Here is a 72089-nt window from a genome sequence, read left to right as displayed (position 1 = left end):
GTTGACCACGCGATGTCGACACTCCGGGTTTTTTGTTTTGTCGACGGTTAGCAACATCCTATTTTTCATTTGTCGACAGATCGGGCTGACACCATTGCTATAGTGGCATGGGGGCGGCATAACTGTTTCATGGGGGGCGTTATGGCGACTGGCGGTAGTCTTTGATGTTTGGTGTTGTTTTAGTAATGATTGTTTAAGGGATTAACGAAAGGATTATCGACTTGACTAGTCAAAATTACAGTGGTGAACACATTTTAAGTGTTCAATGTTTTGGGTGAAAAGTGAATTTTGTCACGTTTAGTTTAAGTATGTGTCATCGTAAGCATATATCTAGTGAGTGAGAGTTAATTTCGTCCAAGGGCCACCGACCCGTTATACAATTATAAAGATGACAATACAATCCAGCGCCATATATAATATTAAGCTGTATGCTAACATGTACAATGTCTCATTTAATCTTATACTCTATATTCAAAAACTTCGCTCTTTTTGTCAATGCAAGAAATATAAACTTAGCAAGATTGTTAACAGTTGTAGAATTGCAAGACAATAATAAGTTGATAAATTTAGTTTCACATGGATTATTTATGTAGTATTGTGGGAGCAGGCTGTTTCTCAGATCACAGTAAAATGAACATTCAATAAAGAATTGGTACTCTGATTCAATGGTAAGTACAATACACAGAGGGCAGAATCGCTCATGTTGTTTTATATTTACTTTTCGCCCATATTCCAACATTAAAGGATGGTCTGAACAACGAAACTTACTCAAAGCAAAACGAATCGTTGCGTTGCCGTCAATCGTTGCGTTGCCCTCCTAGGGGGTCGAGTGATGGTGTCACCATGCACTAATTTCCACCGGACCCCGTAGTTCGTGCTAAATGGGTTATGTTTGTGAGTGCGAAGCGAGCGTTGTGGAAGCTTGGAACGATATCTTAAATGTGTTCAGATCGCTTCGAGGAAGTTAAAGAATCAAAACTACTTACTAGTTGTAGTACAATAAATATATGATTGATGACCAAAAAGATTTTCCATGACACAACTTGAAACATAACGATTTCTTTCTCGGAAGCGAGGTTGTGGTGGAAGTAACAATAATACTGCAAGTAGTGTTATATTGACACCCACCTCGCTTCCACGAGAGAAATTGTTATGTTATAAGATATGTCATGCAAAATCCTATTATTATCAATCAAATACATATTTTACTACCAGTAGAAAGTAGTTTTGATTTTGTAACTCGGTGAAAACAAACCTAAATAGCATTTATTCTCAGACTGGCGGATGTTCGCAACAGGGCGCTGCCATTTTTAATAATCGTAACATCACGGGCTAAAGTCTGTTGAAGAATTAATTAGAATATGGTTTGTTTTCATCAAGTTAGAAAATCAAAACTACTTTCTACTAGTAGTTAAATATGTATTTGAATCATGGCAAACAGGATTTGGCATGACACAACTTGTAACATAACGATTTCTTCCTCGGAAGCGAGGTGGGGGTCGAAGTGACAATACTGCGCAATAAATTTCTTGCTACATTCACGTGGTTAACGTCCACTCACCAGTATGTAGATACTAGTCAACGTGCGTCTTTATATTTGGTCTTATAATCCTAATTAGTTTATTATCATACTTGTATGCATTTTGAAACTAAATAAAAATCAGGCGATCTGCCTATACTTATAACTTGAATATCTAGACATTTTATAGTTTGCCAATGTAAATCATAATTCGCACACACGCCCTAGTGTATGTTGTCTGTCTCATTACTTGACGACGAAAACAATGATTCTGTTGAATGCCACGACAAATGAATAAAAACAAAATGCAATTATTAAAATTAAAACAGATAAGAGTTATAAGAACAATGTCAGGCTATTACTTTGTTCGAGGAATGTATCCATCAATATCCACAAAAACGAGTGATATGCCATTCACCTGCAGCTGTTCCAAATGATACATCTAATACATGTTTACGAAAAGTGATATATCGTTTCAGGTATTTCACATTGGTATATAGTCTCACTGGTCACCCAAGATAGCATACCTGGGAACTAATCGCATAATGTCCACCATTCTTTACAAAAAAGTAATTTAGTTAGCCAATAACGAGCAATCAATCAATGTATTGGCGGTTAATCCTTTGAAAGAAGGAAGTTGTTTTACGCAGACACCGACACGACAGAGTGTATTCAGTATAGATTAGTAAATCTACATACATGAACACTACCTTTTGACAAATCTTCTGTGTAAGATAAAAGTAATTAATCAATCAGCGTGTTATCGGTTAATCCTTTGATCGATGTTTATAATGTTGAGTATTTACTCCAGACACAAGAAATGAAAAATGGGAACCTTTGTCGGGTTATCCAAGTGAGGTTACCACTAATTATACCTGTTTTAAATTCATTAACTGACCTTCAAGTGAATAATGACAAATAACATGTGTAGGTTTATACCACCTAACACGGGTTACAACAAGGGAGTATTAATTGCTGTATTGCATGTGAAAACCTGACACTATTTTGAGAATACGGACAGAACTTCATTGTTGCATAAGATATACACATAAGCATTTGCTGTGTGCTAAAACTGTATGTACCTATTCACCTAAGTAAATTTTCAGAGTCTTCTAGCAATGGCAAAGTGGGGTTGTTTAGTTTACGGATTCAAATAGATCAAATGTCATTTTTTAATATTATACGTCATATTTTTAAATGACGTGAATAAATATCGAGGTAAAAAACCCACAGAAATGGGATCAATTATGATCAGTCATTATACCATCCAGGCATTAGAAAACCTGCAAAAGCCCACACTGCTTTGATACTTTAATACAATCAGACAAGAACTACCGAGGAAATTAACGGCATCCGATGGGCATCCACCCTTCCTAATGTCGCACTGTTTAGGTTGAAGTAATTAACCGTAACCGAGATGAGCGAGGCTGATCATAGATTTCACTATATCACTAGCGGCTGGCTCGAACAAATAAGGCCCAGCGACACCAGGCAATTACGACAGAATCGTCTATGAAAACAAGTTGTAACTCGGAAGGGGAGCAGGACAAAAGCCACCAGGACAAATGCCACCCAGTTATTTTACCATTACAGAGAGGACAATTACCACCCATATTGATTTTAACGTTGATTTTGTTGTAAAATTATGTAGACTTTGATGAATAATTTGGGTTCTTAAAAAAATATATTCACTTTGATAAAAAAAGTTGATTTTCATGTAAAATTTTGATTTCATAGTAGTGTTGACTTTTTAAAAATGTTATTGTGTTGGTGGTTTTTATTTTTATTTGGGTGGCATTTGTCCTAGGTGGCATTTGTCCGGGTGGCTTTTGTCCGGGTGGCATTTGTCCTAAGCCCACTCGGAAGCTAGGCAAAGCAGGTGACAAAATTAAATGACAGCAGATTGTGAGAACATATAGCTTTCATTTTTCACAACAATTGTCACGATTTCTGTTCCTGCTGAGCTGTAGGCTCGTTCGATATCTCGCGATGTCATTATAGCGATAATGCACCGAGGAGATCATCAAAGGAGTGGATTGCTTAAAGGTCACATGCAACCAAAAAATCAAACATAATTAAAACACAGTTATCACTTATTTATGACATATAATATACATTGCTGATTATGAAAAAACATATAAACAAAATTAAAAGCGTACAATCGCAAATCAAAAGTGCAAATTTTGTACTTGGGTTTACTTCCCTAGAAACGAAGCAGCCGGGATACCGAACCCAGTCAGAGCGGGTGGGTGTGCACTCAAGTGTAACGGCTGGTTCATTTGCCGATGCCTCCACGGCTCATTGTGTGTGTGTCTATATAGAGATGTTAGGTTTTGTAAATACTGTGTCGTACCGGGAAGGCTAAAATGTATTTTTCAGATGTCCCGGGAAGGCTAAAATGTATATTTCGGATTTCCCGGGAGAGCTAATTAGGGGAGTACCGCCAAAGCTAAAGATACGGTGCCGGGAAGCATAATCCATGCCGGGAGTAGATACATTTCTTTTCAAAACATTGTATTTATCAGAACAGAATAGAACATAGAATTTATTAAGACTTGAACCAGTCTTCCATTCGATTAAGATTTAAAGATAAACAATGGACACACATTATTTCTTCCCTAGGTACATTATGGTATCTTCCAACTTCATGTAGCAGGCATCTTTATCTACTTCGCTTGTTTAGACCTGTATTTAAGTGGCGTTTTTATTTTAGATGTATTTAATTCGAAAAACATTGCTATAATATTTAAGTTGCAAACTGACACCGAACTATCGTACACATATTCGTGATGGCAGGTGCGCAGGTTAGAGTCAAGTTAATCCTGAAGGGCCTTGTGAACAAGATCATCGGGAACATCGCTTACACAGACCACGTGTCTGAACTTCTCAAATTGTCTTAAGCTCGACGTAGATTGACAGAAATGTGATTTACTATGGATAATGACAATTTAATGTCGAATTCAAGAAAATGTATACTGAAAATGAAAACGTATAGCTGTATTAATATTTTTGTATGTGCCCAAATTAAAGAGCGTTAATCCTGTTTTCTTTGTAATTTGTCAGAGCCTCCGAGTGAGGCGCCCCGTGTTCATTTAACCATAACATTGCAGACAGACAGATATTTTATTTCAGTCTCACCTCACATTAAATACATATATAAATATATTTATAAAATATAGCATATAAGTGAGCCACCCTTTAAGGGTTATGAGAGACTAATGTATTAATACATTATAAATACTAAATACTAAATAATTATATAGGTACATACAGTATAAAATCTATCCGTATAAAATATGTTTTCTTCTTTGCAAGATATAAAAGCAGGTTTTGGCACTGAAATATACATGGTGTTTAAAAAGTAAAACTAATTTATCATCATCACAAAGATCTTAGAAGTTGGGATAGCTAAAACAGACATTTTCATATAAACTTTCACGCAAATCATCATACATAGGGCAATACAACGTGTCTTTCATCCTCAACACTCTCACTGCACTGAAAACATACCCTCTCATTCACATTCACATTTGTATATCTGCCGGTTTCCAAATGCAGAGAAGCAGTACCTGATCTGAATTTGGAGAAGGCAGAGCGGTAAGAACGGGGCATACTCATACTCACATAACTTTCACAGCCATTGCAAGTACCGCGAAGGCTACGCTCATTGAACCGAGAAGCGTCACGATTTTAGCATTCCCGGCAATGAACCGTAAATACATGCTCATTTTCTTGTGTATAACAATTTGCAATCAACAGACATCATAACATGTCATGTGTACAAGTATCACACCTGCCTGTCTGTCTAATTACATAATGTGACAGAGACCGAACTCGGGCCATAAATCAATGCGTTTTGTTTATGGTGTATAGCCTAATAGGTGTTAAGTTCAAATTGCATGTGGTCAGTGATCGAAGTTGTGTATTGAATATTGTCATTAGCAGACAGGCAGGCAGACACATAGGTGTCAATAAAACCGACACTGAGTTTTGTCTGTGACAACGACATATCTGTGTCACAGTTAGATATTCTGTCAACGTTAAAAAATGACATTGCTTTTAAGTATCGAACTGAGAAAGTGACTCGGTAAGAAGAACGTGTGGTGAAATAGACAAATGAAATTATATAAACAGTTAAATCGGTAATCTACTGGTATAACATATAAAAAGCTCGCGCCTGTGAAATATCAACAAAACATTAAAAAGGAATAGCTCACACCAAAGCCTTCACCGAGTATTCACCGGACAACCCGCTGCGCGAACCTATTTCACTGCGCATGGGCTATGAGCGCAGCCCAGCTGTTGAAACCACTTTTCCCCCAAGCGCTGGGGGAAAATTAGTGAATCTTTTGAACTCCGTCTTCGCGCGTTTTTTTTCATCGCGTTATTTTTCAACTTTATAAGTTGAATTTGCATTTTTGATGATTTGTTTCGGTAAGTCCATACCGAAAGGTATCAGAATCTGCAAAGTTGTGTTTTACGTTGCATGTGACCTTTAACATAACGTTAGGACTACTTCTTACCTTTTTTTAAAAAATATTCCTCATTTTGTTAAAATCTATTTGAGATTTGATTTTCCTTGACTTCGTTGTGTACTGGTCCGTGGCTGTGGTCTCCAGGGGCCCGTTTCACCAAGCCCTCTTACCGGTACGACCTCGTAAAGCAGGTCGTAGACCACCTCTTACTTTTTTACCCTGTTTCACAAAGACCTCGTATATTTACACTGTGCCGTAAACAGCCCAAAATTAAGGACCCCGATTGACCTGTCGTAAATGCTCTAGGAGGTCGTAAACACTACAAAGATGGCATCAACGATTATGGCACTGCAAGTGATTAAAACGCGCTAACAAAGAAGACCTGAGATATGTTGAGACAGGTCGAACGTGCTCGACACTCATGTTGTTTTCTAACTGTGCAGAAAGTTAGAGCCCCAACTGAACAAACCTACAAGGCGTTCACATGCTATTCCGACCTCCCTGCAAGTGGTGTGTACACAGAGGTATTTGGCAAAAGGGGTTTTCCTCAGTGAAATCGGGGATCTCCATGGAGTATCCCGAGCTAGTGTGTCAAGAATACTCCGCGACACCGCTAGTGCTCTGGGTGCCGTTCCACTAACCGATCTTAGCCCTATGCCAATCGTAAACCCCTAAAATCCCAATCTTAGTGTGACGTTACGATCGGCATACCGTTCCACTAACCAATCTTACCTAAGTCAATCGTAAAGTTAATATTCAAAGTCTAAGTTGCTCATGACCAACTTAGGATAGCTAAAATCAATCGTAGAGAAACCAAAATGGTGGCTTTCCTATTCTATGTGAAAAATAAGAGCGAGCATTTCACTGTGAGCGTCCCCTAAAGTCCCCCATGAAATGAATTTGTATATTTCTGTGATGTAAACAAACACTGCGCTGAACAAGCCTTACAAATGTCAGGCCAGTCTGACCACTGTCGTCATGGGAACACAACCGAACGAGTCGGTGTAACACATTTGTACAACAATATTGCAACGTCATGGTTAAGAATAGGCCCCCAGCGGGCACACAACGTTGAATCAACGTTGAATCAACGTTGAATTTTGGTTGTTTGGTTGATCAACCTTTCATAAACGTTGATTCAACGTTTATCATGCGACCAAAGAAAGATAGTCGAGATTCGTTTAGTTGTCAACGTTGTTTCAACGTAAGGAACCAACAAAATGTCAACTAATTGTTTCCTTGGCAAATTTGATACATAATTCATATTGGTAATAGGTATCCAACTTAGCAACTATCATTTCGGAACATTATTTTCATAAAAGATCAAGATCGAGCTAGTGACAGATATAATCTTATATATTATTTGATTGTGCATCGATCCACGGACGGAAATATTACGTAAATCGCAGTTTTAGGTATAAAGTCATCAGTTATCCAAATTGCATTACATTCGATATTTTCCCACAAAACTGTGAAAATTGTATAATTCCCGACAATTTGTTTCAAACACAAGCCAGATGTTGACCTTTCGATCACCTCGTTTGGCCATATCCGGACATGCGCACAATTATCGCGCGCGCAAAGGCAGCTGATCGTTGTCAGTTCACTTTGGCGAAGTTCAACGCAATATCGTTCTATTTTCACCATCTTCACGGCATGGTGGTGTTTATTTGGTAAGTATGTCCTTCATGTATAATGAAAACGTAGGAATGCCGTTTAAATCTAGCAGTAGCAAGAAACTCTGAATTAGGGCTCATGTTTTATCTCACAAGGTTACCGGTATGTCACAGTACATGTTTCTCAAAATTTTGTTTTGTTATTTTTCAATATATTTGCATGCATATATAATTTATTATATAATCGAATAAGATTTCCTTTCGTACCCATCACCTGATTTGAATTTTGCAAATATACATTTTCAAATAATCAATGAAGTACATCAATATAAGGAACCGTTCATAATTAAATATATGGCTGCGGGTGGTGGTGTTGTTTGTAAGGGTTGGAGGGCGGGGTGGGGTGTCACCCATTTTGTTCAGGGGAGCTAATGGGTCAGCACTTTTGTACACACGCACTATGTTTAGAAATTATGGGAAGGGGAGAGGGCGTCATAGATAATGTACATGACATGCAGGGTGGTCCGTCTCTTAGTCTGTACATACTCATACACTTTTAGAGGGGCGGGGTGTTATTCACATTGTACATAAAATCAACATCACCCCAAAGCCATACATTATGAACGGTCCCTAAGGGCAGCTATACAAAATCGGATAGGATTAATCAACATTTTATATTGCATCCCATTATTATGAACATTTGTTCGTTTGAATAGATCTATCAGTAAATGATGCATTGAGCACGCCCTGAACCCTATCAACATATGTATATTATTGGGGGGGGAGGGGTGGTGGAGAATGGCGTAAGGAAATGCAACGAAAATTTTCACTTTAAAATGTCTTGTGAAAGTCTTTGTTAAGGATGAAATTGTATATAATTTATTTGAACTTTTATTTATTTACAAAAGTGTAACTTCACTAATGATTCTTTGATGGGACAATTAACAAAACTGCACCCACAGACTTTCATTCTTACACTTGTTTGGAAGGGATATGATAATTCATGTCTCTTAAAGGTTAAAATCTTACATACAAAAGAAGTAATTTTAATGTAAGGAACATTTAATTATGAAATAAGATTATTTAATGGAATTTGCAGAAATCTCATCTTCGAAGACTGGGTGGCAGCAATTTTGTGGATCACATAAAAGGAGCAAGGCTAAGGTAACACGTTTTTAACATTTCACTTGTTTCCAGTATATCACCACAAAGTTTAAGAGAAAGATGATGATGCTCTTTCATTACGCCCTGTTTTGAATATTTGTGATAATGTTTGGTCTTTTTTGGTGATAATAGTTGGTCTTTATTTTCATTTATATATTAAGGTTGATCATTTAAGAGAAAAAACTGACAATGATTTCTCCCGGAGATGTTTAGTTTAATGAGCACTCCTTGCTTGGCGCCATATTGTTTTCCGCCGTAAACAGCTGGATGCAAGATAGCACGCGAGAGGACAGAAGTCATACATTTATAGATATATAGAGATGTTTATTGCTGGGAAACACACTCTTCGGGTATTTGGTCAGCTGTAGAATTTGAATATGATGTTTTTATTATTGTCAAAGGGTAGGTTTTTCATTATTTGCAATCTAATATGTGTGCAGTGAAACATACTGAGATTTGGAAGAGTCCATTATATAAAAGTACAGGTGTTGTTAGATATCAGCATTGTATGTACATGTTCCCTTGTTAAGATTATCTATCGAGTATATTAGAGAGAAGGTGTATATTTGTAGTGTTTTAAATCAGAGTTATTTTCAGTGTATGACCTACATTTAATATGTTTTGGCCACCTGTCACCCCTTTGGTCAAATAGAGTAGGACTTCCATTTCTTGGAATTGAGAGTCAGAGATGCACTGTTTCCAAGAATTTGCGTTAGCCAGCGATGTTTGTTTACGAGTACATTTAAGTCTTTTTGAGTGTAGATTGGAGTTGTAAGAGATGTTATTCAATGTCTTATTATTCATGATATGATAGATTATTTCTGACAATGTAGAGTTTAATCTCATTATTTTATTGTTCATGATTCAGAGAAGCATATAGTTATGACGTCGCAGATAATACGCACACATAATTCATTATATAAGAGATTTTCTAAGCGTTCCTATAAGAGATTAAGTGTAAACATATATGAATTATAAAAAAGTTATTTATCTGAGTTTTATGAGTGTACAAATGACAAAGAGAGAGAGAGAGATAATAGAGAATATATTGTATACTTATGAGAGCTCATTATTGTTTTCAGAACTCCATGATCCATACTTCCTTGTGTTTGGGAACAAATGGTGTTGGGAGACCTCCCACAATAGACTTGTTCTTTGACCTGTGAACCACCACCCATTTTGTTTTCTTATCATTTAATGTAAAATGGCTTTTGTTACAATTTATGACTCCTGGTAGCAAAATTGCTACATCAGTTCAACTCCTATTAATTTGAAATAATCATTTCGAGAATCTCTAAAGAAAACTAAATCTGACAGAATAACAACAATCTTCCATTGTTTTGCAGGACAATGTCAAACAATTTGATGTCAAGAATGAATGTTGATGGGCAAAACGGCAAGTTTTCTTTTAAGAATACAAGGTTGTATTCAATCATCTCTGGTAAGTTAATTACCAAGTGCAGCATTTTCATCATGACCATAGCAAATAATATATGACAGTAAAGCATCGTCTAATTCATCCTACCGGTAATTCATAGTCTAATTAAATAATCAACTTGCAATTGAGGATTTTCTTTGAAAATGTTTAAGAAAACTTCCATTCCTTCTGTTGAAAATATAAATTGTTTACACTTTTCGTCATATTTTGTATTGATGCTGTTCATATGTTCACATGCCAAGTTACAGCAGTGAAATGAACCTTTCAAGTGATTGATTAAACAAATACTTGAATCATTTAAGACAATATATCTTCCATATAACTTATTCATGTATTTAAATATAAAATTTCAGAATGTGTCCTATCTCAAGGGAATGAGATGGGAATGCATCGAAGCAAATTTCAAGAAAGAGTTAGGAACGTTTCTGAAGTATCCACCTGACCGCCAGGCAGGAGTGGCAGAAAGAAGAGGAGCTGATAATTTTGTTTTTGGAGTTGTAATTGTGTTGAAAAATCTGAACTGTGGTATTGAAATTGGTGGCGTAAATGTCACTTTGATGCTATATGCAGATGATATTGTGTTATTAGCACAACAGAGATCACCTACAGACTATGTCATGTGTGATATTTTACATTATGCATTAAACACGTTTTCTGTGTGCGTGTGTGTTCATAAAGATTTCATGAAAAGTGATTTGTTTTATGTGCTGTCTTCAGGTATAGTTCCTGGTCATCTTGGATCCCTTTCATGGTGAAAGTAATTGCATTGTGTTTATTCAGAGGTCTGTCTAAGAGCTGAAATTCAGACAAAATGTCTTCTCGGGACAATTTTCACCTTTTCAAGGTAACAATACAACAGTAAATAGTTTTTCTTAATTTGGAATGATCTTTTCTTCTTACTGGAATTATACGTCCAACTGACATAAAACTTAAATGAACATTATATTGAATGTGGAATTTTAACCAAGTATTTTATCAGGTAAATATTTTTACTGCAATTTTCTGTTTGAACACTGTTTATTGCAGATAGCTTTTTGGGTATTTTAGCTGGATGCAGGAGTTTGGTGCTACTTTATTGTAGTTTAAAGATGAAATGCGAGTCTATTTACAGGAAAGCGTAATACCTCCCAGACACAACCACGGAACAACCCATTTTCAACGTTAATAATATGTCAGACTTCAACATTGATTCGACGTCGGATATCTCCGTCAAAAAAACTTTCATATACAACCTATTTTCAATCTATTTTCAACGTTGTGGATCAACCTATTCGCAACGTTGATAATCGGTCAAACTTCAACGTTGATTCCACGTCGGATATCTACGTCAAAAAAACTTTCATATACAACCTATTTTCAACGTTGAGGATCAACCTTTTTTCAACGTTGATAATCGGTCAAACTTCAACGTTGATTCCACGTCGGATATCTACGTCAAAAAAACTTTCATATACAACCTATTTTCAACGTTGAGGATCAACCTATTCTCAACGTTGAAACAACATTGATGTGCCTGCTGGGGGGACAGCCGTGAAGTGAACAATGTTCTGAAGCAAAAAGATAAAAATATGCTTGATTTCACTGCGCATTATTGGTGGGGGATTCTGAAGGCAGGCCGCGTGTTATTCAAGACCACTGACAGATTCTACATACGTTATAGCCTCGTCACGCCTTGTTTATTCTGATTGACAAGGTTCAGGCACATATTAAAAGCTCTGACACAATTGACAGACTTAAAACCTGTTCTCAGTATGATACTTATAATCTCGGCTGTAAATATTCTCGTGTAAATTATAGATCTGTACACAGCGCTTTGAGCATCCCCACTGATGTGAAATAGGCGCACTATAAATATGCAATTATTATTATTATATTATGCTTGATACCCAGTGTTCTCACGCACTTTCACCTGAAACCAAGGTGCTCAGTACCCTAATATTTTGCCCTAGGTTTTTTCTCCACGTTTACACTTGGTTGGAAAAATACCCATGAAGGACCAGGTTAGAATATTGAACTTCAATAACCCATGCCTGTCGTAAGAGGCCACTATCGGGATCGGGTGGTCAGGCTCGCTGACTTGGTTGACACATGTCATCGGTTCCCAACTGCGCAGATCGATGCGCATGCTGTTGATCACTGGATTGTTTGGTCCAGACTCGATTATGTATAGCTAAGATACATAGCGTTCACTAACATGAACGCTCATGTTAGTGAACGCTATGCATCTTAGCTAGATTATTTACAGACCGCCGCCATATAGCTGGACTATTGCTGAGTGCGGCGTAAATCTAAACTCACTCACTCACTCAGCTGGCTAGCTATTCTCGAAACGTTCGTAGCCCTAAGAATTCTTAACTTTGATCGTAGCCAATGTGTTAAGAATGGGCTTAAGAAGTTCGTAGGGCTTACGAAGTTTCGAGAATAGCTAGCCTGGTTCGTAAACTACTTTCTATCATTTGCTAGACTATGCAAAGGGAGATAACGCGTGCCTCGCATTCCTCTATCTCTCGCACGAAAGAGTCTCGATCTAAGCTTGGATCGGATCGTAAGATCGGGACCGGCTACGATCGGCCTAAGATCGGTTAGTGGAACGGGTGTAACTTTTAGCTAAGGCGATTGTAAAATTGGCGTAACTTGCTAAGATTGATCTTAGATAAGATCGGTTAGTGGAACGGCACCCTGGCCGTGTATCTGGACTTGATTAAAAAAAACCTGGGTGCCACAGGGACACATGTCCTTCCTCTTCAACCCTCACTTTGAAGTCCAATAAAATTCTAAATATGCCACCCCCACAGATATATTTCACAGTTTTGTATTCTGCTCAGACAAAGCTAAAGTGCTTAAATAACCTTTCAAAATAGGCTTCATCGTAAATGTCGCCATTTTATACACAATACGAAATCACGATTCACAGCATTATTTGCTGTACAGTGTAGACAGTATGTTTTCAAATGTGAAAATCGGATAATTCCTGGGAGTACTTAATTTCAAAAATAACATATGAATGATCACTGAAATCAGTTTTTCATGATATGACTAATGATAATCTGAAACGCTGCCGATGAACCTAGAATCGGTTTGGATGTTTTCGAAAATATACTTACACGAACGCCGAAGTGCGCTTTCCGCCATATTGGATAATGTTTACAAAATCACGTCTCGCAAAGGCCGGTATTGAGACGCCTATTACATCCCGTATATTTCATAGTCAGCTGTGACTAAATTCCCCATACATTTCACAATCAAATCACAGTTGGTCTTTGTTACCAATACCAACTGGATATTGGGTGTGAAAACCATAGCAAGAAAGAGGAAATTAAAAATAGATACCACAGGGGCTTGTAACGCTAAAAACTGCCATCAAGGCATATACTATCACTGACGGGGTCTTAATTTTCATATACTATCACTGACGGGGTCTTAAAAATTAAGACCCCGTCAGTGATAGTATATGCCTTGATGGCAGTTTTTAGCGTTACAAGCCCCTGTGATAGATACTTCATAAGAAATTGTCAAACTTTCCGTGCAGCGTGACGCCATAACAGACGCAAAATCACGCAGAACGACAACGGTAATTATCAGCATTTCTGGCTTCTTCTCTTACTTACAAAGAAAACATATAACAATACACAGATAGTCAGAGTCACTCTGATTACTTACATTTCATATTTATGTACAAACGATCCCTGAATCAAGGGAAGAGTCCTCGCAAAATCCTGTGTACCCTTGTCAGCGAAGCCGCCATTTTGTAAGAAATCGGTCATCGGTTGTGATGTCACACGTCAACATTGTTGTACATATTAGGCAATATCTTTGAGGTGAAAGGTCGGATGATAAAAAAGTAAACACAATCGTCCTATCCTTCTGATTACACTTTCAGTACTATGATGTATATTTTGCGTACCATTCAGATATTTTTTTCATGAAACCAATTTCAGTACCTACAGTTAGCCTTGTTCAATATCATATCATACGTGGATATAGGGCATACGTTTTTATTCTTTGAAAGTTTTTGATTGTTTGAATAAAAGTTACAAAAGAAATTGACACATTTAGAGTATCACACCATATTTTAAACCTTTACACAAGTGTTAGTAGATCAAGCGTAGCCATAACTGCAACATGTACTTTAGGTCCTATAGTGTGCAATATTCAATATATTGGTACTAATATTGCAGTTTCATATGAACAAGTTAATGGACAGCGATATAATTCAAACCTTGTAAGTAAAACTGATAATATTAATAGAAATGATTTATACATTTTATCTTCTAATTTTCAATGGAATTTAGTGAGAGAATCCAAAATAATTCATTTATTGATAATTTCTTTAGGATAAGATAACCTGTACATTGAATTAAAAACATAACATTTGCATTGTAATTCAGACTGTATTTCTATTTTGAAATACTTTGGGAATAACAAGATAAGAAGGTGCCCGTTCGGTCGCGCTTTATGCGTTGCTATGCAACAACGACCTCTTATACAATGTACGACATGGATTTAGGGCCGCGTCGTACGACATGGATATGACGTCTTTGTGAAACGGTCGTAAAGGAGGTCGGAAGAGGGTCGTAAACAAGGTCGTATGGGCTACGACCTAAATTTAGGAGGCTTTTGTGAAACGCGGGCCAGAAATTTTAGACATTATGTCGTTCAATGTTGAGACTGTTGCTCTGCAGTCTTTCTGACTGCATCTCCATGAGATCCATTCTCTCCTTCTCTCTTGTTCAGAATGAACATATACCGGTAACCATTTACCCATAGATATCTTCAACCCCGAAAAGTAGGAAGAAACTTCTAGTCTAACTGTGCATTTACCATAACTGAATTTGTGGAAATAATGGTGAAAACTGTCATTTCCAAAATGCTATTAGCAAGTTTCTGCAAGAAAATAAATAACTCACAACTTATGAATTGAGTGAACTAATTTATAAATCAAAGTGACTGTGTGAACTCATGTTTTATTAAAACATTCTGTAACGTACTTCTTGTAAATGATCAAATTAATCTAGATACACTTATGATTCAGTAAAATGGGAATTCATTTGAGTATTTGCTTCAATCCGCACATGTTTGGACAACACAACCAATTTTCTATTGACAAGTTCATGTGATTTTCGTAAATACGCAAATTGCACAAACTCAAATGGCCTCTCCCTTGTGACAGGTGTTAATTGGAGAATGTATTCTACTACGGTTTTAGTTCCCATGAAGCAGAATTGTAAAAACATAGGGTGATTACCTCCAAGACCTGGTGATCTCGAACAAAGGCCAGTTAATGTTTTAACAGGCACAAGGTTGATACGAAAAGTTGAAGGGGTAAAGAAATGAAATAAGCCTAAACTGATATTTGACATTTTCATGACATAATATATTTGGTGTTGCCACAATTAATCATCGGAAGATGAAACATATCATGTGAAATATATCTCAACTATCATTTGGAGGGCCTTTTCAACTATCTTCTTAAATCTGCTATGCCAACACGCCAAGTAATAATAAGATACATAATTTGCAAATCATGTATGACCTATTTCAACTTATTACTGACCCTACGAGGGTCACCCAAAACTCTAGCACTTTGTTAGATATTAGTAGATTAGTAGATTAATCAATAACTTTGGCGAGACGTAGAACGTATCATCCCCGTAGACGTTGAGTGAACACATGAATCAGTATCATTATAATCTCAGTGAGCTAAACTCAGTAAATTAACTCAGTAAATTCGATCATATTTCAAAACAAGTACAGAAGTTTATAGCACCCAGTGTCTTAATCCCGTATAACAACACCGACGCAACATGAACGAGATTATACTGTAATAACAAAATCCTACTTCACGGGAATACCCCATTACGCCATGGCACGGGTTCACTTTTATGGCATGTAATACACTCAGTCAGTCAGTATATCTGTACACTGTTATATAGTCCATATAGCGTAGGTGTATACGAACATTGAAATTAAACATATTTGCGCTTTTGTGGATAACAACTAACACATACACTTGAAACTGACTTTTGAAAATGCTCGCCATACTAGCGGTAAATAGAACAGTCAATATCAATTTTTGACACATAGAACAAGAAGAATGCAGATGAGTGAAGTTAGACTAATATATAGAATTGGTTCCTAGTTGGTCGCATAGGACGGCGAATAGTAAACACTTAATCTAAACATAATCCCAACTTTAAAAAATGTATCACTTCAAGCGTGAGATGCAGTTGCATTGATATCAAGCACAAAGGGATAATATGAAAATATGGCTTATTCCTGCAGTTTTCACGAATAAACATGTCACATGCAAGATACATTATGTATATCAACAATAAGAACTCTAACAGATCAAAAGATTCGTGAAATAGTTCAGTCTATACACTCATGTGACGGGGATCCTTGGGAAAAAGGAGAAATTGAAAGAAGTAGTGGTAAAATCCTTCCTAAATTTCCAAAAGTTTCCAAGCCTTGGAAACATCATCTTTCCAATTTTGGAAATTTTTGGAAATATGATATTTCTAAATTGGAAATTTTTGGAAATCTACATTTTTTTCTTGTGAAAGCGGCAAGATTAACCGCAGTGCGACATTGCGACATTTTGGTCCTTTGTCGCCTTGCGCACTGCGGTTAATCTTGCCGCTTTTTGCTTGTTTTTGTGAGGGTGATACGCGACAATGCATCTTTTGGGCCTTGAAAATTGTTTGCTCTATCGCATGGTCGCCCTTTGGATGAATACCAACAAAAAAAATATTCAAAGCGCGACAATGCGACAAATGGTCAATGTGTCTCGTTGTCGCATTGTCCCACTTTGGTTGATGTTGCCACTTTTTGCTTTTTTTGTGAGGGTGTGTGTGTGTGTGTGTGTGTGCGCGCGCGCGTGTGTGTGTGTGTCCGTAAAACACTGGTTTCGTGTTATGGTGTGGATCGTTTGACATGCATGAGGGCTATTCTGGTCAAACTAATCTGTTTACATGCCATCATAATATCGCTCAAACACAACTATCTGCTGGACCCGTGAAGATCCGGTGTATAATTGGTCTTTAGCAACCCATACTGGTCGTAAGAGGCGACTTAGGGGGTGGTCAGGTTCTCTGACTTGGTTGACAAGTGTCATCGCATTCCAGTAGCGTAGATAGATGCTCATGCTGTTGATCACTGGATTGTCTGGTCAAGACTCGATTATTTACAGACCGTCGAGTGCTGGTGATTAGGTGCCTGATTCTGAGAGTGTGGGTTCGAATCCCGGATGGGATTCAACGCAACATAAGTACTAGAATCTGTACTTTACCGAGAAGGTGTAATCTCAAACATGACATGTGTTAACTATGCAGCCTCTATAATTCAATATCGACATTTTAAAAAATACTGGTCATGCTGCCATTTACGCTTTTGTTAGTTATAATGAACTGTAATGTGTATGCGCTACTGTAAAAATGAAACAAAAATAAAACATATATTTTAAAAAGTATGCAAATTTGTTACACTGTCACACAGCTGAAAGTTTGCAGAGTACGGCGTTAAACAAACAAACAAACAAACAACTAACTGCTGCGTTAAATAAAATTCAATCACTCATGTGTGTACGTTGTATACGCCAGTTAAAAACTTTTCAGTGAAGGATATCAATGAAGGATATCAATGAAGGATATTTTGTAGATACAAACAACCCTCACCTTTGTACAAAACACTCCCTCACTCAAGTCCAAGGTCACTGAGTATCGATTGGTTGCTAGGGACGCGCGTAGACTGGAACGTATACGTGTTTGCAATCTATACAATACAACTAATGTCAACACTTACTTCTGATTACACTGATTATACTCGACAGCTTGAATGTAGAAATATCGAACAGGCAGAACAATCTCGGGGTTCAGACCCAGCCCCCATACCAAACAGTTCGTCGGATCAACCACTCTTTCCACACCACCACTCTCTCCTTTGGCGATCACACACGCAAAGACAGCTCAGATCAGAATGAAGGTACACGACTCATCCCTATAGCCACATACGATCAACTCAAGAATTCGGACAATAATGTTTAATTACATTACATGAATTTTTGGATGAAGAGTCTTGGGAATGTATGCAATCTGCATCCATTAACCAACAGCATCACTGGTGATAGAACTGGATGATGATGAGGCTTGTCTCTTGAATGAGGAGTTGTCGAACCGTATAGGACCGCCTTCTGTCCAAACAAGCACCTGCATGTCGTGTTCCTGAGTGTTTGACGATGGCCGGGTTCGCTGTACTACATATGAGATGATGGAAAATGTCAATAAACCTTATTGTTACACTGCTCTCAGTAAAAATTGATGAGATTGCATCTTGTTTAAGGCGACACAACCTAAGGTTTGTATTCCGGGATCAACCATTCGATTATCTACGGGAAGCTGATATTATTATATTTGTACATTATTTATTCCAGACTAAAAAAAGGAGAGTACAATAGCATGTCCCTGTTTTTTTTCAGAATATACTCTGCTTAAAAAGAAACGCAAAGACGTTTTTCATATCTATACGTCCTGTATTGTATAAATAGTAACAGATCATAATGTGTCGTTCATTTTGGGATAAATCATTGCAACTGACCGAGGGGCATCATCAGCACGTAAAACAATCGAATTTCAAGGTGAAGGTAATCTTGTATGGTCCCCATGACGGTCCAGAACTGCCTTGTATCGTCGTCCCATGGAACAAATCAGATAATGCTCACCCACTCTACCTGCAGTGCTTGTGCCCACTGTTGGAGGTTCTGTGGCTGTTGCTGACGTCATTGCAGACGTTGATCAAGAGCACCCCTTAAATGTTTGACTGGGTTTAGATCTGGAGACTTTGAGGGCAAAGGGCGTACTTAGGTGTTGTGGATTTTCAAATATTCAATTGTTAGTCTTGCCGTATGAGGTCGGGCGTTGAAAAATGACTTTTGCATAATGGGAAGGACTGACTGACTGAGTTTGGTTTTACGCCGCTTTTAGCAATATTCCAGCAACATCACGGCGGGGGACACCAGAAATGGGCTTCACACATTGTGCCCATGTGGGGATTCGAACCCGGGTCTTCGGCGTGACGAGCCAACGCTTTAACCATTAGGTTACCCCAACGCCCCTTAATGGGAAGGAAATGCGGCCGAGGAATGTCATCTGTGTAAAGTTGTGCCGTTAGATTGCACTGAGTGTGTACCAGTTCTGTTCTACCTGATTGAGCCCACACCATTACACTTCCGCAAGGAAACCTGTCCACTTCCTGTTTGCAGTTTCGAGCATAACGTTCCCAACGACGTCTGTAAACACGACGTCTTACATCAGCACGGAAAAGAAACGTGACTCGTCACTAAACTAAACACGTTCCCATCGCCGTTGTTACCATACTTTGTGTCCTTGACACCACTGACGTCCCAGCCGAGACTATACTGATCAGTCACAATGACTCCTCGAACTGGTCGGCTTGGACGACTGACTGGCTGAGTTTAGTTTTACGCCGCTCTTAGCAATATTCCAGCAATATCACGGCGGGGGGACACCAGAAATGGGCTTAACACATTGTGCCCATGTGGGGAGTCGAACCCGGGTCTTCGGCGTGACGAGCCAACGCTTTAACCACTAGGCCACCCCACCGCCCCCGGCTTGGACGAATACGTGCTGCTCGTATACGGTTCCTCACAGAAATTGCTGTAGTTGAAGAGGTGGTCGTGGTGAGTCCATCGCGTAAGTGACGAACCCGTGTAAACCTGCCCCGTGACACGTGGTCGACGGGACTTTGATGGCGGTTCCGTAGTCTTGTAATGATGCGTGGCAACACTAGTAAAAACCTGGCTGAGTAAAGATAGCGTTATGTTTAGCAGAGCGTTGTTTGACGGTATTGATCGTGTATCTCAGTTCAGTGACAGAGGCAGTCTTGAGACACTCATGCATGTCGGTTGCCCAAACAATCAACAGCGCACCGACATCCATTATTACCAAGGGTGTGCTTGGTGCATGTACAGAAATGTGTCAGGGCGAGACGTGACTCGAATCTTTGTTCATGTGATTCTAGTTTTTTCACGGTCCCAAGAACCAATATTTTCCCGACCGTTCAGCTCTTTCTGTAAGAGAATCCCTAAATGAAACAAATTCAGATGATCCTCAGGTGGGGCTTTTCGGTTTAAATGGAGTTTGTTTTTGTTTGGTTTTCTGCTCTGTCAGAATTATATATTTTAAGAGACTGAGCGATAGTCAAACACGTTTCTACCGGAGATGACGACTGCGGCGCGGCGACCCAAGACGAACTGGAACCCGCGCATCTGTGAAATTGCACTACTACATCATGGAAGTTTCTTATAGCAACACCCAACACGGGTGAGGCATCACACAACTGAAGGTAACCCAATGAATACCTCACGGGACTCAACCCAACAAAAGTACAAAAATCTGTACTTTACTGAGAAAGTGTAATCCCTAATATGACATATGTAACACAGAGAGCTTGAACAATTGAACCAGTGAGTGAGTTTAGTTTTACGCCGCACTCTGCAATATTCTAGCTATATGACGGCGGTCTGTAAATAGTCGAGTCTGGACCAGACAATCCAATGATCAACAAAATGAGCATCGATCAGCGTAATTGGGAACCGATGACATGTGTCAACCAAGTCAGCGAGCCTGACCACCCGATCCCGTTAGTCGCCTCTTACGACAAGCATGGGTTACTGAAGGCCAATGTTCTAACCCGGACCTTCACGGGTCGAAAGAATGGTGTTAGTAAGTTCATTTGTTTACCTGAATGCGCCTTTTTTAAAAACCAAAAAACAAACAAAACAAGAACAAGTTCAAGAACACGTGCGGTTTTCAATGTGGTCAAAGTTGTGTCATTTGAGAGAGTGAGTGAGTCAAGATTTAAAGTCACACTGGCAATATTTCAGCCATATCGTGACTAAAACAATATTGACTTTAATAATAAAGTTATTTCATAAAATCTGTCAACAAAGGACAGTAAAAGAACTAGATTATCACATATAGAAATCTAAAACTAGCATGTTAGCATTAAAACATTTACTACAAAACAGGATATTACAATATACAAACAGGCTCTAGATCACCAGCAACTGAAGGTAGATCCACAGGGGGTGTCACGTTTAGAAACAGCCTTAGAAAGACATATAGGTATATAGACCCTACCCTAGTCCTTTTATATAGTACTAGGGTAGGGTCTATATACCTATGTGTCTTTCTAACGCTGTTTCTAAGCGTGACACGCCCCTGTGGGTAGATCACCATACTAGACAACCCCAGCTAATTTCAATCAAATTCCGAAAAAAGTTTTTCCTTCGTAGATATCATAATACCAATTTAGCAAATACTGATTACCAGAATGACAGACTGAGTAGTCTGATCGCGTCTCCTTCAGCACTATTTCCGCAACATAACGGCTCGGCATCTTGTACCTACAGTCACGTGTCTTGAACCCGGCCGGAGAGCGGAAGGTCGCGGGTTCGATCCCCGACCGCGTCATACCAAAAGACGTTAAAATATGGTACTTGTTGGTCCCTGCCTGGCGCTCGGCATTAATGGGTACAACAAGGACTGGTCGGCTCGGAGTCAGTATAATGTGTGTGAGTGGGGTATTCATGCTTCACTGCGGCATGGTATCCCATTGGGCTAGCACTATAAAACCAGCTTCAGTCTGGGCTAGTACAAGCAGCCGCACATACACATACACACGCATGCACGTCGTCATATGAGTGAAATATTCTCAAGCACGACGTTAAACCCAATTTCACCTCACCTCACCTCTTGAACCCGGTCTTCCGCATGACGAGCGGGCGAATTAACCACATGGCTACCCTCCAATTACACGTTTGTTGACTAAGTTATTACAGTACTATTATATGATTTTTTCACATGGCCCCAACTGTCATCCTGGATAGAGTGTCTGCCAAGAGATTGTCGCTAGTTGATTCTGGGCCACGTTGACCATCAAAATACATACAACGTAAACTGACTGGTGCTCAGTGACTGAGTTTAGTGTTACGCCGCTCTTAGCAATATTCCAACAATATCACAACGGGGGACACCAGAAATGGGCTTCACACATTGTACCCATGTGGGGAATCGAACCTGGGTCTTCGGCGTGAGGAGCGAATGGCTGACTGACTGACTGAGTTTAGTTTTACGCCGCTTTTAGCAATATTCCAGCAATATCACGGCGGGGGACACCAGAAATGGGCTTAACACATTGTGCCCATGTGGGGAATCGAACCCGGGTCTTCGGCGTGACGAGCCAGCGCTTTAACCACTAGGCTACCCCACCGCCCCAGGAGCGAATGGAATGCCGGTGGAGATCAGTACCAAGGTGGTAAAACACGGACTGGTCAGCCTCTGAGAGAGAACTGTTTTGTTTTTGTTTGTTGTGTAAAGCCAGTACCCACGCATCATGAGCATCAGCATACGATGGCATGCACGAAGGAAGTCAGTAGGCAGGCCCTGTGATCCCTTAACAGCCTCTTCTTATACGCATGTGTTGCTGAAGGCCAATTCTAACACCACTAATACTAACTAAACCTGTGGTGGTGGTGTGTGGCCATGTGCATAGAGTGCAGGCCACACATCAGGTTAAACAACGTTGGTGTCATGGAGAGTCCATGGATGGGTGTCATGGAGAGTCCTTGAATGGGTGCCATGGATAGCCCTTGTTTGGGTGTCATGAGAGTCCTTGGATGGGTGTCATGGAGAGTCCTTGGATGGGTGTCATGGAGAGTGCTTGGATGGGTGTCATGGAGTCCTTGTATGGGTGTCATGGATTGTGTCATGGAGAGTCCATGGATGATGGAGTGTCATGGTCATGAGAGTCCATGGATGGGTGTAATGGAGAGGAGAGTCCATGGATTGTGTCATGGAGTGTGTCATGGAGAGTCCATGGATGGGTGTCATGGAGAGTCCATGGATTGTGTCATGGAGAGTCCATGGATGGGTGTCATGGAGAGTCCTTGAATGGGTGCCATGGATAGACCTTGTTTGGGTGTCATGAGAGTCCTTGGATGGGTGTCATGGAGAATCCTCGGATGGGTGTCATGGAGAGTCCTCGGATGGGTGGCCGACCGTGTTTGGCAGCATTGCTACTAAGTGTTTCTTGGACTTCTGTCCTGCCGCACAATAAAGCACCTATGTGGTCACATCTTAGGCCTCTGTTCGCCCAGCAGAAAATGGGTACCCGGTGGTATAAGTTATGTGACTATTAACCTTCTAGCGCCTCACAGGCAGCCGGGGTTATCCATCCTTGCCAATCATGTTTATTGTACGCTTTGAGTATCCTTATATTTGGAAATAGTGCCACAAAAATGCACTATTATTATTATATATAATACAACCCTGAGTGAGGGATGTTGCAAAGGTGTGGTTTCTCATCTGTTCATCCATATCTGTTAGGAAACTAAAGTACTTCCACTCTCTGGGTGTGTCAAAAGAAATCCTGTTATAAGGTTACCCAGTAAGGCTTGTTATAGAGGATGACAATCAAAACTGGTTATGACTGAAAACTGCCTGGAAAATATATTTATCAGCAATGGCCTATTAGGTTATCGTGTAGGTACAAATTACACTTGGGTGTATGTCATTGAGGCTTATTGAATAGAGGAAATCATTTTGCTTTGGTCTTACATTTAGCTGGGGTCAGGGTAGAGTTAGACAATATTGAATAGGGTACAAAGCAATTAAAGCCATAATATATCTATAGACTCTTCTGGAGAGCCTGAGGATATACTCTAAGTGTTCTCACGGTTCAGTAATACTATACATTTGAATTTGTATTAAAATAACTGTGATCATATCCTTTGCACATAACAGTGCTTTTTCATTGAAGACATAAAGTTCACTGATGTTCATGCAAGATGGGGCGGTGGGGTAGCCTAGTGGTTAAAGCGTTGGCTCGTCACGCCGAAGACCCGGGTTCGAATCCCCACATGGGTACAATGTGTGAAGCCCATTTCAGGTGTCCCCCGCCGTGATGTTGCTGAAATATTGCTTAAAGCGGCGTAAAACTAAACTCAGTCAGTCAGTCAGTCAGTTCAAGCAAGATGAGTGAGTGAGTATGGTTTTACAGCGCTTTTAACGATATTCCAGCAATATCACGGCAGGGGACGCCAGAAATGGGCTTCACACATTGTACCCATGTGGGGAATTGAACCCGGGTCTTCGGCATGACGAGCCAACGCTATAACCACTGGGCTACCCCAGCGCCCCTAAAGCAAGATATAAATTGACTATCTAAAGGAGTTTCTTAAAAACAATTAATTTCTGCCTGGCAATATTTGAGATCATTAGTCTGGAAAGTATAATTAATTCCACATCGGAAGATATACATGAAAGACGACACAATATGAAACATAAATAATTACATCTTGTACACATGATGTAATTACATTTAACGAGTACAGGGCCCCGTTCCTCAAAACGGTCGTAGCGCAAAGTTGATCGTAACTCCCATACTTTAACATACACTTACCACTGTTGTAGCGCTACGATCGCTTTGAGGAACGGGGCCCAGGACCCTAAAATACAATGTATCCCAGTGACAACCTCTTGCAGGTTCTCTGGCTCCGGGGTAAACAACAACAATATTACAATTTAAACATTATAAACGACTTTATTTAATAAAATATAAGCTTCCAATATTGCAGTCATTCTTAATATTAATGAAACATAACATGAAGTAATAGGTAGTTGGTGAGTGAGTGAGTGAGTTTAGCAATATTCAATTCAAGCAATATCATGGCAGGGGACACCAGAAATGGGCTTCCCACAACGTACCTATTGGGGAATCAAACCCAGGTCTTCTGTGTGACGAGCCAACACTTTAACCACTCAGCTACCCAACCGCCCCTATGAAGTGATAGACAATGTGAAGAAAACATTTTAATAGATTTGTGTGTCCTTTTAACTCTCTGGTGAGTTTTGTAAATACTAACAAGTGCTTAGGGATCATTCATCCGTTGGTGCTGAGAAGTTTGTGTGAGTTTATACTGAAACAAATCGTCAGTTGTTCCCATGATCTCCAGAAAATCATTTTAATCAAGTAAACAGTCGATAGAAAAGATAGCCGTCTAGAACAAAGCCGAAGTCGAAGACTGAGAATTATCAATGATGTGAGACTATGACGATATATATTACATTTATACCTTCAAATTATAGTTGAAGCATTCTGCATACCAACTTGCCATGCATGAACTGCTGATTGTTCACATGGGAATGCATGGTTCAGGAGCCTCTTGTTAACTTATTACATAGCCCGAACTCTATGTACGGGTCAGTGAGTGTGTTGAGAGCTTTACTGGAATAGGAGACAATGAGGTCACAGAATGCACAGGAAGACCTACATAATATTGACACGGAAAATTGTACTCATATTGTCTTTTTATTGGTTTATTATAGGGCTGCTATGAATCCACTGAGTCAAATATGACACACATCCCGAATATTGGGTAGCGAATATGAATATTGGGAAATGAATGAAATAACAACCTAGCAGGTGATGTATGATTCATTATATTCAGTGAAACGATAACAAAATATATTCTTGAACATGTTTTGACCATACTGACAGTGTTGGTGCATCATGGCAATGACCTACAACTATCAATTATATGTAGAAGACTGTTGACTGTTATCCTGCCTGGCTTGGAAATGTTCAACATTGCTTTGATGAATAACACCCAAGTTCAAATTGGTTGTTTGGGTTGTTGCTTAATGCCACACTCAGCAGCATTCCAGCGGCCTGTAAACCAAGTTCAAGTAAGAACACACCTTTCAAAAAAGGACAACCAAAATATACTGAATATTTGATTCTAGTGATCACAAATAATGCATAGAATACATGAAAGTTATGGTTCTATTCATTGAATACAGGAGTGAATAGAAAAACCCTTTTTAAGTTCATATACAGTAACATATATATTTGAATATTATTACAAACATCATTAAGTATTGAAGGCTTTTAAAGCCCCTTTCTGAAGTAATGAGATAAGTATGCATCCATGTTAAACTGTAACATGGTATTTGTGGCCTGACATTGTAAGACAGGTATTAGTGCACACTAGTACAACCAGCCACACTCTAAAGGCAGCTTTTTTTGTCATTTATCTTTCTTAAACTTTCTGGTTTTGAATCTCTGACATTAAATAACTGAAATAAATGAAAACAGGTGGAACTACCAAGAGAAGTTTTAATATGAGCAAGTCTGTGAAGAACTGTTTTTATTGACATAGTATATTAAAAATTTGAAAAGTTCAGTTTTTAGAGAAAAGCTTCTTAAAATCTATGAAGATAAGGCTTATTCATCTTTGCATCATAGAACAAATATATGTCCTGTATACCATTCTACAATTAAACAGAGATACATATACAGAAACCCATGAAGGTCCGGGTTAGAATATTGATCTTCAGTAACCTATGCTTGTCACAAGAGGCGACTAACGGGATCAGTTGGTCAGGCTCGCTGACTTGGTTGACAAATGTCATCGGTTCCCAATTGCGCAGATAGATGCTCATGCTGTTGATCACTGGATTGTCTGGTCCAGACTTGATTATTTACAGACCGCCGCCATACAGCTGGAATATTGCTGAGTGCGGCATAAAACTAAACCCACTCACTCACTCACATATACAGAAAAATGTAAAACAATATTCCTAAATTATTTACAACTAACGAACCATGCATAAGATATGTATGGCTAAATCTAACAACAATGTAGATCAAAAAACTAATGCAACATGCAGTGAATAAAACAAATAAGATACAAAAACAATCTTTGGTCCATTGACACCAGCGTTGGCAGGAAAACATCATGCATGGGTCTGTATGTCCATTCGCGACCAACTCGTGTTACAGGCGTCTTCTTGGGAGGTTATGGAAAGAGGCGAGTGGTGACAGATGCTTTATGTCCTGCACTCCTTCATTAATACACAGCCCCACTTTATACTTGTTGGAAAGTGACTGTTTAAACCTACAAATAAGGTCACAAAATGGTTCCACCAAGTGGCACAGCCACTACTCACACTATAGAAGAGCGCTGTTATTCCATAAGCAATATCTCATGAAGCTTTAGTCCGAGCACTGCTGCCTCTTCTCTCTACACCCTGTGAAGATCTTGGTAAAAATTTGTCTACAGCAACCTATGCTTGTCGTAAGAGGCGACCTACCGATTAGGATGGTCATGCACACTGACTTGTCATAGTATCCCAACTGAATAGTTCGAATGATCATGATGTTGATCATTGGATTGTCTGGTCCAGACTCGATATTGATTATTTACAGACCGCTGCCATATAGCTGGAATATTGCAGAGTGCAGCATTGAATAAAAAAAACCTAAAGAATCTTCTCCCTGCATTATTTCACTGTTATAATACACAAAGAAGAGATGACGTACGTTCCAGGACCATACGTTTCTACAGCTGGTTAAGATTAGACACTGTGACCAAATATAATTATTGGATGATGAAGGAATACCCTGCATACAAACCCATGAAGTATTAATTGTCTGATCAGCATTCTTGAAGTTGGAGAGTCAATAATGGGCATGACCTTACTATAACAACCTCTCGTTTATTGCAGAGCTACGTTTACAGTGTGTTACAGTGTAAGAATCCACACTGACATGATGCTCTTGCAAAAACATTTATCCATAAAGCTGTGCGCTTTGTTCTCTATGAAGTTTGACAACATAACAAGATCTGATCTAAAGGTGAGTGTGAAAAGCTGTTTTAAGTCCAAAGACATTCTCCAAAAATAAGACACTTTTACATATTGAAAAATGCTTTTGAATCAATTGCTACTAATGTTCTATCTTATTTCTACATTAGGTCTATACATGTCACATGTGTGCAAAGGCGAGAACATATATTACAACTCAATATAGGGAATTATTCAGGTGAGTGACCGAGTATGGTTTTATGCCGTTTTATTGTTTTCCAGCAATATCATGGATGGGGACACAAGAAATGGGCTTCACACATTGTACCCATGTGGAGAATTGAACCCAGGCCTTCAGCGTGATGAGCGATTGCTTTAAGCACTAGGCTACCCCAAAGCCCAGAATTAGTCTGGACATCAGTTTTTTAACAGATGCATCAAAGTGTTCCCCCATAAAACTTCATGACAAATGACAAACTACACACATCAAAACTTATTGGGTTTGCCCTCTTGGGAGGTTATTTACCCCAAACTACATTTCCCTAAAAAAGGTAGCCCATGAAAATCTTTGTAACTTGAAACATGCGACAAATATGTTTAATGTGTATATTAGACGGAGCAAGGAATATTTCAAGCCTTTTTTTCCCCACATGACAGCCATGCAGTAACGTTCCAGTGAGTAGTTCACAAAACGTGCATTCAGTCATAAATCCTCAATCACCTCTTATCAAAATAGTTAATTATACTTGTTGACCTTATTCAAGGGATTATGCACCCTTGTACTACAGAGTGTATTGAAGAACATGCGTTATCATGACTTGCTAAAACACTCTATCAGTTACAACACACTGGATAACAATATGGGAGCAAATTTTTGTATGTCTATTGCAAAGGAATTCTTGTAAATTCAAACTATGAAAAAAAAAATTTCTCACCTATTACAAAACATTGGGAAACAATACACCTGGCCTCGGATGCTTGCTTGTGTTAGTGTTTTTAGTTGACGCCACACACACACCAATATTCCAGTTCTATAACAACACACTGTATATATAATCGAGTCTGGACCGGATTGACATCATAAGCATGGATCTACGCAACTGCGATTCAATGACACAAATCGAGCACCTGACCATCAGATCCCATTAATTGCCTCAAATATGGGTTGCTGTAGACCATTTCTAAACAGGATTTTAATGAGTGTCTCTAAACTAAATATGTACATGATGGTTAACTGAAAGACTTGTGGATACCAAATTTTTATTCATACCAATGACACCGCCATAAAGGCAGAAATGAATGTAAGTCAATTCTTAAATGAAACAGTGGATCTGTTATTTTCATTAATGACTGCACAATCTCTGACAACAAATTTATCATGTGTATGGTTTGAGAAAGTCTTTCGCTCGCTACCACCATGCCGCGTGTCAATTTACTAAGTGCTTGGCCACTAATTATGGCTAACATGGTAATCAATGCAATCCTTAATTCACTTCATAAATGACACTTGATCTTGTCAGCAAGTAACCATAGTAACTAAAGCACAAGTTTCATATGCACAACATAACAATAAACAAATGACTAGCATTGCAAAACGGTAAATATTTTAAGAGATTTAGCCATCTAAATACAAAGGTGTGGACTACAAAGGGAAAGAACTCATTTCTTATGGGACTATTCCAGAATTATTACAGTATAATTGTTACTGCATTTTCCATAGAATAACAACATTATTCTTCTTCACTCTGTAGTCTTCGATACATCTTATCCGCATCAAAATGACCAATATTTAGAAAAACAATAATTTTGTATGGAAATATTTCTGGAAGTTGTAACTGTACTGGCTGACGAACAGTTATCACCATATTTTAGCTGTATTTACAAAACTACTCCGCCGTTCATTAAATTAATGAAACAGAATTAATTATCATAATTAGTTAGCTATTCACTGATGTGTCCAGCCCGTTCGATGCCGCTGATCGTGTTTTTATATCGTGTTATATAACGTGGCGGAAGGGAATCATGGCAGTACAAATAGGTGTTTCCTCACAACTAACTGTAACAGCTATCGCCATTTCAGAATTTATTCTCACGTCATTCATGAAATAATATATATTTATATCATAAAGTATAACTGACTGTGTGACTAATTGAGTGGTATTTGAGTGTTACTTGCTATTAGACTACATACAATAAATTCTTGTTTCTCATCACTTTTTTCTTAAAAAATGGGTAGCTTGGGTGGAATTTATTTATATTTTTTTCCTGATTTTCAATACAACATTAGTCGAAAACTTGGAATGCCAAAAGTTGAGAGGATTTTGGAAGTCTGCCGTGATAACTGTCACGTGGCGATAACTGTTCGACAGCCAGTAGTTGTGCTTATTGTGAACCCACAACATAAGACAGAAAACATACATTTCCAGTACACTTCTTACCTACTTACAGATCTTCTCTTTAGATGTTTCGTATGCCATTCAGTGGCAAAATGTATTTAGGTTATGTAGGCCTTCACTGATGCAGTTACCAAGAGAGAATTCTGTGACAGTATTGTATGCTTGGAGTGAGTGAGTGAATGTGGTTTTTCATTTTACTTTTTTTAGGATTAATACAATATCACAACATGGGATACCAGAAATTGTCCTCGCTTACTGTACACACATGAAAATCAAACCCAATCTTGCAGCTATTGTAGCGATCCTATCTTGCGGCTACTTGCAGCAACCTACTGTGACACCCCATGAACACCCACAATACATTAACTCTGTAACTAACTCCTCTAATACTAAAACTACCATAAACAAAACCAATCATTCAACAAAATCAAAAACAAAACATTTTAACACACTGAATCAAATAATTCTCTTCCTTACCATAAACCTCTCAGTGCTGAACAGCAATATGTCGGCCATCTTGAAATACAACTGGAGATCATAAAGAATACTAGTGACAAGTGATGGAGTGAGTGAGTATGGTTTTACGCCGCTTTAAGCAATATTCCAGCAATATCATGGCAGGTGATACAAGAAATGGAATACATTATTGAGCTGTATATATACAGTACAACCAGAAATTATTGAGAATTTAAAGATTATAATTTTGTATATTTTTTTCACTCATTACTCACGTATTAAATGTGAATATTAGCAGAACATAACTCCAGATTCAAAGACATGTGAACAGTTAGTATTTTGTCAAGTCACCATGGGCAGCAATGCAGGCTTCAATGCGGCGGGGCATACTACTGATCAAAGAAGTTAGAAAGTCGTGGTCCATGCTGTCCCAATATAAGACCACCTCTTCTTTCATTCAGCAATATTTGTCAGATTGTTCTTATTGACACTTTCCTTCATTAGTCCCCAAACATTTCTATTGGAATTAGGTCAGGGCTATAGCTTGGCCAATCTAATAATGTCATATTTTGGGTCCGAAACCAGGCCTGTGAATGCTTTGAACGATGTTTTGGGTCGTTGCCCTGCTGGAAAATCCAACAATTTCCATAGAACATGTGAGCAGATGGAAGTAAATGTCCCTCGAGAATATCTGTGTACCGCTCACTGTTTATAATTTTTCAAATACACAGAGGGGCATTGCCCCTAACACAGATATGCCACCCCACACGTTAAATTTCGGACTGTACTTTGGGCGCTGATACAAAGGTTTTTCAGTTGTTTGGTCCAGAATTTCAGTGTATTAGGAAACAGCCACACAGAACTTTCATGTGAGAAAATCACATGTCCCAGTTAAAATTTCTATGCTGTAAGCACCAGTTCAACCTTCGCTCCTTTTGTTCAGGTTTCATGATCGGTGATGGAATTCCTGTGCCAACCCATTGCATGCAGCTCAGTTCTAATTGTCTCCTTACAGACAGCCACAGTTCCTCTATCAATCCTTACCAGCCTTAAGTTTTCTAAACCCCTTCGTTTGTTTTTAGAAACAAGAATACCAAGCTGCCTCCTGTCGGCGACAGTCAATTTTCTGGGCCTACCTGAGCCTCCCTGGTGCTCAATGCCGTATCCATTTGCAATATTTTTCAAAACACGATAAACAGTGGACAAATGGATGGATGCCTGTTCTACTTTAAATCACTTTAGCTGATCTGATGTCCTTGTTATAATACTCTAAAATCAACTTCCTCTTCTCTAAATCATCCATACTGATGATCACTGAAAATATCGTCTGTTAGCAAGTAAACAAAGGGGATAACTCTTCACAAACTAATGAAAAGGGATTAAGAGAGTTGTCTCCCTTGAATGAAACCAAGCACTTGATAGCTGGTCAAGGTTGTTTATACTAGAAATCCAATTAAACATATTCCTAAAATTCTCAATAATTTCTGGTCATACTATACTGTATATTACTGTAGATAAGCCAATCTCATGGATAAACCGAGACCCTAACTTGACCCTTAAAACCAGTATCAAAATGATATGTTCCTTCATCAGCAAAACCACCCACCATAGATCGTTCATCTTCACTTCATGATAAGTCATCGGAAATAGAGTATTAACAAATCCTTATTGGATTACACAAGTTAATCATGCTGTTACAGCATCTTCTGGCAAACAAGGATAAGTTGAGCACTGACCTGACAATTGACCCGTATTAGCATGCATGAGAGCCACCCACTGGCGCTTGCCATTGTGAGCGAAGGGGCCCCAGGTTGTCCGTGATCAAGTGTAGTATGATGGGTGAAGCGCGTGGCCTGTCTCAGCAAACACCGAGTTCGATAGTGGCAGGTGTATTTGTTTGCATTTTACGTTAAGAAATTAACGGGAATTTAAAGTCTCTCATAACTTGCTACACTGACCACATGAGAGTATTATGAGCAAGGCATGTGCAGCTATGCAGGGAATCAATGTCATCATCATGCAATGCACGTGCACTAGCCTACATCTGCTCTGCTTTTCACAAACCAAATGGGTTTGCTCATTGCCTACCTCTTGTAAACGCATTCTCTGCGACGGTACAACTTATCCTTGTTTGCTAGTAGTAATGAAACATGTTCTTTGCATATTTGGACATACAAATGTGTTCTAGTTTATTAATTTTATTGAGATACTGAAGCTCACCTTCAAGAGATTTGGAGACAGATGATAACTCTAATGTTTTTCAACACTGACCTGTTGATCTATACTGACAATTACAGTTTATAGGATTCAAAATGTCATTTTAAAGAAGCAGCATTTCCCAATTAAACACATTAAACACAAGACAATTTCAGGTATAAAAACATACAAAAAAGCAAATGCGCAAAAAATCATACAAATATGCTCCCAGCTGTATGAATGAAGTAACAAATCTGTAAACCACATTTTTTTTGTAATAATTACTTGAAAACTGTAGTTATGCTTATCAAAGTTTGGTTGCACTGAGATTTAACAAGAATCATGCTAAACTGGCAATTGGCATGAGGTGAGGTGAGATGACATTGGGTTTAACGTTGTGCTTGAGAATATTTCGCTCATATGACGACGTGCATGGGTGTGTATGTGTATGTGCGGCTGCTTGTACTAGCCCAGACTGAAGTTGGTTTTATAGTGCTAGCCACTGAGATACCATGCCGCAGTCAAGCATGAATACCAAACTCAGACACACTATACTGACTCTGAGCCGACCAGTCCTTGTTGTACCCATTAATGCCGAGCGCCAGGCAGGGACCAACAAGTACCATATCTGAACGTCCTTTGATATGACGAGGTCGGGGATCGAACCCGCGACCTTCCGCTCTCCCGGGCGGACACTCTAACCACTACACCACAGAGGCGGTCGGCAATTGGCATGAACCCAGCACACCATTAAGACTAGAATAAACAAGCGTTACAACTAGTAGGCGTTTGACAATGACAGGAGTGTATACATGTACAACTAGTAGGCGTTTGACAATGACAGGAGTGTATACAAGTATGTATGTATATATATATATAGTTTTGAAACAAATCTGCACTGCTGTGGATAACTGGCCATATAACATTTTCAGATTAACAGACTAAAAAGGAATATCAGATGTAAGTCAAAGATAAATGATTTTCACAATCAACATGAAATTTTGGACAAGGAATCACAGCATGTAATCGGAGTTAACAAGAAAACACATTTAACAGCTGAAAGGAAAAACCAAATGCAGGGTGCGATTGTATTATTTTTTCAGTATCTACACTAGGTGCAACCTGGTGCAACCTGGCTTGTATGTTTGGCTGCACCATCAAAATTATGGTTGCACTATAAAATAATGTGCTGGTTCTAAAAAGTAACATAAATACTTGTTTAGCAATTTTCATAACAAGTTTTTCATAACAAGTACTCAGTATCAGATACATTCTACAGATCCAGGCCCCATGCTGAAAATGATGAATGATTCTGTTTCAATTTTGCATTACTTTTAATAAATCTCAATAATATGAATATTTATTTGACGGACTCCATCACTGGAGTTTTGTTTACGCGTATCGCCACTGGAGCTGATGTAGTGCTTGCTCCTGATGAGATACCCGATTTCAGCGGAGATTGTTTCTTCATACTCGTGATACTTTCCATTCAAGAAATAGCTTGTTCTTGGAAAGTTTGCCTGGCTTAAATCTGCTTATCATTCCTGCATTTGAAAAGTCAGGAACCATGATTGATGTCGTATGGGACAGTGACCCCTGATCTACCACCCATAAATGTTTCTGCTTGTAACAAGTCACACAGAGAGAAACATACTACCTCCAGTCCCTACTTCCCAATTAAAACACATTATGACAGCTAAAAGATGTTTAAGGAATTATTGGTTCAACCTGTTACTAAAGGTAACCTGCACTGGCAATTATTAACATGCACCTGTGCAGGTTGTAAATAGCAAAATTGCATCCTGAAATGTATGTAAACATTGTGTTGGTTGCTCACCATACATTAAGAGGGCAGTACAACTCGATACAAACACAAGGTAATACATCTCAATACAAACAAAATGTGCAACTGGCCATGTGGTTGTGAAGAAGTTCATTTGGCAAATAAGACAAGGGCTTCCCTGGAATAAGCAACAGTCAAGCATCACTATATTAACAATGGGTTCATGCAAGCCGTTTCCAATGAACAAGCCAATATTGCAGTAGGCAAGCATGCTGCATGAGAAAGCAGCTCATGAAAATGAGATTACAGGACACTTTCAAACACAAACTTGGGTAAAATCCCTCTGACCAGACAAACCAGCTCTCTACACACAAAGAGCCAACACTATGGACAGCCATAACTTACTCCCCAAGCCCAGAACGGGATGAGTTTTATGATAACCAAACAGCAAATTACGTTTCGGGTCGGTAACATTAACAATGATATTAACATTAATATTATATAAAACTGCTATTGGTGGGCATTTTCAGTTGCTTGTAAGTATTTCTCTAACTGTCCACTGACATCTCAAGAGCAAAATTCTAAATGACTTGAGATACCAGAACATCAGGTCTTATGTACCAGGACATCAGGTCTTGTGTACCAAGACATCAGGTCTTGTGTACCAGGACATCAGGTCTTGTGTACCAGGACATCAGGTCTTATGTACCATGACATCAGGTCTTGTGTACCAGGACATCAGGTCTTGTGTACCAGGACATCAGGTCTTATGTACCAGAACATCAGGTCTTATGTACCATGACATCAGGTCTTATGTACCATGACATCAGGTCTTATGTACCATGACATCAGGTCTTGTGTACCATGACATCAGGTCTTATGTACCAGGACATCAGGTCTTATGTACCAGAACATCAGGTCTTATGTACCATGACATCAGGCCTTATGTACCGGGACATCAGGTCTTATGTACCGGGACATCAGGTCTTATGTACCGGGACATCAGGTCTCATGTACCGGGACATCAGGTCTTATGTACCGCAGGTCTTATGTACCGGGACATCAGGTCTTGTGTACCAAGACATCAGGTCTTATGTACCATGATATCAGGTCTTATGTACCATGACATCAGGTCTTATGTACCAGGACATCAGGTCTTATGTAGCATGACATCAGGTCTTGTGTACCAGGACATCAGGTCTTATGTCCCGGGACATCAGGTCTTATGTTCCGGGACATCAGGTCTTATGTTCCGGGACATCAGGTCTTGTGTACCAGGACATCAGGTCTTATGTACCATGACATCAGGTCTTATGTACCAGGACATCAGGTCTTATGTACCGGGACATCAGGTCTTATGTACCAAGACATCAGGTCTTATGTAGCATGACATCAGGTCTTGTGTACCGGGACATCAGGTCTTAGGTACCAGGACATCAGGTCTTATGTACCATGACATCAGGTCTTATGTACTGGGTTAATGGGTCAAGTATGTACCTGATCAGCTGGTCGGGCGCTTCCACAACCCTATGAACAACATAGAGTTTCCAAACACCATACAGCCATGACAGCCCAACCAGAATATATTTGAACTTTAAAAACATCAAAAGCTTTTGCCAAAACAAGAACCTTAAAAACTGAAAAGCTGACACGATAGATGTCGAAACAAATGTGAGCACCAGACACTCTGAAGGAAGACAGTGGAGACACAGCTAACATGTTGTGGGTGTCGAGTCTCCTCAGCACCCTTATCACAGACTTGGTTTGGCAGACTTAAATGTTCCCAGTCAACTGGCCAGCAGTCCTTTACAGTTCTTCATGGACAATCTGAGGATAGAAACAGAAGGGTGAATTAGTGTTGGGAATTGGTTGAAATCTCACAATTGATGATTGCTTCATTACCAACGAACAATCATCGAAAAAATTGGTTAGTGTCATTTTTCAGATTTTCCTATCCAGGTTGTTATTCCAGATATGTATAACATGATGCAACTTACTACTGATGACTAATATATCATGTACATAAACTTCCTTGAGTCTTAGAGAAATATTCAGTCATGGCTTTTCAGTTAGTGAAGTGAGTTTTCTAAGAATTAAACACGTTTTCAGGCCCTGACAACTTCTAAGATATGTTCCCTTGTCAAGTTTTTCAGTGACTAAAACAGTACCGGTAGTTCCAAAATCGTTTATGTTCGATTATGAGAAAATGTGATTGATTGCATGGTCGTTTGGTCACTGCGACCATCTTCGATTATTTTAATTAATCGGAACACCACTAGAGTGAGTTGGGTTTGATCTATTTGGAACAGTATTTCAGTTATATTGCAGGTAGAAAACCCAAAGTGATGCAGGCGTTAGACATTTACTTCTCTGCAACCCACCATCATGGGTATGGTACAGGCAAACCAAGGAACAAGGGTGAACCCATAACTACATGTGTCCTTCCACAGTACCTGAGACAACTGGGCTGCATGGACTGCCAAGAGTGAGTGAGTGAGTGAGTGAGTGAGTGAGTGAGTGAGTGAGTGAGTGAGTGAGTGAGTGAGTGAGTGAGTGAGTGAGTGAGTGAGTGAGTGAGAGAGAGTGAGTGAGAGAGTGAGTGAGAGTGAGTGAGTGAGAGAGAGAGAGAGAGAGAGAGAGAGAGAGAGAGAGAGAGAGAGAGAGAGAGAGAGAGAGAGAGAGAGAGTGAAGTTTTATGCTGCTTTTAGCAATATTCCAGCAATATCATGGTGGGAGGACACCAGAAATGGGTTTCACATATTGTACACATGTGGGAAACTGAACCTGGGTCTCTGGCGTGATATACAAACGCTGTAACCACTAGGCTAACCCACCATCCTCCGCCCAGAAACAAAAACTCTCCAAAGTCAGACGATCCAATAAGCCCTCCTGGCCATTCCTGACTGACAGCATATATCCTTGTATATGCCCATACCATGCAGCCATTCATGTTTTCTTGTATTCAAGATCATTTTTCTACAGGAATATGGCTGTGCATGATATAGTGCAGGTCATGAGAACACAAATCAAATTCTCACTTATTGTCATTGGAAAAAACATGTCAAAATCTGAAACTTTCTGTTTCTTGCTTGGTATTGAACAGACAGACAGACAGACAGACAGTGTGCTGTTTGAGAAAGTTAGGCTTATAAGTGGGTAAATGTGTTACCTTATATGACTTGCAGTCACACTGTGTTTCATGGCTTTTTTCTTGCTCTACCAGCTCAAAAGACTTGTCCTTCTTTGGTTTATTTTTCAATAATTTGGAGTATTCCTGAAAACAGACAGTACCTGTAATTAATTACAAAACAAGAAAATAATCATCTTCTTCTTTTGTAAATTTCAGCTTGATTAATTATGAGTCTACAACTGAATACCTGTCTCAGGCATCACTTTAGTGATCTAGGGAGTATGAGTACAATACAAGGATATGGCAGTGTTTAAAACTCCCAAAATTCCAAGCTAGACAGCCGGACTGGTAACTTTAAAACATTACCAGCCTGGATACAAACTTGCCTGTCCAGTTTTCAACAATAGAAAAACATACAAAATCAGGTTAGTCAGGTTACTGTTTGTAGGCATCGCAATGAACTACATAGCACTAACAGGCAATGCACCGAGTTTAGGTAAACTGAAAGTACATGTGTTGTGATTGGTTATCGTAACATGAACTGTCCAATCGTAAGTAGTTTAACATAATCATCATAGTACCGTAAACACTTAAAACTGACGACAAGAGAACCTGTCTGATATTAAGAAATATTTACTGTTAGGGGTAAAAATATCTACCAGACCACCAGACTGGCTACTTTTGAAATTTGACCGTCCGAGAGGAAAATAGACCGTTCCAGACAGTCGGCCAGGTGGGAATTTTAAACGCTGGATATGGTAAAGAAACTTACGCTGTACAATTTTGTGTGGTAGCAAAAAATGTCCACGGGAGCCAGCTGATGCCAATCTCTTGTACCTGTAACAGAACAAACTCCTGAGCATTATGGGCAATCTCTTGTACCTGTAACAGACACCACATATGTGAACAAGTCCACACAACCCATATGAACATGTCCAGAGTTACCGACTAGTCTAGGTGACCCATCTGAATAAGTCCTTCTAGCCACACAGACAAGTCTAGGTGACCCATCTGAATAAAGTCCAGCCAGCCACACAGACAAGCCCAGGTAACCCATCTCAACAAGTCCATCCAGCCACACAGACAAGCCCAGGTGACCCATCTGAACAAGTCCATCCAGCCACACAGACAAGTCCAGGTGACCCATCTGAACAAGTCCATCCAGCCACACACACAAGTCCAGGTGACCCATCTCAACAAGTCCATCCAGCCACACACACAAGCCCAGGTGACCCATCTCAACAAGTCCATCCAGCCACACAGACAAGCCCAGGTGACCCATCTCAGACAAATCCAGGTGACCCATCTCAACATGTCCAGCCAGCCCAATCTTATCTCACTGACATATCCTTATCATCCCCAATCTTATCTCATTTATAAATTCATCCACTCACATTGGAACAAATCCATCCACCAAAATTTCATCTCTGTGAGTTTCATCACAAAAATTGAGTGGCCAACTGATTCAATCTCGGGATTAGTAATAGAGAGCTTTGAGCATGCATTTGGTGCTGTACATTAAAATCATATCTGTCTCAGTGGAGAAGATTTATTGAAATATGGTTGACATTGTACTGACTGCAGCTTCACCCTGACTTACATCTAATCCCTGACCATGCTTTGTCAAACCTGCAGCACCTACCTCCTTGTCATGTTCCCTTGCCCACTTTAACTTCTCCATGAGGTCACTGAGATCTCTCTTGAAAGGCACATAGTGAACATATGGTTCCAGGTTTCTGTAGAAGTGTTCGTAGTAGTGGGAGTTTTGTTTCAGCACTGTGGAGTCACCAGCCAGCAAATACGGCAGGCGGTAGGCAGCCACAGTCCCGTCCAAGTTCAGCTGGTACTTGTGCTGCAAACATTCATATGACCCTCTCAGTTTCAGGAAAGAATTAGCTTCAATATTATGGCTCTTTATGAAGCCGTAAGCAAAACTCTCCACAGTGAATTCCACCACCTTAGGGCCAACAATGTGCTCTACATTTAGCAACAAAGTTTATGGGATGCAATGTAAATCTTACTCCAACAAAGTAGCAAATAGATAATATAAACATCCAAATTCATACATTTCAACTTAGTATAAAAATAGATAATGATGGCAATACTCCAGGTGAAGTTAAAAAATTTCAGATACATTGCTTAGTGGTTAAAATGTTCGCTTCATGACGCCAAAGACCTGGGTTCGATTGCCTACATGGTGCAATGTGTGAAGTCCATTTCTGGTGTCCCCAGAAATTGCTGGAATATTGCTAAAAGCGGCGTAAACTTAAACTCACTCACCCAAATACATACACATTATCACATACCTCAAAGAAACTGAAGAAGGACACAGGTTTGACAATCTTGCCATACTTCTCCTCATCCTTGGGGAAGAAGAACATGTTTGTGAGTGAAGCGTTGATCATGTTGGGGTGCTGCTTGGCCATCTCCACCAGCTGCAGTCTCTCCTCCCTGCTGTCCCGTCCCCTCCAGAAGGCCACGTTTGACTTGTCCCTCCACCTGGGGCCAGTGTTGCCTTGGACAGAGAATATGTCTAGCGTCACTCTGAAAAATACACATTCGAATAGGGGTGATACGATACACCTCGGTATAAGTAGCCTTCGGTTCCGTATACCATAATGTAATCCAAAAATTATTCGGTATTTTCGGTTTTAGTACCATCATTTTATTAAACTTTTTAAACCTTTTCTAAAATGTCTAGAAATCGAATCATTTTGTCAAAATATATCTAGGTTTGACTCTTGTTGTCAATTTTCTGCATTATGATCATATCTCAAATACCGAACCGACTCACTCACTGACTGAGTTTGGCTTTACGCCGCTTTTAACAATATTCTAGCAACATCATGGTGGGGGGACACCAGAAATGGGCTTCACACGCTGTACACATGTGGGGATTCGAACGAGCCAATGCTTTAACCACTAGACTACCCCACCGCCCCAAATACTGAACCGAAGGCCTTGTACTGCAATACATACTGTACCGTACCTTGGGAAGAGCCTACCATTTCATCTCAACATTCAAACATTGCAATAACGGTGCTTCCAGACAACACATCTGGAGGTCAGTGTCACTTATTTCTTTCCTAAAACTTTCAATGCCCACAACACTGGTATCCACATCCTTTGATCACAAAGCAGTGTTTGTTTGTGTGTCTGTTTGTTCCTTAACTCGACACTCAGCAGTATTCCAGCTATATTACAGCAGTCTGTAAATAATCAAGTCTGGAACAGATAACCCTGTAATTACTGACTGACTGAGTTTGGTTTTATGCCGATTTTTAGCAATATTCCAGCAACATCACAGCAGGGGACACCAAAAATGGGCTTCACACATTGTACCCATGTGGGGATTCGAACCCGGGTCTTCGGCGTGACGAGCCAACGCTTTAACCACTGGGCTACCCCACCTAACCCTGTAATTAACAATAATATCATTGATCTATGCAATTTTGATATGATGACAAGCATCAGCTAAGTCTACATTTCTGACCACCTGATTCTCATCCTACAAATATGAGGTGAGGTGAGGGTTGTTTAATGTCGCAATGAACAGTATTTAAGCTTTTTCATGGTGATATCACCATGGTGGTGTTGGTGTGGTCCTGTACATAGAGCTCAGATCACAAATCAGTTGGGGCGGTGGGGTAGCCTAGTGGTTAAAGCGTTCGCTCGTCACGACGAAGACCTGGGTTCGATTCCTCACATGGGTACAATGTGTGAAGCCCATTTCTGGTGTCCCCCACCTTGATATTGCTGGAATATTGCTAAAAGTGGCGTAAAAACCCAACTCACTCACAAATCAGTTGAAGTTAAGCAAAGTTGGGCACGGAGAGTCCTTGGATGGGATACCATGTTTGGCAGCTTGACTCTTGAGAGTTTCTAGGACTTCAGTCCTGCCCCACAACAGAGCACATGTGATACATGTGGTCTCATCTTAGGCAAGTTTGTTCAAAACTGCTTCTGTTCACCCAGCAGAAAATGGGTACCCGGTGTGACTATTAAACCTTCTAGCGCCTCGTAGGCAGCTTGGTTTATCCGGGGTAATAATGATCAGATTGTGTGCTTTGAGCATCCTTATGTTTGGAAATAGTGCCATAGAACTATTATTATGATTATTATTGATGCAGGTCTCTGACGTTGACTACATTGGTAAAAGAAGAAAAGAGGTACTAACTAACAACAACATAACACATACTTGTATAGCAAAACCTTTTTTCAGTTTGCCAAGGTGTATTTGGAAAGTTGGTGTTGACCATGTGAAACCGATAAAAAGAGAAAGGTACAAAAGGATTTACCGTGACATCATTTCCAGCGTGGCTTCAGTGATATCATACGTGGGAATCACGATATCTCGAGTATCATCTGACCCACACCAGGAAAATATTGGGATGGGATTTTCGCTCAACCTCCTGTTCTCCAGTGGCCAATCACCAAAGTTCATGATAAATTCCATGTCAGGAAGTTTGACCTGACAAACAATTGGAACACATGCAGCTTTAAATGTTGTTTGAACAGCACTAAGGGACTGTTAATAATTTATGGCTAGGGGGGGGGATGATGATGATTGTAAGTGGGGTCACCCATTTTATTCTAGGGAGGTATAGTCCGTTTGACTTCATTTTGGACCGATGAATTGCTCACTAACACAAAATCTAATAATTTCAACAAAACAAAATTTTGCACAGTTTCATGAAATCGAAAGATCAACTCTGATGATTTGTCTCATAATTTTGGACACCCGAATAAAAAAGTTGTTTAACAAACGATCATTATTTTGTTGTCACTTTTCGCTATTTCATACGAGGGAGAACCACTTGCTAGTAGAACAGCCAGGTATGCAAATTGAAATTGCACTGCACACCCTTGTTGATTACCAGGCTGTTCTACCAGCATTTGGTTCTCCCTCGTAAGGAATAGCAAAAAGTAACAACAAAATAATAATCGTTTGTTATACAACTTTTTTATTCGGGTGTCCAAAATTATGAGACAAATCATCAGAGTTGATCTGTCGATTTCATTTGACTGTGAAAAATTTGATTTTGTTGCAAGTATTAGAGTTTGTGTTAGTGAGCAATTCATTGGTCCAAAATGAAGGCAAACGGACTATAGGGGAGTGGTGTGTGTGTGTGTGTGGTGTGTTTCAGCAATTTTGTACATAAAAATATTACAAAATTATGCTTAAAATTATAGAAAGGGTGTGTGTGTGTGTGGGGGTCATTGTTTTTTGTACATACATTTTAGGGGTGGGTGGGGTCATTCACATTGTACATGCTTCTCCATAAAATTCATCATCACCCCCTAGCCATAAATTATGAACGGTCCCTAATCTGTCATTTAGTGCAACAATGTCTTAGGCTATTCTATCCTGCACTATTTACCTACACATCTGTTTGGCATATCATACAACTGGAGCTGTGTGTCGTGGCCTAAGTGGCAAGACAATATATCTCGATACCGGTTTACGACATATCATGAAAGTATTGGCAAGGAACCTGCGAGATGATTATCATCACGATACTATGGGGCCGATACAATACGTATCTGAGTACTTTACAATTTCTAATAACAGAGCCAATATGATAGATACAGTGACGGAATCTGTATTTTGTTATACAGCAGAACTTGTGTTACATTCACACACACTTAAAAAGCTGTTCATCTAATAAAGTTTAAGCATTTAATGCTTAAGAAACTACAGTCAAACATATTCAATATACCCTGATCTAACATATAAGTTTCAAACTGAAGTTTCCCTTGGGAACTTGTGTTTCTTCACCAATGCTTTCACAAGTGTAATTTCAGTCTAAGTAAACTTAGGCTCAGTATTATTCGTTACACTGCTATACTGAGTCTAACAAAACCTTGTGGAAGGTCGCGTCAGCTGACCTTTTCAATGGACCAATCAGAAAACAGCTTACCAAATCGCAAAAGTTGACATTCGCACATACCTTTTGAACTTTTACCTCGAAAAAGTTTTGTACCCGAATGATTCCGAATGCTATTTTCTGTACGATCGCTTCCGAGTGATGCACATGGAGCACGCCACAAGAGTGAGTAAACAGTCGCTGAGAATAGTGTTTTGTCAGTATTCAAGGATGTCGGCTTGCGGAAATATTAGCTAATGATAGCCATGTCAACAGAAACCCAAAACCGTATATTCTGCAGGTCATATATCAGTGTTTTATGCAGGTTTTCATTTGTTATGAGATCAGTGTTAGCGACCGGGGAAGAGAGAATCCATTTTGTAAGTTCCGCCAAACCCTAAATAAAAGCCGTTGTCTGATTGGTTAAATCCGTTCGTCTGTCTCGCGTTTGATTGGACGGTCATAGGTCACTCAAAGGTTACCTGACGCGACCTTCAACAAGTGTTTGTTAAGACGCAGTATAGTAGTGTAACAAATAATACTGAGCCTAAGTTTACTTAGACTGGTGTAATTTACATCAGAATTCAGAATCACTGAAAAAAACCTCTTAATATGCTTTCTAAATGTTATCTTCTCTTTGTTCTCTTTCTTATCAAAGCTTAGATATCGTTCATAGTTGTTAATAAATGGTGTTGTTTGTCAAACAACGAAAACATATTTAAATTACTTGAAGACAAGTATTCCACAGTTAACAGAGTTTGAAAAATGTTCACACATTAGCAGACACACATTCCTAAAATTCAGGATAACTTCAAAGAGACTCCCCTTCCTATTCTAATGCAATACTCCTTACAACTTTAAGTAGCATTTAAATTGTAATGGGATATATCATCTCTCGTGGCGATACATTGATGTATCATGGACCCTTGCGATATACATATCCTGATATATTGCCTAAATGTGTTTTGTATCGATGCTCTCGTATCGTGTAGTTGACGATGCAAACATCAATACTACCGATGAATCGTTACAAAACTACATAGAACATCTACAAGACACTTGGCAATATCTTTTTTTCATTGCTATCATCTGTTATATTCAATCTAAGTATTGTGTGAGTACTTCCTGAAATATGAAATATTGCAGTAATTTCACAACTGTTCCCAACATGACAAAATTCATACTCATGTCATTAGAACTTTTCATTTTATCAAAATGTTGAATAATTAAAGAAGCACAAATTATCTTCTAAACTAATGAAGTTGAGATATCTTTGTTTTTCAGGTTCCTCATGCTTAAAGGACTCACCCGATAGCAGGAAATAAATCATCCAATTAAATTTAAAACAACAATATATAAATACAGAGGTACAGATAAGCTGCGTATCTGCGTAAATTACACATATATTTATGTGAAAACTCAATTACTCTTAAGTCTATTGCGCACAAGTATGCTTGAATTTTTGGAAATACTCAGTAAATTTGATCTTACATGTGTACACACAAAAATGTCAAATCTTAGCTTGTGTACCGGTAGATAGATAAAATAACTGAGAAATATTGGTGGTTCTATTTCAGCACATGCACTTGGCAACTTGTAGTCTTTCTTATTGTGTCTCATATTACAGACCAACCAGTAAACCAACATTTAAACTTTATTTGTTTACAATTAATAGAAAATGGCAAAATACCCAATGAGTTTGAGTGAGGTGGGTACAATTTTATTTGGTTACTCAAAAGAAAATTAGGATACCCAATTGAGATGAACACAAGTGAGTACATAACTCAACGATCCTAAAAGTTATCTGTAGCTCTGTAAATATATGAAAATTAGAACAGGTTATCTATGTGACGTACCTTGCGTGTCAAAGACAAGAGCAGTGCATCTGAAAACATCTTGAAGCCTACATGTTCCCCGTAGGTCTTCCTGTAAATCTGAAAATGTCATCATCCCTCATAAGTTACTTTTAGAGACTTAACTCTTTGAAACCCAGCTATCTAGTTGCATTTTATGGGAATGTGTTTTGAGAGATCTTAAAATGCAAATTAGGTACATATTTCTCCATTACAGTTTGTTTGTTTGCTGTTCAACGTCACACTCAGCAATATTCCAGCTATATGGCGGCGGTCTGTAAATAATCGAGTCTGGACCAGACAATCCAGTGATCAACAGCATGAGCATCGTTCTACGCAACTGAGATATGATGACATGTGTTAACCAAGTCAGCGAGCCTGACCAACCGATCCCATTAGTCGCCTCTTACAACAAGGATGGGTTACTGAAGACCAGATTTAACCCAGATCTTCACTGGTAGATGGAATTGATAAATTAGATGGTCAGGGGCTATGCTAAGTGTTGTTATGAGAAACAGCATGAGATAGATCTATACAATTGGGATACGATGACATTTGTCAGCCAAGTCAGCGGGCCTGACCACCCTATCCCGTTAGCTGCCTCTTATGATTGACAAGCATGGGTTGTTGAAGACCAATTCTAACCCGGATCTTCATTGGAAGAATAAAGATGAATAAATGGGATAATCATTACAATGCTTAAACCAGCATCAATAGCTATCAGTAACAGTGTAATAGATTTGGTATTGGATTGATGGATATTCTGCCAAGATACCTTGTTATTGATTATTTTATAATGACAGATGCTGTGCCTGCCAGCATCACTGAACCTCTCTACAGCTTCCTTGGCAACCTTCTTGAAGTCAATGTCCTGGAAGATCCCCAAGTCCTGTTTAATTTGTCTGTAGCTACTTGGACAGTCCATGTCCTTGAACCACTGGTCAAGGTCGGGCTGTGGACAGTCACACTTCTCATGGTACACCATACCTGCACAAACAAGTCATTGGGGAATAATCCAGGGCCATGTTCACTCCAGAATCCAGATTATTCTGATGACCACCATATAGTGATAGTGATATACTTAAGTGAGTGAGTGAGTTTAGTTTTACGCCACACTCCACAATATTCCAGCTATACTGAAGCAGTCTGTAAATAATCAAGTCTGGGCCAGACAATCCAGTGAGCAATAGCATGAGCATCGATACGCAATTGGGATACAATGACACGTGTCAACCAAGTCAGCAGAGCCGGACCACCCGATCCCGACCATATACGTAAAGTAACATTACCCAAAGATGAATTGTTTGGCCAACCACAAACGCTTCTTCTCAGAGCATAATGTGACACACAAGATGAACAAAACAAATAACAAAATTATTAAATTAACAGTGTTAAAGAGATATTCAGTGGTTATAGTTTTATTCTGCTTTTACCAATATTCCAGCAATATCACAATGGGGGACACCAAAAATAGGCTTCACACATTGTATCCATGTGGGGAATCAAACCCGTGTCATTGGAATAAAGGAATACTTTAACCACTAGGCTACCCAACCACCCCTCAACTGGAAAGTACCACTGTGAAGAGATTGTACAAGTATAGGGAGCAGTATCCTATATTATGCCTCTGTCTCCCTTCCGCTCTAACAGAATCAAGGTATTGACAATAACATATCCGGCCACTAAAATGTTCAGTCATCATGACCTGTATCGTGGGACTTGAAAGGTTTGATAACTAGTAACCACCAGACAAGTGTCTTTTATACCTACAGGTGCGTTAGTTGGGATTGTATGAATGAGATCAAAATGTCATATATATCTTTGACCCGTTTCTATAGCATACTCGTGATTCATTTAACTCTTTCATTATATTAGAATATTAATAACAGCAATGTTAACACATCTGATATGCACCAGTGATCATGAAAATGAAAATGAGTTTTAGGAATGAGTGAATGTTGTTTTAACGCAGATATTGGAAACATTCATTTCTTGTTGACGCCAGGCTTACTTATACTCCAGTTGTATTAATACGGCCTGTAAATATTCAGATTTTTTAACAAACAATCCAGTAGTCGATTGAAATTGATTCATTTAACCATTCAAATGTTTTTGATCAGACAATCCAGTGATTCATCATGAAGACCAACATGAAGACCAATTCCAACCTGGTTCTTCACAGGTGTGTTATACGTAGGATCACTAAGCATTCAAACAGAAATAGATACAGACCTTTCAGGGTGTACGGTGAATCAGCCACATGTCTTCCTTGGTGTAAGACATCTATCTCCAGATCCATGGGGGACTCATACATGCGATACCTGACAATGTACGACCCATCATGCCGGTCCAGAACCTGTGTCCACACACGCACTCGATCATTCGACTTCGTATGTATAGTCACAGCAAAAGCTTTTTCTCCAACTGAATCTGAAAACCTGAAAAATGACATCAAAATTTTACAAAAAATGCTGAACCCCTAATAACAGTAAATGTTTCCAAAGGCAATGTACCCATGATACTGATTTTTCCTGAAACTTACAAAACCTTTCAGCTTGCATCATGATTCATACTTTTTCCATAAGCTCTTGGAATGAAATCTGTATTTTACAGTCAAAACTATTGTCATGGCACACATTGTAAATTTCAAAATATGAAACATCGTATTGATCAGTGTTTGCCATGATACAGGAAACCTGCGTATTTTACGCACAAATTATCTCAAATACGCAGTGATTTTAAAAAGCTTGCGTCATTGTTGACTCAAAGCTACCGGGGCCCTTAGTTCAGATAATCTAAAGTTCTAAAACTAAATGTTTGCCAGTTAACTGCTCAGTGCTGATTAAATACCTGACCTGCCTTACCATGTTCTTGGTCGTTATTAAACAATCACAGTTGATGTGTTGATGAAAGTTTCAAACTGAAGTTGATTCCACAAAACATGTCCATGACTCCCTCTCATGACACCAGGGAGTCATGATGACTCCTAAATTTTTATGCCTAGGGCAAACACTGATTGATATTGATGTTGAGTGTGATACTGTCTTCAATCATGTCAATAGAGTACTACAAAATGGGGGTCAAATTGACAGCAAACATACAGTTCCCATTGACAATGTCAGGATAAACTCAACATACAGCAGAAGTTGACATCCATAAATTTTGCTTTTCTTATGCCTTCCACTTCTAAATGCCATTCAAAGATTTGACTGAAAGAATGACTTGAGAGTACCATTTAAGGTCAAGAAGCTTACCTTTCCTAAATAATATATGAGAGAAGTTGTGCTAGCATACAGTTTTGTTAAAAAACCCATCTGACCTATCTTTTGGATACATTGGGATTATTTTTCAAATATTCAGCTACTCAGAACATCTTGCTGCCTTGAAAACACCCTTTTCAATCACCTTGTACTCTGTGAGAGTATTGTCTCATACCGGGCGGTGGGGTAGTCTTGTGGTTAAAGCATTCGCTTGTCACCCCGAAGGCCCGGGTTCAATTCCCCACATGGGTACAATTTGTGAAGCCAATTTCGGGTGTCCCCCACCGTGATATTGCAGGAATACTGCTAAAAACGATGTAAAACCATACTCAGTCAGTCAGTCAGTCAGTATTGTCTTATACCTTAATTATTACAATTTATCTTTTGCAATATTCTGACCTCAACCTTGCAGTATATATAACAATATTCCAGCCATATGTAAATCATCAAGTCTAAAGCACACAATCCAGTGACCGACATCATCTTATACAGCCAGGATACAACGACATGCATGAATCAACTGAAAAAGTCAGACCTCCCAATCCTACTAGTCGTGTCTCAAGACCGATTCTTACCTAGATCTTCACAGGAGAGGTAATTCTTAGATTTTGATGCTGTTGAAGAACGTATGTTACAAGCATTTACTAGTTCAGATATATGGGGGTGGTGGGGTAGCCTAGTGGTTAAAGCGTTTGCTCGTCACGCCGAAGACCCGGGTTCGAATCCTCACATGGGTACATTGTGTGAAGCCCATTTCTGGTGTCCCCCGCCGTGATGTTGCTGGTATATTGCTAAAAGCGGCGTAAAACCAACTCAGTCAGTCAGTCAGTCAGATACATGGTAAAAGTATATTCAGTTGCAGCTATGATACCTGATCAATGTGTGTGCAAACTTTCGCGATATCACCAGTTTCACAAATCGCTCTGCAACATTAGTCAATGAGCAGTGTTTATCACACATGAGACACTGCTTATAACTGTTTATGAACGGAAAACGTTGAAAAAATGACAAATAGAATCTAACCCTTGCGTCTTTTGATATCAAATATATTGACACTCACAGACATAAAATTTTATCAACTCGTGTTGATATATTTGATACCAAAAGACCCTCTGGTGAAATCCTATATATAACTTTAACTGAACAAACTCTTATTGCTGCATAACAAAGAGTGAAAGAGACATAACCTGACATTCTGTAAGCACCCCATGGTTCAATAGAGCCACACCTCATTACTCAATTCAGAGACAAATCTCAAGTTCTATTTCCAGACTCCTTTTCAACAGTAAGTCATACTTCAGAGGACATCTTCAATATTCACTTTTGCCAGTATTTATATGCATGATATATCTCGTGTATCATAAAACAAGGGTGTTACAAGTCTGTCCGCTGACACTGATGCAAATAAACAGGCAGCTTGCAGACAAATTACACATTAATCACTGATCACATCAATGTGACGACTGGCAATATATGTAAAATACATGTGTGTGTGTGTGTGTGTGTGTGTGTGTGTGTGTGTGTTGGTGGGATTGAATGCCGTGACACGTTTAGTGATGACGATGATTTTTATGCAGAAGCATGTACAATGTGAATGATCCCCCTGAAATTTATGTACAAAGTAAGTGCCCCCTCCCACATATCATGTACAAAATCAATGACCCCCCTCCTTCCCCTTCCCATAATTTTTAAGCATAATTTTTGAATATTTTAATGTACAAAATTGCTGATCCCCTACCTCTCCAGAACAAAATGGGTGAACCCCCCCCCCTAAAACATCATCATAACACTCCACCCACCCCCTAAATTATGAAAGGTCTCTTATGGGAAGGCTGAGTAACTAGGTCACTGATATCGCTAGGTTAACTGGATTAGGGGACTAGCATTTAACCATAACTACTATTGTTCAGTGTTGCTGGTCCAGTGAATTACTGACTTATAACTGAAAGGAAAACGAGACTAAAGTACTCATTGACTGACAATGATCCACCTGATTCTTGTTTCCACACCCTGATGTGGGTGTGGTGTATGCCTTTTTTAACTAAACATAGTTCGAAGTACATGACTTGTTAAGCTATCTATAGCTATTTGAGTAGTAATGAAAGACCAGCTTGTATTATAAAAAGTCACTGTGAGCTCTGTGCATGTAAGGATATTGATTTCAGATTCAGATAAAGGCTGCAAAAACAGCTGTCTATGAAAACACATAAATATTCAGTATATCATATTCCCTCACTCCACCCTTTCCCAACATAGGAGTATTCAGTATATTACAAATGTCACACTTTCTCAGAAAAGTACAAATTATACACCCCAACATAGTATTATTCAGTGTAGCACACTGGCTATCTATACCCTAACAAAGCATTATTTAGTTGATCTCGCTATGTACACCCCAACATGATATTATTCAGAATAGCACACTGGTTATCTAGACCACAAGTATTATACAGTATGACATGATTTTTACTCCCCTCCCTACACCCCTACCAATTCATTAATCTATATATCTCAAATTATTCAGTATGTCACACGGTCACAATGGATGATCCCAGCTGTCTATCATTGACGCATTCCTTCCATACACCCCTACAATGAATGAATCCTACTTGTCTACCATTGATCCATCACATCCTTACACCCCTACAATGAATGATCCTACTTGTCTACCATTGATCCATCACATCCTTACACCCCTACAATGAATGATCCTACTTGTCTACCATTGATCCATCACTTACTTACACACCAATAATGGATGATCCAACTGTCTAACAATGATGCATCACTTCTATACACCCCCAATAATGGACGAACCTGTGAAGGTCCGGGTTAGAATGAGCCTTCAGTAACCCATGCTTGTCGTAAGAGGCGACTAACAGGATGGGGTGGTCAGGCTTGCTGACTTGGTTGACATAGGTCATCAGTTCCCAATTGCGCAGATTGATCCTCATGCCGTTGATCACTGGATTGTCTGGTCCAGACAGCCGTCATATAGCTGGAATATTGCTGAGTGTGGCGTACAACTAAACTCACTCACTCATTCAATAATGAATGATCCAACTGTCATCCATTGATCCGTCACTTCCATACACATCTACATGATTGGCCCTGGTCCATCTGTTGCAGGAAACCTAGACACAGAGGCAGTAAACTAGTTCACATGATTTTAGGACATAGCCAATGTTTTCAAGGCTACTGAGCAGATATAATGTCACGATATAATGGTTATAGAGTTTCCAAAACCGGTAACTGAATATCATGACTACTCCACCCTTCATGCCTTAGTGCTCTGACTGTCACAGGTGAAAATCATCTTGAGAGCCCTTAAGAATCTGACCGCAGGGCTACAGATAAGGGACGTATCAGCGTATGTACGGATAAAAAATATACACGATACGGTAGGAAATAATTTAGAAAACGTAGCAGATACGCACCACAGCAATTGTGTACGGTCTTAGAATCATTTACAGACATATTTATCTGAAAATGTATTGTTTAATTGTTTATTGACCGTTTACACCAGAGTAGCAATGCTGTCATGCATATATGAAATGAAGCACAAGTTTAATGATACACCATTAAATTCCATTCAGTACTCTAAATGTACTCTTATTGTTTTCCAGTACTCATATATTGCAAAAATAAGGAGTACGTACTCCTGATGTTGAAAAATTATCTGGGAGTCCTGTGACAGTAATAAGTACCAGGGTCCTTTTCCACAAAGTGCTACAACATTCATAAGCCTATGATAAACTATAGAGTTACAACGGTCATTACAACCGATCAATCATCGAAAAAAATTGGTTGGCGTCATGCATCAAATATTCCTGGTTATGTTTGTTAATGCACAAAAAAACATGTTCTTTGGGGTTCTTTGCAAATTTCACATCTTTAAAGGATGACTAGTATGTTAGGAAGATAAATTTCCTGGAGTCTTAAATTCAATCATGACTTGGAACCAGCTTGTAGTGCTTATGAAATGTAAATTAGTGACACAGACAAAACCAATCGTGTGAAAAATATTGTTAATGCAAACAAGTGTTCCAAACTTTTTAGTATTCGATTATGAGAAAACATGATCGATTGCTTAGTCGTTTTGTCACTGCGACCAATGTTCGATTATTTCAATTTACCAGATCACAACTAGATATAATGGCTATAGAGTTTCCGAAACCGGTAACTGAATATCATGACTACTCCACCCTTCACACCTCAGTGATGTGACTGTCACAAAGGAAACACTGATGTAAGACTGACATCGTCTTCACATCCAATAACAATCTGACAGTAACAAGTACCAGGGTCCTTTTACACAAAGCATTTGTAGAGTAACGCCATTCATAAGCTTATAATAAACTATAGAGTAACAATGGGTCGTAACGTCACGAACGTTTTGTGCATCATGAGCCAGAACTCCCAAGCTATACTATTAGACAGTTTCACTAGTAATATTGCATTGTGGAAGAGTACACTAATTGTAGAACTATGACTACCTGAACACCAGGGCCTAGATTTTCGAAGCTCTCTTAGCGCTAAGAAAGTCGTAAGTTAATGTTAATGTATGGCACTTACGACTATCTTAGCTCTAAGAGAGATTTGAAAATCTAGGCCCAGTACCATAACTTATGTGACTATTATTTTTTCAAAACAATATTTTCCCTAAATGTTCTTCACAGCTGTTTGCATGACATTCCTGCCAAAAATATTTCATTCACTTGGCAAAGAATGAAAAAATGTATCAGAAACAAATTGTTTGGATCAGCCTATCTGTTAAAGTGGGCGAGTTAATATTTCACATTGTATCAGCAATACTGAAACCATGTAGCAATGATACATTTCAGAAGGAGAAAGTTGGTTGTCCAAACATGACATCGCCTTGACAATATTGTAGCCATGTAGCGATGAGACATTTCAGAAGGAGAAAGTTGGTTGTTCAAAAGTGACATCGCCTTGACAATGTTGTAGCCATGTAGCGATGAGACATTTCAGAAGGAGAAAGTTGGTTGTTCAAACGTGACATGGCCTTGACAATATTGTAGCCATGTAGCGATGAGACATTTCAGAAGGACAAAGTTGGTTGTTCAAACATGACATCGCCTTGACAATGTTGTAGCCATGTAGCGATGAGACATTTCAGAAGGAGAAATTGGGTTACTAAGTTCAAATGTGACCACGCTTTGACAATATTGTAGCCATGTAGCAGTGAGACATTTCAGAAGGAGAAAGTTGGTTGTTCAAATGTGACATCGCCTTCACAATATTGTAGCCATGTAGCAATGAGACATTTCAGGAGAAAGTTGGTTGTTCAAACATGACATCGCCTTGACAATATTGTAGCCCTGTAGCGATGAGACATTTCAGAAGGAGAAAGTTGGTTGTTCAAACATGACATCGCCTTGACAATGTTGTAGCGATGAGACATTTCAGAAGGAGAAATTGGGTTACTAAGTTTAAATGTGACCACGCTTTGACAATATTGTAGCCATGTAGCGATGAGACATTTCAGAAGGAGAAAGTTGGTTGTTCAAACATGACATCGCCTTGACAATGTTGTAGCGATGAGACATTTCAGAAGGAGAAATTGGGTTACTAAGTTTAAATGTGACCACGCTTTGACAATATTGTAGCCATGTAGCGATGAGACATTTCAGAAGGAGAAAGTTGGTTGTTCAAAAGTGACATCGCCTTGACAATGTTGTAGCCATGTAGCGATGAGACATTTCAGAAGGAGAAAGTTGGTTGTTCAAACGTGACATCGCCTTGACAATGTTGTAGCCATGTAGCGATGAGACATTTCAGAAGGAGAAATTGGGTTACTAAGTTCAAATGTGACCACGCTTTGACAATATTGTAGCCATGTAGCAGTGAGACATTTCAGAAGGAGAAAGTTGGTTGTTCAAATGTGACATCGCCTTCACAATATTGTAGCCATGTAGCAATGAGACATTTCAGGAGAAAGTTGGTTGTTCAAACATGACATCGCCTTGACAATATTGTAGCCATGTAGCGATGAGACATTTCAGAAGGAGAAAGTTGGTTGTTCAAACATGACATCGCCTTGACAATGTTGTAGCGATGAGACATTTCAGAAGGAGAAATTGGGTTACTAAGTTTAAATGTGACCACGCTTTGACAATATTGTAGCCATGTAGCGATGAGACATTTCAGAAGGAGAAAGTGGGTAGTTTAAATGTGACATCGCCTTGACAATATTGTGGCCATATAGCGATGATACATTTCAGAAGGAGAAAGTTGGTTGTTCAAACGTGACATCGCCTTGACAATGTTGTAGCCATGTAGCGATGAGACATTTCAGAAGGAGAAATTGGGTTACTAAGTTCAAATGTGACCACGCTTTGACAATATTGTAGCCATGTAGCAGTGAGACATTTCAGAAGGAGAAAGTTGGTTGTTCAAATGTGACATCGCCTTCACAATATTGTAGCCATGTAGCAATGAGACATTTCAGGAGAAAGTTGGTTGTTCAAACATGACATCGCCTTGACAATATTGTAGCCATGTAGCGATGAGACATTTCAGAAGGAGAAAGTTGGTTGTTCAAACATGACATCGCCTTGACAATGTTGTAGCGATGAGACATTTCAGAAGGAGAAATTGGGTTACTAAGTTTAAATGTGACCACGCTTTGACAATATTGTAGCCATGTAGCGATGAGACATTTCAGAAGGAGAAAGTGGGTAGTTTAAATGTGACCACGCCTTGACAATATTGTAGCATGTAGCGATGATACATTTCAGAAGGAGAAAGTGGGTAGTTCAAACATGACATCACCTTGACAATATTGTGGCCATATAGCGATGAGACATTTCAGAAGGCCCCAGACAAGAGAAGGAACATACACATTGTTGTATGTATATCTACACTTTTTTAAGCAAAACAACCACATGAAAACATACTGTTGGCTCATATAATACTGTTTCTGACCTAATAATTTCATGTTCATGTTCATGACCTCAACTGACACCTAACTTCTTTGTGCTATGTACAAAGGATCAGTGATTTGTTTGAATGCAGTTTAGAACCATTCAGGTGTTTTCTCAGTCTTGCCATTTGGGTGTACAAATTTATGAGAGTATCCACAATTCATCCACAGTAAGCCTGAATTGGCTGTAAAGATGTACAAACATATGTATTTACTTCATGAAAGCAAAATTGCCTGTTACAAGTCCTAACAGGGTTGTACAGACTACAGTATCATCAATATGAACCTGGGGGCCATTATATAAATGAAAATAATATGTTAAATGTATCTTTTCATCCAGTTTCTCAGGTTTTGAGTTTTCCCTCACTAACTTGACAAGATGGTGTCCTATGCCACTATTCATTTTGAGGAACTATACAACTATTTTCCGGGCTTTATTCATGACTGGTTGCTCATATTTCTTCCTTATACTGCAATGATTCCTGTTCCAAATTACTGTATCCAACTGTAATGTTATTCATGCCTTCGTTATGTGCTTGACCTTCATTTATAGATGGGGCGGTGGGGTAGCCCAGTGGTTAAAGTGTTCGCTCGTCACGTTGAAGACCCGGGTTCGATTCCCCACAAATATACAATGTGTGAAGCCCATTTCTGGTGTTCTCTTCCATGATATTGCTGAAATATAGCTAAAAGCGGCGTAAAACCATACTCACTCACTCATCCATAGTTATAGTGTAATGTCTAAGCAAAATTTACTCATGGCGTATTGTGTTTTCACAAAGATGGCACAACGCTGGCATTTTGACATACATGTGTAGCACAAAAACATACATACAGTCAACTCTCATTAATCCGACACTTGTGGTTGCAGAGAAATATGTCGGATTAACGGAAATGTCGGATTAATGAAAATGTCGGATTAATGTATTATTGTGAAAATATCAATGTTTACTAAATGTCAACATCGTCATACTGTTGCATGCATATTTTACAATGTATTTACATTAATCAGTTGCTAGATTGGTGTGTCGGAGTCGGAACGCAAGAATGTCGGATTAACGAGAGTAATTATCACTGTTTTAAATTGTTCCCTAATTTTTTGTCGGATTAACGTGATTGTCAGAATTAATGAGTGTCGGATTAACGGGAGCTGACTGTACTTAAATCTCTCAGTTCAATTGGGTAAGTTTCATTCACCCAATATACATAGTGACAGTACCCACGTCCAGGATGACCACAGTAGCATCAGTAACTCAGAGGCAAAACTTCTGACGATGTTCAGAATGAAACCGTTATATGTCTCTCCATCAAAGCTTCTTTCCCAAAAGCCTTTTATATTTCCCTGAATAAATTAACACTAGTTTTCCCACTGAATGTCTCTCAACAGTGAATACCAGTCATCAAAAGTGTCAGGCAGGCACGTCTCCATCATAAAACATGAACAACAGGCTTCACTGCCCTTGAATCAACGTCCTTGGATACAATGACACTTTATTGCAAATCAATTGAGGCATAAACGTATAACGCTAAACATGTTACAAATTTGTTCTGGACTTTATTAGTTAGTGAAGGGTAGAATAGGTCTTCAGCAACCCATGCTTGCCACAAAAGGCGACTATGCTTGTGGTAAGAGGCAACTAATGGGATCATGTGGTCAGACTCACTGACTTGGTTGACACGTCATCGGTTCCCAATAGCGCAGATCGATGCTCATGCTGTTGATCACTGGATTGTCAGGTCCAGACATGATTATTTACAGACCGCCGCCATATAGCTGGAATATTGCTGAGTGCGGCGTAAAACTAAACTCACTCACTCACTATCAGTTAGTGACATTTGGCCCTAAAAGTGCAGATAATGGAAGTAAACATTTCCCAAATGATGCCGTCTAGTTATATTGTAAATAATCAAGTCTGGAGCAGACAATCTACGCCATTGTGACTATATTTCACTGTTTATAGTACCAATATAGAGCATGAGGCTATTAAGCTCCGTTAAGAGTGTTACATTGTTATCTCTCAAATAGGAACTTAAAAATAGACATGCAACACTGTCAGTAATGATTACATGTTATAACAGCTATAACAGTATCACATGCAACATTGTCAGTAATGATAACATGTTATAACAGCTATAACAGTATCCCATGCAACAGTCAGTAATGATTACATGTTATAACAGCTATAACAGTATCACATGCAACACTGTCAGTAATGATTACATGTTATAACAGCTATAACAGTATCACATGCAACATTGCCAGTAATGATTACATGTTATAACAGCTATAACAGTATCACATGCAACACTGTCAGTAATATTACATGTTATAACAGCTATAACACCATCACATGCAACACTGTCAGTAATATTACATGTTATAACAGCTATAACACCATCACATACAACACTGTCAGTAATATTACATGTTATAACAGCTATAACAGCATCACATGCAACACTGTCAGTAATATTACATGTTATAACAGCTGTAACAGTATCACATGCAACACTGTCAGTAATGATTACATGTTATAACAGCTATAACAGTATCACATGCAACACTGTCAGTAATGATTACATGTTATAACAGCTATAACAGTATCACATGCAACACTGTCAGTATTGATTACATGTTATAATAGCTGTAACAGTATCACATGCAACACTGTCAGTAATGATTACATGTTATAACAGCTATAACAGTGTAACATGCAACACTGTCAGTAATGATTACATGTTATAACAGCTATAACAGCATCACTGTCAGTAATATTACATTATAACAGCTATAACAGTATCACATGCAACACTGTCATTAATGATTACATGTTATAACAGCTGTAACAGTATCACATGACTGTCAGTAATGATTACATGTTATAACAGCTATAACAGTATCACATGCAACACTGTCAATAATGCTTATTCACTGCCCGAAACACCAATTAGAGGTGAACTATATTATCTGTATACCGATATTCACTTGTTGGCAGATTACATAAGAAACAAATGGAAAATATGATATTTAGAAATTAGCAATTAAGGTGAGTGAGCGAATAGTTTAAACCTAAAGGCAATATTTCAGCCATATTGTGATTTTAACAATACCAGCGTTTTCCATGACGCAGAAAACCTGCATATTTGATGCAGAAAGTATCTCAAATACACAGTGAATTTAGAAGAATGCGTCATTGCTAGAGCAATGCTACTGAGCCCTTAGTTAAGATAATCTAAACTTCTAAAACTAAATGTTTGCCAGTTAACTCAGCTCAGTGCTGATTAAATACCTGACCTGCCTTACCTTGTGTTTTGTCGTTTGTATTAAACAGTCACAGGTGTTGTTTTGATGAAAGTTCCAAACTGAAGTTGACTCCTCAAAACATGTCCATGACTCCCCCTCATGACACCAGGGAGTCATGATGACTCCTAAATTTTTATGCCTAGGGCAAACACTGCTATACCATTCATCAGACTACATAAAAGTATCACAGCTATACCTATACATAATTTGAAACCAGTATCTAACCTAAAGTATGTCTAGTCATAATAATACACATAATTAATGGGCTAACATTACATACTCTGGCTAGTAGTGAGTATCAGATAGCCAGGCCAAACAATTATTAACACATAAAAAATTAAAACCATGGAGAAAGGAAAATAATTGGCAACTGTGATAAAAAATGTAAATTATTCACAATCCGCTTCTTTTATTTTATGTTTCTATTACTGATCACTTGTGACCATAGCAACCTCAATAAAATAGCAGACAACATGGAGTTGAAGAGTATGGGTCTATCTTAAGTCATGTGGGGTATTATTAAGTACATTTATAAAATATTACAAATATAAGAACACATACAATATATCAGGTAATGTATCACGGCTCCAGATAAGGGCAGTATCAGGATATGTATGGATGAAAAATATGACCAATTCGTAAATGTAGCAGATATGCACCACAGCAATGGTGTATGGTCTTAGAATCATTTACAGACATATTTATCTGAAAAAAGTATTCTTTTATTGTTCATTGACCTGTTTACACAAGAGTAGCAATGTTCTCGTGCATATATGAAACAAAACACAACATTACTGATACTTCATTAATTACTCTAACTGTACTCCTATGGTTTTCCAGTACTTCTATATTGAAAAAATAAAGAGTACGTACTCCTGATGTTGAAAAATTATCTGGAGCCATGTGTATTGCAACATATAAATCATTATTGCAATAAACCACAACACAAAGACAGTAGAGTACCCATCTCTAACACAACCAGTCACAAACTGTTTACGAACCACATAATCACAGTACAGTGCAGCATCCTGTTAGTATTGTGTTCCATGGCAATCAGATTGTTTTCTCATGACCAACATATTGATGTTCTTTTCAGGGCAAGGGAGGGATTTTTTCATAATCTGGTTCCAAAAGGTGTGAAAAATGACCACAGGTTTTACTCAAAAGAAAAATAGTGGATATGCTAGATGTTTTGAAGACTAATGTGTTTGGCATATATTTTCAGAAAACAGATTCTTTCTTGAACAAGTAGGTGAAACAACAACTCATAGCAACCTCCAGAAACTAAATGTACTTTTGATAGTGAAGGGAAGCAGAATGGGATTTAACATCACTCTTCAGGGTGGTGGGGTAGCCTTGTGGTTAATGCGTTTGCTCGTCACGCCAAAGACCTGGATTCAATTCCATACATGGATGGGTACAATGTGCAAAGCCCATTTCCAGTGTCCCAAGCCCTGATATTGCTTCGATGTTGCTAAAAGGGGCGTAAACTTGCACACTCAATTACACCACAATTCTACTTTTTATGATGAGTGAGGTGAAATAGGGCATAAAATTAATTTCAAGATTGCTGCATTAAAAATACACATAAATGTACATGTGTACCGTATGTGTGGCTGAGTGTATTAAAAGATAAGATAATTCTTTATTGTCCCAAGGGAAATTTGTTTTTCATCATACGTTCTCCAGTTTTTCTTTCATAAAGCAGCCATACATAACATTGCAATTGGTAATCATGAAATAATCAGGATATAAATACATCAATTTAGTACACAAACATAGATATTGAATAGAATTTGGACAATTAAAAGATAAGTCATTCACTGAATTTGTTGTTAATGCATCTAATACTAGCTGGAACAAATGAGTGGTGAACCCTGTTTGTTCTAAGAAGGTAATGATGAATATTCCAAAAAGAGTATGTGAGTAGGATCACTTAAAATTTTGTTTGTCTGAAAGATGGAAAGATCCTGATGAAAAGTCTGCATCTAGAAGGTAATGATGAATATTCCAAAAAGAGTATGTGAGTAGGATCACTTAAAATTTTGTTTGCCTGAAAGATGGAAAGATCCCGATGAAAAGTGAACCAGTTTTTACAAAATTTATCACCTCGTCTACGAAAACTTTGAAAACACATATTTACTGTACATTATTGCATATTTGGACAAAATCAACTTGAAGAAATGTTTGTTGTGCTATTGACATAATTGATGTTATTCTTGTGTTCAGTTCTTCCAAGATATCCACAAAGATATGAAAGCCTCATCCGTTTCCACTCCCTTAACAAACACGATAAATGGGTGTGTCCCTGTCATGTTGTATAGCTTGGACAAATGAACACACTCCCCAAATGGGCTCCTTTCAACGCCACAATATATAAATTCTCCCATATTTTCATCCTGTTATTTGAAAAAAGGTGAGGGAGCAATATTCCTTTTGTATCGCATCCTTACAAAAGGTTTAATACAAAAATGTACTCTGTGATAGAGGCAGTTTACATGAAGCGTGATGATTTGGTTAGAAATTGCACAAGGTGAATTTCCTCCATTGAATAAAACAAAAACACTTTTTAAAGGGACACTGATCCAGAGCAATTCCTTGGGACTGGTTGTTGCTTTTTTTTATTATTGTTTTACCCCCATAACTACCCGGATGATATCCCAGAATTCTTGACTGGGTTGCGATCTCTGCTGTGCCACCCACATCCGCAATTGGTAGTATAAATGCATATCCTTATATTCATCAACAAAGATGGAATACAGTTTCAAGGTGAACAGCTGCCCAGTCCCTGTGTCCGTCATGGTCAAAAGACTGACCACCTGGTAGATAGACGATGCAGTTAGATTACTGGCGTGAAACATGAATCACTCTGGATCAGATGTTTCCTCACAACTAACTGTAACAGTTATCACCATTTAGAATTTCTCATGTCATTCGTGAAATAATATATATTTATATCATACAGTAATCTCGAATAATTTATTGTGTGACTATTTGAGTGTTTCTCTACAGTAGACTGATAGGGAATGAAACAATTAATCACTTGTGAACTTGAATTTGCTATTATATAGGACGTGGTACATCATTCCCCCACCTCTGACTAAGTTAAAAAAAATACATAGGGTTCATAACTTTATCTTTAATTTTTACTCTTATGTGACTTACCGTAAACAATTTTCTTTTGCTGTCTTTTATTGTTGTCAAATACCGTGGGGGAAAATACCGGAATTGTAATTGACTGGAACTGCGCACGTGTGATACTGATGTATTGGCGATAACTGTTACGCAGCGATAACTGTTCGCTAGCCAGTAGACTTGCCACATTTTCTAGACTTGCGCTTTCTTGGATATATTTGCTTCAGGGTCTGTATGACAGACTAAGTACTCATTCTTGACAGTATTTAAATCACACAGTTGGCATAGTCTCTCTTGTCAATTGATATTAGTACAGCTGATAAACAACTGACTGACTGACTGAGTTTGGTTTTACGCCGCTTTTAGCAATATTCCAGCAACATCACGGCGGGGGGACACCAGAAATGGGCTTCACACATTGTACCCATGTGGGGATTCGAACCCGGGTCTTCGGCGTGAGCTGATAAACAAGAAGGAAATGGTACTCTGACATCCTCGACAGTATTTAATAGGGGTGACTATTGAGGGGGAAACAACTATTGCGATAGCGATAGTCTATTGCAACCAACTATTGCAATACTTTTGCAATAGTTTTTTCTCCTTGAATTGTTTCATTTGAATTCACTTCCCAAATGAATGTATAGTTTATATGAAATAAAAACAAGTTGAAGTTGTTTCAGTCTCTTTTAATAACTGACAAGAAACTTGAAACATGGATCAAGTAAACGGTTAAAATAAAGCTGCTAGTCTGCACCTAGACTAATGTTTAGTCTCTGAATATATATAATTTTGATAGTAACAAACAAGCCCATTAAATTGAAAAGGAGCCCCAGGGAGACAGAGAACCTGAGGAAATCTAGACCTGCTTTGTTTAGGGCTTTAGCACTGCAGATAGGGCTTGGCAGTAGGGAAAATAATGTGGTTCAGGGACTGTGAGACAGACTAGTCTGCACCCAAACATCCTGTATTTTGTGCAGCACATTTATCAACGGAAGTCAATTACTAAACTATCGATAGTCACATTTACTATCGATGCATCGATAGTTTTTGTTTCTACCATTGATTAATTGCTATCGGAGACTCACCAATGTGCAATACATCGATAGTTGGATATATCGTGACATCCCTAGTATTTAAACAACATGTAGTTGCATAGTCCCTCTTGCAATTGATATTAGTACAGCTGATAAACAAGAAGGACATGGTACTCATCCTCGACAGTATTTGAATAGCATGTTTGAGGTGCCAGGGGAAGACATAACAAGTGGCAAGTGATTTGCACAATTAAGAAAAATACCCCAATCAGTTTAACTTTTCACTATGAACTGTTTTTCTGATGAGCATGACCATCATGAATCATTAATGAAATGTATCAGCATGTTTCATTGCTTTGTATCAACCATATATCACAGCTGTCACCTATCATGTTCTCATCACAATGCTTCCCGCAGCAACAGGTGCCCCAAACATAATCTATTAGTTTTTATTGACACCAGCACAAATACATAGGTAAACTCTAAACAGTCAAATTCGGGAGATAATACATAATAAATATTCTTATAAGTTACTGTTACTACTGCTGTTATCACAGTTTATAACCATTTGTTGTACAATCTTTAACTGTTTTATACTATAGCCAATGGTGTTTGTGTGTGTCGTGTCACAATGGTTACTGATAAAAGCTAGTCATGTATAGCGATGTTGAATAACTTTTTTATCGCTCAATACTTGATGGATTGATGTGGGACCATATCAGATATAGAGGATATTATAAGAATGCCCATGTTATACTATGTTTACAACACGAGTGCCTAAATATTGATATTTCCCGGGCGAGAGCGAGGGATATACCGATACTTAGGCATGAGTGTCTTAAACATAGTATGATATGGGCACGAATATAATATTCTATTTATTAACGAAGTCGCCAAATTGAGGAAAATAAACCCAAATCTACTTTCAAACATAGGCTGGCTACCCGCTGTCGCCGCATGTAGAACGCAACGTCACAGAAGAAATGTGACGTCATAGCATTGTTCATGACGTCACATCACAATGACAAAGTAATATTTTGCCCTAGGGCATTGTATGAAAAATATGAACTAATAAAAAGCTCTTATTATCAATGACTGGTTTAGCTAGTGACGACTATTATTTCCAGCCTGCCATTTTTTTTAGTGTGTTTGAAAAAGATTTAATGCCACACTCAGCAATACTCCAGCTATATGGCGGCAGTCTGTAAATAACTGAGTCTGGACCAGACAATCCAGTGTTCAACAGCATGAGCATTGATCTACGCAATTGGGACATCATGACCTGTGTTAACCAAGTCAGTGAGCCTGACCACCCGATCCTGTTGGTCACCTCTTACGACGAGCATGGGTTACTGAAGACCAGTTCTAACCCGGATATTCATGGGTCAAGTTTGAACCAGACAAACCAGTGATTGAGAATCTGTAAAGCAAGTTACTGAGCCTGATCACAAGATGTATTCTGGGCAGGAGTATGTCTCAATAAATTTATTTCGGGTCACACACTGTCACATAGTTATCAATTGCACAGATTGATCATTATAATGTGTCACATTGGACTGATCTACATAGTTGACTCCCAGTTGCATAGATTGATCATTTAGTTGGAAAATGTCTATATGCAACATTAAAAAAGAAGAGTAAACTTTTTTGAAAGGTCCTGAAAACATAATTTTGCTAGTAGAGAAGTGTTCACACTCAACAAGTGGTTATCTGAAACCCAAACACTAAATCCATCTTACAACAAAACATTCCTGAATAATACGATAGTGAGTGAGTTTAATCTTACTTCGCACTCAGCAATATTCCACCTATATGGCAGCAGTCTGTAAATAATCGAGTCTGGATCAGACAATCTAGTGATTAACAGCATCAGCACTTTTAGGGCCAAATGTCACTAACTCATAGTGAGTGAGTTTAGTTTTACGCCGCACTCGGCAATATTCCAGCTATATGGCAGCAGTCTGTAAATAATCGAGTCTGGATCAGACAATCCAGTGATTAACAGCATGAGCATTGATCTACGCAATTGGGATGCGATGTGTCAACCAAATCAGCGAGGCTAACCACCCGATCCTGTTAGTCGCCTCTTACGACAAGCATGGTTTGCTGAACATCAATTCTAACCTGGATCTACATGGGTCGAGTAATATGACAACCATGAGACATTGGGATTAAACAATGTAAACTAGGGCATTCTATTGAGATAGAAAACAGAGATCAATAATCGTCAACTAAATATTGATTGATTACCAACAAATATTGGAGAAGTAACTCTGAGCAATAATGCAACATGGCCCTACAAGTTTTCAGAGAAAATAAACTTCTGTTGTGTCTTTTTTTTCAAAGCATTTCCCTCAAAAATGTAGCCATGATAAAAAGGAATGTCTCTGAAACAACTATACTTTGGAAAAACAAATTTTCAGAATTAATTCTTTTGAGAAGGAGTGGTAAAAGGTATGTCTCAAGACATAGTTTTCCATCAGACATCAAGGTTTCCAGTTATTCCATTTTAAAAAAATTCCTTAAGAATGCTGGTGTATAACTGACTGTATCATGCTGTGCTTTGTGTACAACATCTACTTTGTGTAAGGTGAGAGTGATATTCTGCAGTGTCTGAGTAGACACAATGTTTGACTTAAGTGTTACAACATTTAACACACCCCAGTCTTGTTTAAAAACCCAGTTTATTTTACCTAAAATGACAAAGGGTAATATGCTACAAAATACAATACAAGCCATGAAAAAGATATATCATGGTGGATTTTGGAGATAGACATTTTTTAACAGTAACCGCATCCAGTGATTATATATTACCTTATGCACAAATTGCTTCAACTGTTTCTGAAAAATTGTTCTGATGAAGGATTGAAGGAACAGAGGCCCAAACACACTCAAAATACTAATAATAATCTTTATTTGCACTGAAAAGGCCACAGGCCTATAGTACTCAAAGTTATGTTACATTTGAGAGGAATTTAGATCGGGCAATCATAGCATGGTAAATGAACATTGAAATCTTTTGTAGAAGAACTGGATTGTTACTTCTTAACAGTGAGGAAAATTTTATCACATTTGGATGGACATAGTAATATCTTCTAATATATTTGGTTCGCAACCAGTCACAAAATGGACATATTAGGAGGAAATGTAATTCATCTTCTATTTTGTTTAAATTACAAAGTGTACATAATGTATTTTCTCTTTTTACATTCATATACCTGCCTCTTTCAATCAACAAATCATGACAAGGACATCTGAATTGTGACAGTGCTATTCTAAACTTTTTAACATTAACACAGGATAGATATGACTCAAGGGCCATGGCATTTTTAAACAATGAATAATACAGGCATTTCTTTGATAAGGATATCCTTTCACACCATGTTTGAATATACATGTACATATCTTTTAGTCTTGTCGTTAAGGATTGTATGAATAATGTAGGTGATTCGACATATTGTGTACTCCATGTTATTCCAAAACCAATATAATATAGAAAGTTTTTTACATTAGTTGCCCAGTTTTTTGTCCACTTTTATCATATAACAACATCATATTATAACACTTCTTAGGTAATCGATTTGAAGGCATAATCAACAGTTTTAGCCAGTACTTAATAACTTTAATGCTTGTAAGAATGGGCATTGGATACCTACCACATTCATCATAAATCACTGCATTGATAGTCTTAATTTTAACGCTGAGGAATTTTTTGCATGCGTATAAATGGATTTTTAAAATTTCATCAAATTTTGTTATTCCCCAAATTTCGGCCCCATATGATAAAATTGGACTGACATTGGCATAAAATATGTTAAAGAATGAAGAGTAGTTCATATTACCAAGCACACTTAACTGTTTCATAATTCCAATTAATGCTTTTTGTCCCTGTAACGCTGCATATTTTACATGCTTCGTCAAAACATAATAAAAATATACTACTCATAGCAGAATATAGAACACCCAGTGACTGATTAACTACTGTCATAAGTAGGGGCGTTTTCTATAACTTTTTTTGAGTAGAATATCTATTCATTGAACACAGTCCTTCATACAGCAGTATTTAGTTTCTACAATCTTGACTTTTGCCCTTTTACCTGGTCATCCTGTGGTGACCTATGCCAACCCCTTATATGACCCTGCTTTTGTTTACCATTGGGTTAAGAAGTGGTGGCCTATTTGTTCAGCTCTAACTAATGACATGCCTTTGTGGTTGTTTGTGGTTCACACTGACCTTCCCTAAAGACTGCAAAAGCTTCAGGGCATATTGGTTTTATTAAACCATCAGGCATAGAGATCCAAACTCAAACACTGAACATGATACATAGTCTGGTGCCATTTTCTAATCTTCCAGAGTATTATGTGAGAAATTTATCAACATAGTTTTTAACTTTCAGAAAACTAATGATAAGTATCATATATTTGAGCTAGCTGGAAAAAAAGAGTCAGTAATAATATTCAACTGTTTGGAACAAGATTTGGAAAGAGTGCCATTTGCCACGACACAACCGCATATATATATAGTCTTAACTCAGAAAAACACACAATTTAAGCTGCTTCACCAGCTGATATTGGTAATGACGTTATTCAAGTGAGCAGGATTATAGCAGACCGCTACGAATACTACCAATATACACTAATCTTCCGTTTTAGTACGTACCTTTCTCCGAACTGGTCGACAGCTTCAATGTAGAAATATCTCACCGGCAGAAAAAACTCTGATTTCAGTCCCGGCCCCCAAACTCGACAGTTCCGGGGTGATACGGTTAGTGGGGCTTCTGACTTTGGTAACCCCGAATCTCCAACAACTGTGTGTAAGAAGAATATCAACAAGATGGGACATATTCTTTTGCGACACATTCCGAAACTTGCCATTGCAAAACACCTCTCTCATAAGTCGCTCGCAGTAACTGACACTCAGCCACGCCGGCAAACTTATCCCTGCCAGATGTAAACAGACGACACAGGACACGGTTCTCGGTATAGTGGGGAGAAACTAGCCAATCACAAGAAGGTTTTCAAAGAGGATTCTCCCACTTATCCAATGAAATCAGCTTTAACAAATGATTGGTAACAGGTTGTATGTATTCAACACTAAATGCATTCAACGAGGCCGTTGCTCAGACAGGTGCATTCCAAGCACGCGTGACTGTACTTTTAGCCTTTCAGCTTAGTCGCCGTGAATAGTACCCTTGCAAGCACATGTAATTACGTTAGCCTTTACAGACGATGGTAGTACTTACGATATGTATTTTAATGACCCTCTAACATTAATGTAAAAAACAGACATTTTATTCCACTACAAATCATATGCACAAGACTAAATCAGTAAATGTAGAGTTAGCCAGCAATATATTCACAATGACAAAATTGGTTGCTTGATGAAGAATATAAATTCCTGCTTGACAACGGTAGAATCTGTATCGAAACGTCGCACTCACGAATAAAAAGAAGCTGTTATCCATAAAGCTTGTTTTATATTGTACTTCCCAACTTCTAAAACGCCACTCAAAGAAATGTTTGATGAAGGCAGACTTGTTTACCGTTTATGTGCGCTTTAAACAGTTTTGCTTCCATTGGTAAAACCAATAATCACAAAACTTTATACATATTTATTACCCAATATACCGGTTCTGAGGGAAAAAAACGTTGCAATACATAAAAGGCGTATTGGGAAATCGGTATATCAGTAATATCATGCCGTCAATTTTTAAATGGCACAAATATCTATTTGGTTTTCTACCTTCCTCATCTTGCCTAATGTGAATTCCCCTTACTTCTTCATGAAGTTGTTCTAATTGATGTTCCTTAATTAATACTTCTGATAAATTAATCTCATTCATGTTTTGGAAGTCATTTCTGATTGTTTCTTCAAGATTTGATTTGTTCTAATTCTTATACCATTTATCTTTACCCTTTTATAAATATATGAAAAAGTAAGTTTCACCTTTCAAATTCATACATAAGGACGCTTCCGTACTTCCGTAATACGATCCATCAAATATGTTTTAAAAAAAATAGTCGGATATATTTAGTTTCAATGCTGCATCTTCAGTATATTGATAAATTTAATCTTTAGTGTGTACGGTTTGATACTCATGGAGTGTTTCAATTAATGTGCTTTTAACAATTATGATGTAGTTTTCATTAATGCATGGCACGTACTTTATGGATAACAATTTCTTTTTATTCTTTATACGACGTTTCAGAGCTACTTCATGCTCCTTCGTCAAATGAATGCGATGAAGGAGCAAGAATTAGCGTAACATCGTAAATAAGTCGTAAATAAGTTGTTATCCATAAAAACGTGTCATGTATTCGTCCAACTTCGAACGGGCGGTGGGGTAGCCTAGTGATTAAACCGTCCACTCGTCACATCGAAGACCCGGGTTCGATTCCCTACATGGGTACAATATGTAAAGCCTATTTCTGGTGTACCCCGCCGTGATGTTGCTGGAATATTGCTAAAGGGGCGTAAAGCAATTCTCACTCACTCCAACTTCTAAAGGCCCTTAGCACTTAGTTTTCATCACATTGTAAAGAATGGTTGAATTTGCAGTAGCTCCTGCCTCCTTCCTTACACAGTGTTTAGATAAAGTTAGGGGAATATGAGAATGGTGAGATTCATTACAAGGAACAATATCGGTGTCATATGTAAGATTAATTAGATCTTGAGAAATTAGAAAGAAATCAAGCCTTGCTTGTTGCTTTGGATGGGTTTTTTCCACCATGTAAATTTCTTATTTTGTTCTCTCCTAACATCTATATAATAAACTGAATCGGTCTGTCTTTACTGAAAGTATCTTTAACACTAAAAAAAGTAAGGCCAGAAATGCTTGGAAAATGCTTTTTGGCAATTGTTTGATAATGGTTGATATTTCAGATTCAAAACTCATATATAATCATTCATACCACCTCGACCTAATATGGCATATGAGTAATCACGATGTACCATTCCCAAATCATAATGATTACTCGTAAAATATCGAAAAACTTAGGAATAAATCCATGGCAGAAACACTTCAAAGAAACAAACTATACTGTGACCCACATGGCAGGCAGACGGGGGTGACAGCGTTATGCAACGCACGGGCAGTACATGTCAGGGACCGTCTCAAAATATCAAGTGTCAGTATCACTGCTGGTCGAGGACTCCAGCGGAATTACAACAGGTGCCACTCGACTGACGTTAACGCCGTCCCACACACAAACGGTATTCGTCCTCGATTTTGTGAACACGGTCTTCAGCCTTTTGCCACACTTCTGGGGTAATTCTCGCAAAAGAAGCATATACAAGCAATTTAACGTCTGAAAGCGTGAATGTGGTATTATTGCGAGCAATAAAATTCTTACAGTTACCCCAGATCAGCTCGATGGGACTGAGCTCACAGTGCCGTACTGGTGTACGCAGAACTATATGTGGCCTTGTTTTGCAGCTAGTTCGTCAGTGATGTACTGGATTGGCTTATTGTGCTGCCGGACTTTTTCCATAAGCTGGGGCTTTGTTTCTGATTGCCTGTGAGGCACGTTACAGGAAGTGAGAAAATCCTCCAACTTTGGCTTGAGATTTATCATGGTGGGTGTGATGGTACAATGATAAGGCTTGGTTCGTCCAGCTGCGGTAAAAGGTGATGTTCGAACCAATCCTAAAATACATACCCATTCATTTCGCTATGGTAATCACCATCAGATTTCTTGGCCTCAAAAACAATGTCACAACCCCCAATCAGTCCCTTGCTACGGGTACCAACATGCAAGATGTCTACTTCTGCCTGATAGTAACACTGGTGCCTTAGAACAATCTGAAGGAGGCCACATCCGATCGGTTGAGTGATTTTTGTTACACCAGGTTTCATCAAGGTATATAATTTGAAACCCCAAATTGCGGTATTCTTCAACTGTTCTGAGAGAAGCTGATCGCATGGACAGGATTGAGTACTTTTCTCTAAACCTGAACCCCATTTCTACCAGAGCTACAATAAGTGTTGTTTTCGAGACATTTATCGTATCTTTGATCTCGTCTTGTATTTAAGCACACGTCTGTGGGATTTTGCGTTCATACAGTTTTTAAACTGCACGGCGTATGACACCCTTATCAAAGCTATCTAGATTGTGTTTCCCACCTGGTTTTGATTTTGACACGACCCCTGAGGTAACTGATTTGTTTACAACTTTGTAAACCTGACTATATGTCAAATTAAGGGCTTTACACATTCTATAGTAAACCCTGTCATACCTGACGAGAAGTTTACCCCTTTGTTTCTCCAGTATGAAATACATGTACTGGTATAAATTTGAAATTAATTGTTCTGCTGAGATATCAAGTCGCATTTTGCTAGTTCAATGCTCATACACGAAGTGAAACTTCTATGGGTGAACAAGATTATCTATGCGATTTGAATTAAGACTTTTTTACGTAATTATTTTGAATATAACTACTACAAGAGTTCCATCTTTTTCACATATAGATGTTAAAAACAACCAAAACTTTTTACGATCATTATGTAATTTAATTAGTTGAGTCCATATGAATAATTATAGTCTGTATTTCAAAACTGCATTTTGTACTCAGAATACTACGGATGTTGTTAAAACGTCAAAAATTCCTCCTGTGAAGTCCCCCTCAAGTGCATTTTTTCATCTGAGCTTTAATATCCAACTATGTAGAGGCGTACATGTATCATATATATGCTTTTATCTTGTTATCTTGTGTCAAATTGATCATATTGATATTGAAGCAAAAAAGCATTTTCCAAGCATTTCTGGCCTTACTGGGTTTTTTAAAGTCATCATCATACTGATACGTGAGTGATACATGAGTGAGTGAGTATGGTTTTACGCCGCTTTTAGCATT

At 38.6% G+C, this 72089-nt stretch overlaps 1 protein-coding gene and 1 long non-coding RNA gene across 2 annotated transcripts; both read right to left on the bottom strand.

Annotated features, from left to right (window-relative positions):
• Window positions 1-21303: 21303 nt before the first annotated feature.
• On the bottom strand, window positions 21304-29531 carry LOC124282925. The gene is made up of 3 exons (XR_006900282.1): window positions 29519-29531; window positions 26827-26829; window positions 21304-21375 (listed from the first exon to the last, which is right to left on the bottom strand). It is a non-coding gene; the product is annotated as an uncharacterized LOC124282925 (long non-coding RNA).
• An 8390-nt stretch (window positions 29532-37921) lies between these two features.
• Window positions 37922-68198, bottom strand: LOC124282923 (protein O-glucosyltransferase 2-like). Its single transcript, XM_046718973.1, has 9 exons — window positions 67896-68198; window positions 47789-47994; window positions 46332-46543; window positions 45560-45637; window positions 42135-42307; window positions 40143-40380; window positions 39479-39688; window positions 38609-38718; window positions 37922-37980 (listed from the first exon to the last, which is right to left on the bottom strand). The coding sequence occupies exons 1-9, from the start codon at window positions 68108-68110 to the stop codon at window positions 37962-37964; spliced, it is 1461 nt and encodes a 486-aa protein (XP_046574929.1). The 5' UTR covers window positions 68111-68198; the 3' UTR covers window positions 37922-37961.
• Window positions 68199-72089: the final 3891 nt, after the last annotated feature.

The sequence above is a fragment of the Haliotis rubra genome, unplaced genomic scaffold, assembly GCF_003918875.1.
Source record: "Haliotis rubra isolate DU_JTF1 unplaced genomic scaffold, ASM391887v1 Scf307, whole genome shotgun sequence".
Taxonomy (NCBI): Eukaryota; Metazoa; Mollusca; class Gastropoda; order Lepetellida; family Haliotidae; genus Haliotis; species Haliotis rubra.
This window is presented reverse-complemented; position numbering and strand designations above follow the sequence as displayed.

What these genes read in the sequence shown, in the direction of transcription:
- LOC124282923 (XM_046718973.1), bottom strand. Translation starts at nt 68,110, where the DNA reads ATGGCAAGTTTCGGAATGTGTCGCAAAAGAATATGTCCCATCTTGTTG. An exon ending in GTCGACCAGTTCGGAGAAAG is followed by an intron (nt 47,995 to 67,895) that starts GTACGTACTAAA and finishes GTCATTTTTCAG; the next exon opens with GTTTTCAGATTCAGTTGGAG. An exon ending in CAAGGGAACATGACAAGGAG is followed by an intron (nt 38,719 to 39,478) that starts GTAGGTGCTGCA and finishes TGTCTGTTACAG; the next exon opens with GTACAAGAGATTGCCCATAA.